This window comes from Ricinus communis, chromosome 6 (genome assembly GCF_019578655.1).
Source record: "Ricinus communis isolate WT05 ecotype wild-type chromosome 6, ASM1957865v1, whole genome shotgun sequence".
NCBI classification, from domain to species: Eukaryota; Viridiplantae; Streptophyta; class Magnoliopsida; order Malpighiales; family Euphorbiaceae; genus Ricinus; species Ricinus communis.
Genome location: NC_063261.1, coordinates 24,574,913 through 24,645,605, shown reverse-complemented (window position 1 = coordinate 24,645,605; position 70,693 = coordinate 24,574,913). Strand labels below are relative to the sequence as shown.

General features: G+C 27.3%; 5 protein-coding genes across 9 annotated transcripts in view; 1 reads left to right on the top strand and 4 right to left on the bottom strand.

Annotated features, from left to right (window-relative positions):
* Positions 1-11,656: 11,656 nt before the first annotated feature.
* On the top strand, positions 11,657-18,045 carry LOC8278129. Its single transcript, XM_002534033.4, has 8 exons — positions 11,657-11,907; positions 12,107-13,557; positions 14,699-14,817; positions 15,460-16,077; positions 16,175-16,487; positions 17,051-17,216; positions 17,492-17,597; positions 17,712-18,045. Exons 2-8 carry the CDS (start codon positions 12,394-12,396, stop codon positions 17,827-17,829), a joined length of 2,604 nt encoding a protein of 867 aa, XP_002534079.3. The 5' UTR covers positions 11,657-11,907; positions 12,107-12,393; the 3' UTR covers positions 17,830-18,045.
* An 812-nt stretch (positions 18,046-18,857) lies between these two features.
* Positions 18,858-19,551, bottom strand: LOC8278127 (histone H2B). The gene has a single exon (XM_002534034.4). The coding sequence runs from the start codon at positions 19,479-19,481 to the stop codon at positions 19,074-19,076; it is 408 nt and encodes a 135-aa protein (XP_002534080.1). The 5' UTR covers positions 19,482-19,551; the 3' UTR covers positions 18,858-19,073.
* Positions 19,552-21,839: 2,288 nt separating this feature from the next.
* LOC8278128 (myosin-4) lies at positions 21,840-29,597 on the bottom strand. Of its 5 annotated transcripts, none has more exons than XM_048375839.1 (8): positions 29,394-29,597; positions 28,567-28,764; positions 28,299-28,450; positions 27,842-27,928; positions 27,590-27,758; positions 23,042-27,100; positions 22,781-22,917; positions 21,840-22,288 (listed from the first exon to the last, which is right to left on the bottom strand). In XM_048375839.1, the coding sequence occupies exons 1-8, from the start codon at positions 29,472-29,474 to the stop codon at positions 22,093-22,095; spliced, it is 5,079 nt and encodes a 1,692-aa protein (XP_048231796.1). In that variant the 5' UTR covers positions 29,475-29,597; the 3' UTR covers positions 21,840-22,092. The 5 variants fall into 5 exon arrangements, with proteins under 5 accessions (XP_048231796.1, XP_015583817.1, XP_015583818.1 ...); XM_015728331.3 differs by having other exon boundaries at positions 27,842-27,879; positions 28,328-28,450; XM_015728332.2 differs by lacking the exon at positions 29,394-29,597 and having other exon boundaries at positions 28,328-28,450; positions 28,567-28,708.
* A 22,189-nt stretch (positions 29,598-51,786) lies between these two features.
* Positions 51,787-53,947, bottom strand: LOC8266584 (probable 2-oxoglutarate-dependent dioxygenase SLC1). Its single transcript, XM_048375470.1, has 4 exons — positions 53,385-53,947; positions 53,054-53,301; positions 52,586-52,934; positions 51,787-52,256 (listed from the first exon to the last, which is right to left on the bottom strand). Exons 1-4 carry the CDS (start codon positions 53,664-53,666, stop codon positions 52,008-52,010), a joined length of 1,128 nt encoding a protein of 375 aa, XP_048231427.1. The 5' UTR covers positions 53,667-53,947; the 3' UTR covers positions 51,787-52,007.
* A 16,255-nt stretch (positions 53,948-70,202) lies between these two features.
* The window catches only part of LOC125370485 (non-symbiotic hemoglobin 2), a 1,827-nt gene continuing 1,336 nt past the window's right edge, over positions 70,203-70,693 (bottom strand). Inside the window, exons 3-4 of the mRNA XM_048376211.1 lie at positions 70,604-70,693; positions 70,203-70,499 (exon numbers count right to left, since the gene is read on the bottom strand). The exon at positions 70,604-70,693 is cut by the window's right edge and continues 27 nt beyond it. Of these exons, the coding sequence (XP_048232168.1) occupies positions 70,350-70,499; positions 70,604-70,693 (240 nt within the window). The 3' untranslated portion in view covers positions 70,203-70,349. The remainder of the gene's footprint in view (positions 70,500-70,603) is intronic.

The following is a 70,693-nucleotide window of genomic DNA, read 5'->3' as shown; positions in this document are numbered from 1 at the left end:
TAGCTAATATTAAAAGTATGATCAATATGCTAACTTTTGCATTTGCGAATCATTATTTATTACAGAAACCAAATTATAAAATTAGTTATTTTTTTAATTCTTTTTATACTTCACTAATGAATATATCAATGAAAGATTTGTATAAGAAATAAAAGTAATTATTTTCTAAAAAGTGGGGACACAAATATATAATATATCATATTTTACGAAGATACTTATAGTTAAGAGTAAAAATTTAAATTTGGATTTCACTAGTAAACAAATTTTTACTTTCAAAATTATAATTATAGCTGTTGTAATTATTTAATTATTAAATATATTTTAAAATAATAATTTTTTTATAATAAATAAGTAAATTATATAAAATTAACTTAAAATAAACTCTAATTTTTAATTTTTAATAAAAATAGTATTTTATCTTAATAAATAAAAAAATTAAATAAGATATTAGTTGATAAGAAAAAAATTTAAAATAGAGTTAGATGGCATTAACAGTTGGGTTTAAGAGTCAATTTGGTTTAGCTAATCAATATAATTTAAAGTACATAGGTGGAACCTTAACCATAGGAGTGTTTGGTAAATATTTTGAGTATGTAAAGTAATTAATACGGATATTGCATATAAATTATAATATAAAAAAATATATAAAGGAAAATATTATAAAAAACAAATATTTATTTGTAATAATACAAATTGAATAAATCCTAAAAAAAGTTATAATACACGGTATACAATTTCGTGCTTGTTTAGTAATTCCTTTTCCTTATTTATATGTAATTGTATAAATTGATTCTAGATATTAATTTAAATCAATAAGTTAAGATAAATATGAAATACATATGAAAAAAATATTGATAAAATTATTAACGTGCTATAAAAATATAAAATTTGCCAATTGCGAATAAAAGAGTAGCATTTAAAGGGGTAATTTTAGAAATTAAAGAATAGAATAATTTTATCTTGCATTTAAATAACATCACAAGATGGCTAGAAGCTCCTATGAGGAGCTGATAAGATCAGCTGCTATTTTAGGTTGAATTAGCTACCACCGATTGATATTAAATCTTCACTAAATATATTTTGTTTAGTTATTGGTATAAATTAATTAACAGTTAATCCGGATGGTTGAACCAAATACTCTATAAATTTAGCCGATTCTTAAATCTAATTAAACAAGTTTAATCTAGCTATTGAGTAAAAAACAATTATTAATTTTACAAAACCTCTAAACCGATCACACACTTAATATATATTAGTTAGTTTATTTATCACAATTAACTATCATAATTAAAAGCCAAACAATGTAAAGAATATTGCGTCTAATCAATAAAGCCATATGTAAACGTCATTATGTAAGTAATTTTTAAACACAGCAAATTAAATCTATCTATTTTCATAAGAAATTAATGTGATACGAAACAAACAGAGCCTAAGAAAAATAAAATGCGAGATATCAATCGTAGCAACTAGACAAGCCGAATAGAGCTAATATAATGAAAAGATGTCTCCTCACTCGAAGAAAAACAAGAAAGAATAATCACAAAAGTATACAGAATTCTTTTGGGTAAAGGAGAAATGGCATATATCTTGTGAGTACTAGACAACAGCAAAGCCTAAGCGATAAACACAATCTCTTTTATTTCTATCATTTTCAACTACTTAGGATTCTAATCTCATAATACAATCCACTACCCTTTATTTAGAAAAGCAATAGGTATCAAGGACCCAAAAAAAAAAAATTAAAATGAATGTGATCTTGTTTCCCCATTTGCAAATACTTTTGGCCACCATTTCTGACTAATTAAGTTATTCTTCCATGGTAGACCCAAAAGGTTACAAAATGTGATGGGAATGATGAAGTTTTGTGGCTTCTTGGGGTTGGGGTTTTGCTAAAACCAGAGCTAGAGAATGATTTGAGAGAGATGGAGATGAATGAAGAGGAGACAACGTGCATGGAGATGAAGAATATATAATTATAATTTGAGTGATACATAACTTAATTTGATGTTTTTTCCATCCCAATGTTCTTGTCTTGATACTAATGGACATACATGAATAATTGGCCTTGCATTATGGCTCATGCCACTATTATTTAACTAATTCCATGTGATTCCATTTTTTAGGATGAGTTCTCAAGTATTTTATTTTATCATCTCATGGAAAAGAAAAACAATATTAAAGCGGAAAGGTAAAATGTTCTACGATAAATAAATATGTTTATTTTTTAATATATATTTTCTTTATTCTCACTTTTACGAATTTTATGTAAAGAGAATTTTAAGTTGATTAAATTTGAATGTTATAGCCATATAATCACTACCAAATAGATAACACTTAACATAAAGTCTATGAAGATATAGAATTTAAGATGTTCTAACTAAAATATAAGAAATTGTATTCATTCCAACTAGTGTCATTTTATTACATGTTAGATTTTATTCATTAATGTCTTACATAAGTTTAGTCTCAGTTTTTTTAAATAACCTTTTTTGCTCACAAAATGAGAGAAAATTTTATTTTACATATTATAATAAAATTAAATATTAATTATCTTTATGAATAAATAAGTGACTATATTGATTTCTCAAAAAAGAGTGAGTATATTGAATTTAATTTTACCAATAAGTGTACTTTTGAGTTTCCTAACTTACATAAACATTTATATTATGAAAATACAATATGGTCATATTTGGTGGGATTACTATTGTTGATTGTCCTTTTCTTTTTTCTTTTTATGTTGTTTAAAAAAATAAGTAGCATACAACCGATAACCTCCTTTGCTTACTCTTTTCCTTTGCAAATCTTGTCTTAGACAATCATAAATATCAGAAAATCCCAGGATAATCTAAATTACATAATTAATCCATAGAATAAGAATGATTATTAGTTCTTTGTTTGGTTGAAATTTATTAAAAAATTTATTTCGTTTGAAAAGAATACGCAAGAGAGAAAGTAAAATAAAAATAATAAAATTAAAAGAAATATTTTAATATTATAAAATATATTGACTTACTAATTAAAAATTTATTTAAAAATTTTATCTAATTTATTAGAATTTAGTTTAACGATAACTAATTTTATTTAAATTTAATTATATATAATTTTAAATTAATTTTATTTTATTTAAAATAAATAATTTTTTTTATAAATTTTAACTAAATACAACGTAACTGAATTTGTTATAAGTAATGAGTATTCAAATTTAAGGTAGAAACATGTACGAGGAAGCTTTCCTAGAGGAGATCCAAATGAAGAGAAGAGCTTAGGTTTAGATGCCGTGAACTTGAATAGAAGATTTAATATATTTTATGGCACAAAATTCAAGATTGACAAGTGACTAGGAGGCAAGGACAAGGCAGGCAAGAAGAACATAAACAACTATGTATTAATGAGGACATGTACCAACATTGTAATTAATTGAATAGATTAATTAGATTTACATGATTTGCTATCCTATCATTATGTTATCAATCTCCCTCGTTAACCTAATCGGCTTCAAATTAATCGGGTAACTATATATATATATATATATAGGCTAAATTTTTTAATCATACTCCACGTGCATGATAATGTTATTTTTCAATAAAAAAATGACACATAATATATATTATAAAAGTGTTAATTATAATATTTATAAAAAAATTAAATGTAGTATTAAATATTAATAATGAATATAGTAAAAATTTATAATTTATTTAAATATAAAATTATTATATTCTTAAAAAATAATTATCATAATTATCATAATTACTGTATATTAATAATAAAATATATAAAAGATCAAATTTTAATTTTTTGGGCAATTTACACATTAACTTGCCAAATATAGCCACTTTACCATTAACTAGTAATAATTCAGTGCGTATCATGTAAACTCATATTTACTCATTAAGAAATATAAAAATATAAAAAGATATCTTAAATAATAAAATAATTTATAATATATTAACTCTCTCTCTTTTCTACTTCTAACAACAAATGCAGCAGTTGAAAAATATCCTCAATATCTAACAACAAATAGACAACTAAAATAAAAAATCAAAGCACTTTGATTTTAGAAGAAGAAAAAGAAACAGAAATCATATCCTTAATAATAATAATAATAATAATAATAAATAGTAAAAGAATAAATTTTTTGAGTTTAGATCATAAAAAATAGTAAAAAGAAACTTATGACATGTTTGAGAATTTATTGGTAATTTTTTAAAATAATTATTTGCTTCTCATCATTTTGAATTTACTTTTAATTTTATTTTTATTTTAAATTTCATTTGAAAAAGACATCATATTTGCTTTCCAAAACAACTTTAAATTTGAAGCCAATTTTTTTAAAGAAATATTTTGAATCACAATATGCGGTTTTACTTTTTCATATACAGTAAAATCTTTCTACAGTGATACTTTACATAGAAATAATCTCTATTAGGGTCTCGATTTGAACAAGTTATAAATAGGAATAAACTTTCTATTATAATAAGTTACAAATCTTTCAAGTCCCGTCTTAAGAAAATATTTCTTTATATAGTAATATTTGTATATATAACTTTTAAAAATATATATTCTATTATGTTTTGCCGTGGCGTAGTATTGCCTCATCAATCTTATTTATATAATATGATAAAATATTAATGTATTTTATATTTGGTTTGTATCATTTTATCTACAAAATTAATGCTATATTTTGGTGAAATCTATAAAAGAATTCATTTCATTTGAGAAAAAAGGCATGAGAAAGAAAATAAAATTAAAATGATAAAATTGAAAGAGATGTTTTTATGTTATGAAATGTTTAATTTATTAATGTAGAATTTATTTGAAAATTCTACATATTTTATTAGAATTTGGTTTAGCTATAATTAATTTTATACAAATTTAATTATATAGAGTATCAAATTAACTATTACTCTACTTAAAGCATATAAATTTTAAATTCATCAATGAATTTCATAAATTTTATAGATTTCAACCAAACAGTGCGAAAGTATTAAGTCTAAAAAGATTTTAGTACTCAAATCTCCATTCTCATTGTCATAAATTTTATTTGGTCCAAATGTATGACTATAGAAAAAATTTACTATATATACGAGAATTATCAATTTTCTTTGGAATTACTGTTCAACTCCTTTTAATTTTTTTTTGGAGTTCAAGGTTTTCCTTAAATTTTTTCTTTCTAAAATTTTAATAGTTATCTATTTCTATAATATTCTTTTAATTGATTTTTTTAAAACACAAGCTTTTGCCCCTCTTGTGTTTTTTTATTTATTTCTCAAAAATAAATGTGGCATGACAGGAGATTGGGGTGAATTTCATATTTTATCCCTAATTTTAAATGCATTTTTTTATTACAGTTTCTAAAATTTTCATTTTAACTATAATAACATTAAAACCCTTTAAGGTTGCTTCAAGAGAATTCTAATAAAATATGATGCAATATTACTATTAAAGTTATTTTTTAAACTCATAATGTCAAGTTATAATGACACATTACATTCAAAATAAAATTATTTTCAACATTAAACAAAAAAAGAAAATAGTGTTACGAAAGCTAAAATGCATGAATCTTTATGACATAAATTGAGATTTAAGGACTATAATAGAAAAGATACTTAAATCAGGAACTTTTATGATACTTACCAAAAACATATGTTGAATATTTGGTCCCTCTTGCTTAGCTCTTTGGAATACAATTTTGATTTTACGCAAAATAGTATCCTTTTTTAAGGGGTTGAGCCAAAAAAACAGTCATTTAAAAACCATTAATGCATTTAAATTATTAATTAAAATTAGTTTGTTATTTTATTATATATATTATATGAAAAAATACTCATACATAAGCTCTATATAAAAATAATTTATTGATAATAAATATACAAACGACCCACCAGCGAAATGATATTGTTTCAAATCAACATTAGATGCATGCTAATAAAATTATGTACCCTTAAATTGAAACATTTTAATTTATAGTTCTCAATTAGCTAAAAGATGAACAATGAGCAAATAGCTTAATTATTTGTAACTTTTATCATTTGCAACCTAAGTATATAGCAATTATTTTATTGAAAAGGGGAAAAGAAAAATTAGAAAAACTTTCTTTGACTTTCAGAGAAAGCAAGTGTGGAGAATCTTGTTCTCCAATCACTAAAAGAGTTTTAAATGGTAGTTTAACTAGATTTAGTGTCACTTTCCATGTCATACCATAAAACAAAAATGTGGAAAAAGTGTACTATATAATTTTATTCAAGAATTTCTTTTTCCTATATGCCATGCAAGTCCAATTCATTCAAAAGTATGATTATTAATTAATTAAGCTGATGTTTTATCACATGAAAATAATTTTTTTAAAAGTAATATATTTTTAGATTACTGAAAAACATGATTCAGCCTCAAATTTATGAAATTACCAATCAAAGATGATTCAGTTTATAAAATGCTTATTTAGGGAGGAAGTTAAGAATTTAGGGTCTTGTAAAAAGACATTTCTTTGATTTGTTTTCCTTTCATTGGTGCAACTAATTTTTTTTAATTTTATTTTCTTATTCATTTTCTATATGTAAAATGGTACCTTATTTTTTAGAGTATAATTTATTTAATGTTATTTTTAGTTAAAATTTATTATTTTAAAAAATAATAAAATTAAAAAGAATATTTTTAATGTTATGAAATATATTAATTTATTAACATATTTTACATGAAAAAATTAATAAAAAATAATAGTTTAATTTATTTAGAGATGCCCGTCAATACAACTAAATATTAACTTTTTAATATTGATTAATTTCTATATAATGCAAAACAAAATTGATTTATTTTCCATCACAAATAACAAATCATTCGGACCGATTCAGAATTAAAAGATTTCTTCTTTTAATTATGAAAATATAAATATTGTGAATGTGGGCTAGTTTTGGATAAATTTTAATGGTTTTTTTAAATTATTTTGTTTATCTTGTTTGCCCGAACACTTTGTTTTAGCCGCTCTTAATGTTCCAATTAGGCCAACCTTTTGCCCAAAATAAAAACAAATTAACATAATTAATTTGTTCCTTCATCCTCATAAGAAAGATTTTAGGACCACCTGCTTTTTTCCAATCACAATAATTGTAGGCAAAATTATTTTATTTCTTCAGTCCCTTATCTTCCTAACAAACCAGAGTCTTTGTCCTATAAATGCATTCTATAGTGATAACATTATTAATTACAAATCTATTAGGAAAAAATAATAATTAATTACAATACAATACCTTTTTAATTATTATTATTATTTTTATTTTATTACGACCAGAACTTTCCTTATTTTGCAGCAAAAAATAATCAACGAAAGGTGGGTAAAATTATTTGAAAAAATACATTAATTTTGTGTTAATATTAATATTAAGTTCCAAATGGACAATAATTATGTAAAAAATTAATTAAATTTATATGAAATTGGTTATAACTAAATAAATATCTAATAAATAAAAATTACTAAATTTTTATAAATTTTATCTCACTTTATATCCATCTGATATAACATACATTATTTTTATAAAATTATGTATTAATTTTAAAATATAAAATAATAAATCCTATGTTAGTTGGATAAAAAATAATGAGCTACATAGCATTACTCGATATATATATATATTTTTATATATATTTAGATGCCAACTAAAGGCATTTTGCAATAGTCAAAAATTAGAAAAGAATAAGAAGAAAAAGAATATGATAATATGATGATTAGTGAAGAATTGTTTGATGTATCATAACATAAATGACTATATTTAAAGAATGTCAAAATGTTATAATTAATTTATATTTAGAGCATAAAGTTTACATGTGCTCTAAGCTATAAAAAAATAAATAGATTCTTAAATATATTTAGATTAGAATAATTAACACAATGGGAATTTCATTTATTTTATTATTCTTTGGGAAAATGGGTTGGAAATAGTATTATATTATATATAATTAATTTCGAAAATATAATCCAAACATCAGCATCATTGAAAAGGGCAGCCTACCATACACCACAACACCCAATACCCAATTACAGAGAAGAGTAAGACAAGGCCCTGATTTCCCTCGTGCCATTTCAAGATATCAAATTGCTCCTTCCTATTTTCTTCATTCTTTCTTTCACCTAATTACAAAAATGAAGGGAAAAAACGAAAAAAAAGAAGATTTTTTTTTTCTCTTTTTTGCCACTGTTTTAATTTCTTTTTATTTTTTCCTTTTCTCTTATAAGGAAAGATATAAAAATAAATAAGTAAATTAATTAAAATATAACACATATTTAAAATTAAACCAATTATGTAATTGACAATAGAGAATGAGTTAATCGGTATTTCATAACTAATATAAGATTCTGTATCACTCGTAGATATTAAAATCTTTTTGCTTCTAAGATTATTGTTAGAGAATAATTACCTCAAATTTGTATAACTAATGAACTATTCAGCATTCAATTAATAATAAAAAATTTATATAAATTTAAATAATCTAAACTGATTTATAACATAAATATAAATAAAATTTATATTTTAATTAGATCTTAGACTGATTAATTCAAAGAATCTTTTTTTTTCTTTTATCTAAAGTCAATTATTATTAAATTTACCCTTTTTACTATGCTAGTCCAGTGGCCTCACCCTTTATTATATTGTCATAATTGTTTCCACTTGGGAGTTAAATTTTCTAAGGTTAAGGTTAAGCTTAAGCCCTTTTCATTATGAGAGGTAGAAATTGAGGCTTTAGGTCATGTCATACTCTTTTATACATCTTTCCTACTTTATTCCAAAGTCACTACCCAGACAAAATCCTAAGTGCTCTTCACTATACAATCAACCCCATTATTCCACTATTGGACCAACTTTAACTTATTTTATTTTTCATGTTTTAATTAATAGAACTCATTTTGGATGCTAGGCAGAATGTATTTTCTTCTTCTTTTTGTTTATTTGAATTATTTGATTCTTAATAAAAATTACCAAATCGAATGAGAAAATAAACTTAATATGATACACAAATAATAACATCGATCGTTAAAATAAAATTAAAATTATTTAAGATTATTTCATTTATACTGCTTTACCCTACAAGTTATATCTTGGCTTAATCATCCAAATTTATATAATATTGGACTAGATGCCTTTTTAAAGTGCAATGCCAATGTTGTCCTTCAAATGTTCTATTATCCTATCTAGCTGAATATTAAATGAAGATTATTGTTATTGGGTCCAGAACTTATTTGAGAATGATATGTTTAAGAAAGAAAAAAAAAGAAATAGAAAAAATCATAACCTCTCTACCACTAGACTTTGAAAGTTTCCATTGCTTTTGCTTGTCAAAAAAGAGGTAAAAATTGTCCTAAATCATGATTGTAAGACTTTGCATTAAGTCTTTCTATCTAAAAAAAAAAAAAGAAAATTATGAAAATTTCAATAAACTGTAATTATAAAATATAATATACAGAGGACAGTACTAAAAATCCAAAATATTTATTTAAAAATAAAATGCTCATCACTTAATTCAAGTGTAAAATTTATGTATATTTTTTATTTTTAAAGTATAATTTATATAATAATGGTGTTAAATTTATTAAAATGACTTAAGAATTTCTTTTTTTTTTTAATTAAAAAAAAGACATATACTTGCAAATATATGTGAGATCAATGTTAATCTCAATACCAAGGAAACAACTAAAATTAACTTAAAATAATTATCATAAAATAGAAAAAACTGGAAATATAAGCAGTTAGCAGACATCATTATTATACAACTCAGTTTTTATTTTATTACTCTAATTGGTGTTTATGTGATTTAATTACCATAGCTGGTACTAATTTATATGTAAAATGCGCCATTAATTATTATTAATTAATTAGGTGTTTTTCTCAGCATAATTAGGTCCTGTAATAACAATGATTTTGAGTTGCCAGTATATCTTGGAATTTTTCTTTTGGAAAACGACCAAATGTACATTCATCATCGACACCAAATTTCAAACATAAAATTATGAAAAAGGATACATATAATTAATTTCAATTTTAAAATCATTTTCCAACAAGAAATTCTATGCATCATGTGGTGGTCCTCTGCTGGGACACTCTAAATTGTTGGTGAGGTTTTTTAAATTCATAATATTTTTTTATTTTTGCAAATAAATTATTATTAGCACATTAAAACATTAAATATAATTAGGGTTTAAATTTTTATCCTTGAATTTATACAATATTATGAACTAATTCAGCATTACTTTTCTTTTTCTACCTGTTTTGTTTTTTTATTTTAGTTTTTATAGTTGCTTCCTAAAATCCATTTTTTTAAAATTTTATTTATAAAAAAATAATATTAAACAGTGAAAATAAACTTTATTTTAGAAAATAAAATACACTAAAATAATGTCAAAATGACATCCATGATAAGATAATATTATTGCTATTAATGAACATTGTAATAATATTTTCTGTTATTAATATTTAAAAAAAGAAAAGAAATTTGACTCACAAAAGAGTATTTTGACTAACATTTGGTATCTAAACAAAACGAATGATCAATGATCACAAGAGCATGCCCTCTTAGATAATTCTGAATCAACTTTTTCTATTATTATAATATTGCCTTATACTCTACAAACTTAAACGCTACTGTCTTTGTAATAATTAACTAAAATTATCCTTTCAAGTCAAAAGATGTCACTCTCTAAAAAAAAAACTAATCCTCTCTTTTAATTAAAAGCCATATAAAAAAAATTAATTTTATTGAAAATATAAGAGTAAATTAAAAATAATATAACTAAAAAGATATTTTAATATTAAGTTACTATAATTAATTTCAAAAATTTGGTAAATTAAATTATATGTTAATAAAAAATTTAAATATTAAATATATAAATATATTCTATAAATTTTATTAGTTTCAACCGAACACAATTTAAAACTTAGTATTTTAAATTATTTTTTATAAAATAATTTACTTAATTTTTAAATAATAGCTAAATAATTTAGTTGATAGCATCTATATTAGAAGATAAAGAAATTTAAATTTAATAATTTTTAATATTATATTATTTATAAAAAATTATTTAAACAAATTAGATTGTAAAAAATTAGAACCAAAACTTATTTAAATTAAAATTAAAATTATAAATATATATAAGGGATGAACGCCTCAAATTAATAACCTTACCAAATTAAAACATACACTTGCTATCACAATAAAAATAATTATAAATATAATTTTTGTATTGATTAAGAGAAAAAAGGGAAAAAGGAAAAATTAGCAAAAGGAACCAATCTACCCAATAAGATAAAAAGCAGAAAAAAGTAAATAGCCACGTTTAATTCTGACGTGGAAATAAAATAATTGAATATAAAAATAGAACAAAATTATTAATATTTAAGCCCAAAAAGATTAGCGTACGTGTCAGTCATCTTAAGATCGCCGCTCCCATTAGATCCGTTGTCTTTTCACAAACCTGTAAAAGAAAAAAAAAGGAATTATTAATAAAAAACAAAAATAAAATAATATCTTTCCAAAATAAAAAATTAAACAAAAAAAAAGCATTTCTCTCTCTAGGGAATGCGCTTTCTCTTTCCAAAAACACTTTCTCTCTCTAGAGAAAAATAATAATTTAAAGGCTCTCTCTCTCATAATCTAAAATTGTAAATGAATAATATAAAAATGGTGATATATTCTCATAAATGATCTCTTTTCTTCCTGTTTTCTTCTTCTTCAACAATTTTTCTCTTTACACTTCACATTTCCTATCTTTTTCTTTTCTTTTTGTACAGACACAGAATCAATATAGACAAAGTTAGGGTTTTTGATTTCTCTGCGTTACTTTCACAAAACAAATACACAAAAACCGATTTTTTTTTTTTATAATTATACGTGTTATATACACACACCTACCAACCTTCAAAGGTTTGTCTCTTTGGTCCTCTTTAATCCTTTCTTTTTTTACATTTCAATTTCAGCATTTCTCGTTCTCTCTCTCTCTCTCTCTCGCCCTCTCTGTTTTTTGTTATCTATTTGACTTTTTTTTTTTTGTATTTTCTTGTTGTGAATTATGAAATTGTAAGTTTTGTTTTGGTTTAATTTTGAAATTTTTGAATTTTATTAGGTGGTATGAAATTGGGGCTCTGTTGATCAGGATACTATTAGGGCACAATTTTCCTTTTCTGCCTTTTTTTTTTCAAGTTTGGTATTTGTTTGCAACTGAATTTAGGGTCGTTCCTCTTTTTATTTTTTCCTTTTTTTTTTTCTTTTTTTTTTTTTGGTTTTGAGGATTATAATGAGAGGTTTTTGTGTGATCATGTGGAAATAGAGGACGTTTATTTTATTGTTAACACTGATTGATAGGAGGTGATTGTGAGTGTGTTGGTGGGGGGGTAGCGGAATTGTGTGAGGATGACTGATTTTCAACCTCTGCAACAAAAACCTGAATCAACTAATGATGCCCGGACCGAATTCGAGCGAGGATTAGAGGAATTGATGCGTGGACATTTAGATGGTTGTATGTCATTTGCCTCATGTAGCTCCACTCATAATCAGGATGATGAGGATGATGAGGGTGATCAGCTTGTTCGTCGGAGACGTAGGGCTGATCTAGAGGGTGATGATTTAGCCGAGTCTTCTGCTGCAAGGAGACGCCATTCACGTATTTTCAGTCGATGGGCAGCTCGCCAAGCTCAGGAAATGATTACCACCATTGAGAGGAGGAATCGTGAGTCGGAGTTGATGGCACTTGCTGGTTTGCATACTGTTTCCATGCTTGATTCCTCATTTTTGAGGGAGTCACATTCACCCACTTCGAGAAGGCAGGGGGCTGTTGAAAGGCCTAGCACTCGGGCATCTTCAATTTTGCAAATGTGGCGGGAGTTGGAGGATGAGCAGTTATTGAATAGGGCACGTGAGAGAGTGAGGGAGAGACTGAGACATCAAAGAAGTGTGGAGTCTAATACTAATATATCGAGTACAAATATGTCAGAGAGTCGAGGAAGTGAGATTCAGGGAAGTTTGGGGGATGCAAGTGAGAGTGAGAATGAGTTTGGACCTTGGCCACATGAGCGGCTGGGGTCGCAGAATGAGCGTGGGGATAATAATGGGTCTAGCAGGGAGCAATCTCCTGACCTTGGTGAAGTTGAGAGGGAAAGAGTGAGGCAGATTGTCCGGGGATGGATGGAGAGTGGCATTAGTGATCATACATCTAACGTGTCTCAAAGGAATGGAAGTCCTAGAGGGGAATGGCTTGGTGAAACAGAACGTGAAAGGGTTAGAATTGTTAGGGAGTGGGTGCAGATGGCAAGTCAGCAGCGAGGAGGTCGTGGGGGACGGAGGGAAGATCAAGCTGCTGGACCTGATGCACAAGCTGACAGAGTTGTTCGTGATGGATCAGTTGCAGACCATGATGAAGGGCAACCAGAGCATATTCGTCGAGACATGCTCCGGCTGCGTGGGCGACAAGCTATACTCGATTTACTTGTGAGGATTGAGCGGGAAAGACAGAGGGAACTTCAGGGATTGTTGGAGCATCGAGCTGTCTCTGATTTTGCTCATCGCAACCGCATTCAGGTTGGTTCTTTTCTTTTCATATTTTATAGTACTTCTAATCCTGTCATTTCTACCATGCTCAAGTCCCTCATATTTTGTACAATATGAATCACTGTGAAACTGTGCGGGTTCTTGTTTTAGAATACATATTCGTCACTCAAGATATTTTGTCTACAAACATTCTCCTGTTAATATATTATGTCTACTTACATCATTATTTATTCTTGTATGGTTGATAGTTTTGATCTCTGCAGTTGCTGTGGGTCCAATTGTTTGCGACAATGCCTTAATTGATTTTGGTATATAGGATTCTCTTAATATGACTATTTGTATTACAGAGTTCTATATGACTCTACCAGTTGAGGGTGAAATAGGAAACCTTCCTCACATAATTGGATTTCACTTCGGTGCGAAGTCTGGGCTTGGTAACTTTTTTGGGATCTATAACTGGCATACATCCTGTGCTGCCACTTTCTTTTTCCATTCCATAATAACTTTTCTTAGAAACATTGATTTTGGAGGTCACCTTAAGTAGATACAGTATATTGGACACACAGCAATTCGCTCATTCGATTTACATCCACTTTATTTAAAATAATTCAGCTGTTCTGAAAGCATTATAGTTCTGCAGTTTTTTCCTGCTTAGCTCGTGGTATTTTCCTTTATTATTTGCTTCTTACTGGAAAAACTGGAGGCTTTTGGAGCTTTTTCAATGCTTTATGTTCCCCTCTTTTGGTCTTTTTTTTGCTAATATGTACTGGGTTGAATTTTGGTGTAGTCACTTTCCTTAAGAGAGTAATACTTCTTTAACTTCTCATAGATTCATTGGCTTAGAAAATTTGTTTAGTGGTTGTTTTATTTTGTGGTAGATTTAAGGAAAGAATGGTTAGTACTATGATAATTAAATACAGAGGGACTTGTATATTACCCAAAAGGGTCGAATTTCTTGATTTCAAAGTGATTTTAGATATTATAATATACTGCAGGTTTGTAGTGGCTGCTTCCCTCTTCAAGAGAGTATACCATAATATGTTAGAATTGCTTTATTTAAGTGTGAGATTTTGCCTGCTGGTCTTTAAAAGGTCTTGCTGCATATCATTGTGGCACTTGGTTTACATGTGTGGTCAATGTCTTGATTACTGAAGTGCAAAAACTTTTCCAGTCATTACTGAGAGGTAGATTCTTGCGAAATGAAAGACCTGTTGAAGAAGAAAGACCACCTTCAATGGCTGCAAGTGAACTAGTCCAATTAAGACAACGTCATACTGTTTCTGGCTTAAGGTATGTATTTTTCTTTTTATTCAATGACACATGCCTTCTGCATATTCTTGTCCTCGTTTACTAACATGTCAGTACCTTGCTTTCTTGGATACTATTGATACCTTTTCTGCCTTTAGAATAAAACTGGAATAGTCTTTATAATAGGATTGTGTAAAGAATACCTAATTTATTTGTATAGATTGATTTGGAGAACATGGTTCTAGTTTTTTATTTTAAATGTGTGACTGAGATTGTTTGATCACTACCAATTGTTTCATTGCATTTCTCAATGGTGATTTAAATTTCCGAGCTGCTAACTATCTAAAATCTGGGTCATGCTATCTAGAGAACAAATTGATAGGGTGCATTGTTTTCTGGTAGCTCTGGTAGAGATAGCTTGTCCTTAGACACAACAATATCTTAGTGTTTCTCTCTCCATCTCTAAGAAAAATCAGAAATTGCAGAATGCGTAGTGCTGGAGGTGATGGCATGATGCCATCACAAAGGTCTTAGTATAATACCACACCCTTAGTTCATTGCTGTTCGGTTTTTTTGAATGTTAGCAGCTCTGATTACTGTTTTTGAAATATATTTTTGCCAGAGGCATTATGGATTATGGATGATATTTGACTGTCCTGGTGTCAATTTTCTTCTATCTTTCAGGGAAGGGTTTCGCTCCAGGTTGGAGACTATTGTTCGTGGCCAAGCAAGTGGCCAGTCTGATAGCACACCTGATAACAACGTCAATGATGGAAATGATTGGAGTCAAATTAGCACTTCAGAAAATGTTCAACATGAGAACAATGAGCAACCCAGAAGTCAAGAAATTGACATCCATCGACTGTCTGATCAAACAGATAGCATAGAAAACAACACAACTGTAAATCACATGAATTGGCAAGAAAATGGTAATCAAGGCGAGGGTTGGCAAGGACAAATAACAAATGATGAGGAGCAAAACTGGCAACAACAAAACTACAGTCAGTTTAATGAATGGAGAAATGGTGATGCAGAACCTATGGATGGGAATTGGCAAGAAAATTCAGCAAATCATTGGCCCCAGGAAGCAGCTGGAAATGTACATAGTGAACAAAGACGTCTTCAAGAAGCTCAAGAAGTTTGGCGTGAGAATCCTTCTCAGGGAGCCGTAGAAAATTGGACAGAGGGGCCTTCTGATCCTCCAAGAACACGTCGTGCTGTTCCAGTAAGAAGAATTAATAGGTTTCACCCACCTGATGATGATAATGTGTATAGTATGGAGCTTAGGGAACTTTTGAGCAGGTATTTGATAACAGAAGACGAGCCTTTAATGTCTTGATTTCTATGCTAGTAGTTTGTTTGGTCATTAGAATAATGAAAACTTCTCTTCCTCTTGTAGGAGAAGTGTATCTAATCTTCTTCGCAGTGGTTTCCGTGAAAGTCTGGATCACTTGATACAGTCGTATGTGGAAAGGCAAGGCCGTGCTCCCATTGACTGGGATATGCACAGAAACTTGCCAACACCAACTCCCACTTCACCAGAACGAGATGAGGACCAGCAAAGAGATGATCAAAATGAGGATCAGCGTGATTCTATGAATAGACCTTCATTGGTTCTGCCGTCTCCACCTGTACCCCCACCTCAACCACTGTGGCACCAGGATTTGCATCACACTAGTTGGTCTCGTCATAGCATGCATCGATCTGAACTTGTGAGTGTCCTTCCACCAGTAAGCATGGAATAATTTAATGAGTTCTAATTAAATTTCTTTTTTCGCTGTTTTCATTCTTTCTTGTAACTTATGTTCACATGGTATGTTTAATTAGTTGACCTATCATTTCAAGGTACAATACCATGAAAATAAATGGGGTTGTGGAAGAAAACACAAAAATTGGCGCTAGATTTATGAATTTATCTTTCTTTTGCTCTCTCTGTGTGACATTTGCACTTGGCACCTGCTAGGGAGTTCTCACAAGGATAATAATGATTGCAACTCCTTCCGTTAGTCTCCTTTTTTGGTTTATTAAGAGAATCTTTTCCTTTTTCTGCTATCCTTTATGTTGCAAAATTTATTTGACAAATGAAATTGTTGAATGGTTTTCTAAGAAGTTTGGACTAGCTACTCTCATACCCTCAAGATTTGTTTGGAATGTTAAACTAGGTCTACTCGCATCCAATATGCTTTGTCTAGGGATTTTTAATTTGTCAATTCTATGTCTATTTTCAGTCTTGTGTAAAATGTATAATCTGAATGTGGATGCTTATGTGACTTAGGAATGGGAGATGATTAATGATTTGAGAGCAGACATGGCAAGACTTCAGCAAGGAATGAGCCACATGCAGAGGATGTTGGAAGCCTGCATGGATATGCAACTTGAGCTACAACGCTCTGTCAGACAAGAAGTCTCTGCAGCTCTGAATCGCTCACCTGGTGAAAAAGGTTTGTGTTAATTTTCAACGCCATCCTTTGTAAGGCTCAGCTGGTGCACAAAGTTCTCTCCAGCTACTGTGGGTTAGGGAGGATGGGCACATATGCTGCGGCCTTGCCTCTGTTTTATGGCACAAAAACTATTTGAAACAGAGACATACGTAGCTCCTGCCCTTGTCAGTTCATTTAACCAGAACTGTTCTTTTCAGTTGGAGCTAGAATGCAATGTTGGTTATTTCATTTCCTATCCTTGATTATAGACTTCTAACATATGAATGATGTTACAGGGTTGGTGGGTGCCGAGACATCTGAAGATGGATCTAAATGGGGTCATGTAAGGAAAGGGACATGTTGCGTTTGTTGTGATAGCCATATCGATTCTTTATTGTACAGGTGCTGTGATATTTTCTTGCCCCCTAATGTACTATAAGGAAACACGTCACTCTTTCATGCTATTAAGGGATCTTTTATTCAAATTTTTGCTTATTCAGTCTGAACATTTTGCAGATGTGGACATATGTGCACTTGTTCAAAATGTGCAAATGAATTAGTTCGTGGCGGAGGCAAATGCCCATTGTGTAGAGCGCCGATCGTTGAAGTGATCCGAGCATACTCCATACTGTAAAGAGGTGGGAAAGGATAAATAATTGAAATTGAGTAGAATGAGCGAAGGGAGCCTATGTCAGTTTAGGCAATCAGAAGGCTCCTCAGGGTTTTACCTGTAGAGCGTCCAATTGTTGCCACAGTTTTTCTGATTAAATATTATGCAAATGTATAATTGGAACAACAAATGGCACCTTAATTCTTCCGTAAATAAAATGTTTTGTCAGAAAATTCTTTTCGCCTCGGGTCCCTTAATCAACCATTAGTAAAATCTGCTTTGCAGTATTCTCAGGCTAATCCCTGACAGCCATTGAAACTTCCAGGATGTCTAGTTTTCTTACAAGCATTCTCAAATGACAGTCTCTCCTAGTAACATAGCAGTGCTGATTCAGTCACGGTATCTGAGTTCCAGAACTGGTGTCTGATTACGGCTTTTAGGATTGTAAAGGTCAACCTTGTTGAGGACTACAATTTAGTGCTATACGATACGTTTATTTACACAAGATGCAGCAATATAAATGAATGAATGAAGGCAGGAAAAAGAACCAAAAATGACCTAAATTTTGAAGCCCAAGTGATAGGTAGGAATTTAACTTGTTACTTTAGAGGCATTGTAACACTTAAATTTGAAAATAATGGAAATCTATCCTTGCTCTAACTATCGGAGGATCTTGCAGCCATATAAATTAGAGATATTATTATGAAGCTTGATAAGAGAATGCAAAAACAAATAGAAAGTAACACTTGATTAACAAAACTAATCTCCCTTCTAAGGAGTAATTATCCACATATCATGTGAAAAAACAGCGCCTTACAAGTAAGATTCTTCATCTAGAGAAGAGAAGAGACTGCGCTTTTACAAGCATTCATTTACTAATTCTCATAATTGAAACAAGCTTTCACATTTTAGCATCCGTTAATCATGTAGCTCTTGTATGAACGCCTAGTAAAATAACATCGTTACTCTGCCTGCCTATTTGTAGACAGGAACCCAATAAAGGCATCCTGCATCCTCCCAGACAAGGTCAATATCATTGAAATTAGGAACTATTTTGAGATCCAAAACAATCGAGCAGTGGACTCCTTCATTCATCTTATTTTAACATTTAACATTCAACATAAGAGAAGAAATATTCTGAATTTAATAACTCCCTTAGGTTGAACTTTAAAACCTTTACATTCACAAACAAACTCTAGATCCCCAAATTTCAACTAATTCAATTCTAAAAACCAAAATAAAAAATAAAAAAAGAATAAAAAACAAATCTAAGAGCTAGTGAACTTGGTAACAGCCTTAGTCCCTTCAGAAACAGCATGTTTAGCCAATTCGCCAGGCAAAACAAGCCTAACAGCAGTCTGGATCTCCCGAGAGGTAATGGTGGGCTTCTTGTTATACCTAGCAAGCCTAGATGACTCCTGGGCAAGCTTTTCAAATATATCATTGATGAAACTGTTCATAATACCCATAGCCTTGCTTGATATACCAATATCCGGATGAACCTGTTTCAAAACCTTGAATATGTAAATCTTGTATGTCTCTACGCTCTTCTTTGCCTTCTTTTTCTTCTTATCTGTGGCGGCCGATCCTCCTTCTTTCGGCAATTTCTTCTCCGCCCTTGGCTTCTTCTCAGCCGGTGCTTTCTCCGCTGGCTTCTTCTCTGCCTTTTGTGCCATTCTGATGATTTTGTGATTTTAGGGTTTGGGGTGGGAGAGATTTGTGAATGGAGAAATGGTGTTTTTTGTTGTTTTCTTTATATAGAGGGAAGGAAGAGAAGTGATTCGTTGGTTTTGGTGAGACACGGATCGATAACGTGGACGGCTAGATTTGTGATAGGACCCAGAATGGGTGATTATGTTGAATTCCGCTTTGGGAAAGAGATCATATAGTCCACAGATAACTTTCTATCAAATCACTAGGATTCATTTGTGTTATTATTATTATTTCTTAAACAAATAATAATGGAGTATTTAATATTTTCTTTAATTCTTTATTTGTGAAAGAAGTGGGTGGAGAAAAAAGTGACTCGTTTTCACTATTTTTATTTGGAAATGAATAAAGATTGAAGGAGAAAAATAAAATAAAATAAGATTTTATTATAATTAATAGAGTAAATTTTAAGTATTTAAAATTATAATTATGTTCATTATATATATAAAATTTATATGGAAAAAAATGTATTTTATGGGGATAAATATATAAATTGAGTTAGAAGCTCAATAATCAAGACATTATTTTTTTCTTTCCAAATACGGGTGATTATATAATGGCGGACTAAATAATCACTTTTACACTTCTAATAAAATTAAACTAACAAAGCTGTATTCTAATTGAAATTAACTAAATTAAATCAAAAATTTTGATCAACTGGTTGAATGATTTTAATTTTGGTTCAAATTTTGATTTTATTAATCGACTAAAATAATATATTTTTATATATTTCTTTTATATATATATATATATATATATATATATATATTAATAAGCCATGTATAATATATTTTAGTCAGTTCAAAACTTATCAATTCATAATTTTATCATATGATTTTTTATTTTAATCTCTTCAATTTATTACACTAGTGATTTTTTTAATATTTTGATTTTTAATTAATAAAAGAAATTATAATTGAATAAATCTTTTGCTCTCAATCGGATTAACTGAATCATGATCACAGTTAGGGCTCATGTATGTATGTGGCTAAACATGGAGAATCACGTCAAATTCCTCTGTTTTTTTATTTTATTTTATTAAATTTCTATTTTTTATTTATTATAAAATTTATCGTATCTGTTAATAGAGACTCAAAACTTTTAAGGCTTCTCCAGTAACTTGGTAGCCTTAGTTAGAGGAAGAGTTGGGTATTTTTTGTTAGCTTTCTCAGTTTTTTAGGCACGAAATTAGGATTAATATTAGTCAAGATACTCTTTGAGACTAAATAACTGTTATCTATGCATGTAGTATATAATATTTTTATTAAAATTATTATTTTTTATTTTAAAATTAAATGACAGTGTAATAAACATATTATATTAAATAGGTAAGAGTTGAGATAAATTATATTGGGATGATTAGTATTTTACTTTTTTGAAGGATGATAAGACCAAGTAGCAACTCTTCCTAAGTTCATCATCTCTCACGCAATCAATACATGTTTTGGTGTATTTCATGATAAAATGATTGTATAGGAATTTAACTAAAAAAAAATTAAGAAGAGTTTAACTTGGTTAGACTTGAAAACAAAAGCACAATGACTACATTGATTCCATTAATCTTGTGTGCAGAGAAATAAAATGGTTAGATTTATAATAATAACGGCACAAAAATTATTTTTTATGACCCATCTTGATAGTTCATTTTTTTTTTTTATCTATTCTAAAATATATCCAACTTCTTGTTCTTAATTGTTAGTTTAATGAGTAATTATCAAAAGTACCATTCATTAATTAATATATGTATCACTACTCATAATTAATAGATGAATTGGACGGAAAAATATTTAAATTTTATTAGAATAAAATAAAAAAATGAATGAATTGACAAATCTATTATTTCGATTATTATGGATGGTACTAAAAATATTACAGGAAAAAATGAAACCCACAAAGAAGGCTCTTTTAAAGGTCTAAACTTTGTCCTTAAATAATCAAAACCCTTTTCATCAAACCCCTATGTGATATCACCAAACAAACTTTAACATGTCGTCTGGGTATAGTAAACTTTACCCAGAAAAATAAAAATACTAAGTACAAAATTTTAGCCTCTTCCTTAGTGATAAGAATTAAGCAAAAAAGGAATCTGTACAGTGAAGCAATGGAAAACGAAGGAAGCAACAAAAGAAAACAGTCGAGAAGTTTGTATACAGAAGAGAATTTGTAACAGAGGAAGATTTCTAAAAAGAGTTTTCTTTAGAAAAGAACGTGTACACAGTGATGAATATTATAAAACTAGAACACAAATTTTAAAGTTTGTAATTTTAGATTTGTTGTATTTAGACCCATATAGAGATGAATATTCTAGAATTATTTAACATGCCTTGTGATGAAGCTTACTATTGATTGTTAGGGCTGCATTTCTCAAACATGCAAGTGTTTGTTGTTACAGTAAGGCAACCTTTGCTACCTCATGGATTGCTTTGAACTATATGGATGTTATTCTTTTCAATTGAATAACGCTTGGCTTGTTACAGAATCTACAAGAATTACACTAGTTTGGAAAAAAAAGAAAAAGAAATAGTAATCTGTAATGGTAGTAGACACTGAAGACCCTGGCAAAAAAAAGAAGAAAAATCAGCTTCTTCCATTACTGACAGTCCTGAGTTTCAGCACTAGTTGCTCACGTTCAGATTCAACCTCTGCACATTTAAGGCTCATGTGGAAGTAGCGTTCCTGCAAATCTCTTAACTCTATCTCAAGAGTGGATGCACTGCCCTCGAACTCTTTCCCTGCTTTATTTGAATGATTGCTGCATTCCTCCAACAAGAAACTGAATACAAGCAGCAGGTTGCTGTTAGGGTTGCTTGAGAAGAAATGGAAAAATCTTTTCAATAAGTTGTGTCGGGGAACATATTACAGACGCTTGGGAGTATTTTTGTAAGTTTATACAGGCATAACAAGTAACTAAGTTCTTTAGTCTCAGCTAAAGAAGGAACCATCTCAGCTGGTGTCAAACTTCAATCCATGCAAGTAAATTATGATTTGACTTAAATTCTAACTACAAGATGACAGTAATATATATGATTGAAAATTAATCAGTCAGAAATATAGAAGCGGATGTGACAGAAGTCAGCTATGTTCTCATATGTCCTTTTAGAATATTGTATATATATATAAAATAATAAAATGCACTAGTAAATTTCTCATGAGAGAATTGATGTCTAGGGAGGTGGTCGTGAAGGGTCCATGAGCATGTAATGCTGACATGGGTTCAATGTTTGCGAAATTTATCTTATGAAATTAACAAAAGACCGTTACTCACCTCTTTAGCTGCACTTTGTACATGTCATTTGCCTCCAAAGCCTCTGCTAGTTTAGTTTCTAGCAGCTGCAGTTTTGACAAATATTCAATTCCTATAACCTGGGAACTTCCAGGAGCACAATTACATTTGACATCACCCTGAAACGGAGACGCAAAAGAAAGATGTATTCAGAATCAGTCTCGCTTTGGTAGAATTTAATTTGTAATGTAGAATAAGAATCTTCAATATCAAAACATGACCTAAAAAATAGATGATACAGACCTGTGAGAGCTTCAATTCATCAGAGGTCGAATTACTAATGGCATTGGATTCTGGATAAAGGTGTCGACTAGCACCACTAGAATTTTCTGAAATCTGTTTTGCTTCTATTCTCTGCTCTAGCTCCCCTTCACAAGTTTGAGTTCTCTGAATGTACTCTTGGTTCTCTTCCTGAAGGTGTCTTATCTTCCTGTGTAGTTCATTGTTTGCTCGTTTAACTCGGGCCAACTCATTTTTCAACTCAGCATCCTGACCACCAAGTGCCTCTCTTGCAGTTAAATCCCCTTCCAGCCGTAAAATCTTTTCCTCAAGGGAAACTTTACTACGTCGGCAGTGCTCTAATTCAGCGACAGCCTTCTGCATGTCGGATATCATCTGTAATAGTTGCATCTTTGCAGCCATGAGCTCTTCATAATCCCCAGATAGCATCTGCAGTGAAACTTCCAGTCTTTGATTTTCGAATTGGACCTCATTAAGTGATTTCTTAAGAGCCAGAATTTCATCTTCAAGTAATGCTGTTTTCTGCAATTGAACCCTAAGGCTACAAATTTCTTCTTTTAGTTGTAGCCCCTCATATGCAGTAGCCTTAAGTTTTAACTCAAGCCCCCTAACAATACTTTTATACTTATCTTCATTGGATTTCACATCTTCCAACAATTCCAATAGCTTTTCATTGTCAGCCATCAGAATTTCCTGGTTTTGTCTGGAAGCTGCAAGCTCATTCTGAAGTCCTAACAATTTTGTTTCTGATTCCATCTGGAGGGTACTGAGGTTACTCTCAGATAATCTAAGTTTTCCTCTGACAGTGTGTAATGAAGCTTCAAGCGTAGCTCTATCTGCACGTAATCTAGATACTTCAACAACAGCTGCTGCAGCTGTTCTTTCCTTTTCATCGCAAGTAGTGGACATATGTTCAGTAATGTGTGCAACCTCTTTTTGAAGATTTTCAACTTCAACTGCCTTCTCCAAGTAAATCTGATTCAGCGAGGTCTCTTCCTCAAGTTTTTCCTTGTACTGTTTGTTATCTTGAAGAAGCACATCTACTTCTAAAGCAAGGGCTTTCTCTTTTGAGGCTATTTCTTCCAAAATCAAAATATATTTTCTCTCGAGAGCTTCAACTTCCTTTAACATATCAGAAAAGCCTTTTTGTGACTCCCTCAGTTCAGCTTCCAAGATTGTACAATGCTCATGTAACTCTATTTTTTGCTTCCTTAGCTCTAATAGTGATTTCTGAAGCAAACTACACTCATCAATAAGACTTTCAGCTGTAGTTTGTAATTTTAGATTTGCTATTTTCAGATATTCATTCTCTGATTGAGCTTCTAACCACATGTTTTGCATTTCCTGCAACTTTTGCTTTCTATCACCCTTGTCTGTCTCCCATTCACTCTCCAATCTTCTCATTTCATTTTGGAGATTTAAAGCACATGATTCTGAATTTTGCAGTTCCAAGCGGCTCGACTCCCTCTCATCAGTCAAGTATCTTAATTGTGCTTCCAAGCCACAAATTCGTTCTGATAACTCTATATTTTCTTTTTCTAGTTCAGCCAAGTGGATTTCCATTTCACTTTTGCTGCTTTCTAGCTCTGACATCCTTGTAGGAATCTCACTGGTTGAAACATGGGAATCCTTGCTACTATTAAGCACCAATATTTGATTTTGTGAAGCATCCAAGCCAGTTGACATCATCCTACTACTATTGAACATCATAATTTCATTATTTGAATCATCCAAGCAACTTGATGACATCATACCTCTTTTCTGCACAACTTCCATGTTTTCCTCCAACCGCCTTTTCTCATTTTGAAGAATAGAGATTTGAGTTTCTAACTGCCTTTGGCAACATCTTAGAGCTTCCACCTCTTGCTCCTTCAACAAATTATCAGATTTATGTTTGTCTATCTCAAATTTGTTTTCCAAAATCTCCTTACTTGAACCTGCAATTTCAGGTTTAGACTTCATTTGCAGACTCTTTTCTCCCGAACTAGAAGTGCTAGAAGTGTTCGCTATTAAATCAGAATCCTCCAATTTGTTCTGAACCTCATTAACATATGCTGCCATTGCTCTGATTTCTCCATTTTGCTTTACTTCACCATTGCATGTGGTAATATTTGCTTCAAACAAATCTTTTAGCTGGATGAAACTGTTCAAGATAGTCACAACTTGTTCTTTTTGACAACACGAATCTGTACCATTTAAAATCTGTGAGTTGCTATAACTATAGTAACATTCAGTGTTTGCAGGCATATACAAGTTAAAATGTTGCTTCTTTAGATTGGCTAGACATGACTGAATCTGTTCATGTAACTCGGATAGTGTTTTGGACATTTCAACAGCATCCTCGGACTGGGAAATCATGATGTCTTTAAAGTTGTCAGTGAGATGGCTCTTTGTCTCAGTTTCCTTCCCTTGGAATGATTCCAGTTGTTGTCGTAGTGCAGTGATCTCAATTCCTTGCTCTTCTGCTCTAGCATGATATATAGAGAGTTCACCATCAAGGTAACTTGTTTTGTCCTTGAAATCCTGTAAATGAAGCTCCAGGTCAGCACACTTCTTTTCAAGATCTGTACATTGGATCTTCAAGTGGTCAGTGGACAGTTGTTCAATAAACATTTCTTTCTTGTTCAGCTCTTCTTCAAGCATGCCTTTTAGGGATATCATTTTGCTTACTTCAGATTCAGAGATAGAAAGAGAACTATTCTCTTCGTATTCATTTGATAAATGATTAGATGAAGCACCACAGATGGGGAGATCCTTTTCTGATTCTTTGAGCTTAAGAAGAAGTTCTAGATTTTCATCAGTAAGCTCATTGCAATCTTTCTCAAGCTCCTCTATCTTCTGCTTCAGAACTTCAACCTCTTTAATCAGATTCTTATCGGCTCCATTTTCAAAATTATCAACCTTGAGAGCTTCAGATAACTTTGATTTCAAATTGATGATTTCTTCCTCTTTTACAGCTAACTTATCTCTCCATTGAGCTTCACATTCCATTAGAGTTTGAGTCTTCAAAACTTCTGCAGCCTCTAACTCTTGGACTTTTTCCTGCAGTGATTTTTCCAGAAACTGGATAGTGCATTCTAAATTATTTTGTAATTCTTGAAACTCCCTTATCTCCAGCTCTGTGTTCCTCTTGTCCTCTGGTCCAAAACTTGCAGGTGAGTCCCCTACAGTAGTACTGCTTTCCAGAACTGAAACACAGGAGAGTTCGCTCGTATTATTCTCTAAAACTTCCTCATTTGGCTTTTGCTCAAGTACAGCGGTGCACTCTCCAACATTCTTATCATTGGATTCGACCTTTGATAAATTAGCAATTTCCATTTTCAGTTTTTCTATAGTATCTTCTAGTTCCTGAAGTATAGAAACAAGCTCAATGTTCGACTCTTGGGTTTTCTTTAGCTGTAAAGCCAAGTTAGCATTTGACTCTTTCTCAAACCTCACTTCATCTTCCAATTCTTTCTGAAGATTGCCCATATCTTTGGCCTGAAGCTCCATATTCTCAGCAGATTTTTGCTTCACCAGAGATTCCTCCAACAAGATCTTCACTTGCTCAATCTCCTGTTTTAAGCCATCACATTCTCTGCGTGATTCTGAAAGCTCCATTTCAAGACTGGCCTGGCACTTTGACTGGTCTGATAATTCCTTACGCAATTTTTCTAGATCATTCATTAACTTTCGAGCATTTTGTTCCCACATCCTAGCTTCAGCTCGAAGTTCCTCAATTTTAGCTTCTGCAGCTTCCAGAAGGTCCTTAGATGAACCTGCATTCCGCAAGGGTGATGAGGCAACAGACCGAGAAACCTGATTAAATTCATCCCTTTGAATCTGAAGGCTGCTTCGCGAGGCCAACACCTTTGAGTTAAAGGATGATTGATTTGATCTTGAAGAATCATTAAAAGAATAAGATCCGTGAGAACTGTTTTGGGAGCCGGTTGAATCTTGTCTTCCAATCTGATTATTCATGATGCCAGTTAAGTTATTTAGTGGGGAGTAAGTTTCCCTACCCAAGGAACCGTCTGTCGAGTCGAAGCTATAACGTGAACCTGACGCTGAGAAACTGAAATCCTGCAATAAGAAAAGTTTATCGTTAACCACATTGAGTATTTTAACGAAATTCTACATAATCAGGTAAAGTGCATGCGAAAAGTATTCGATTAGCTTAGCATGGTTGGGATGACCATAACAAAAAAAAAAGGAAAAATATGAGTAACTTTTCTTACTTTTACTTTTACATAATCAGGTATAGTTATCATATGGTTGATTGTAGAATGCCACGGTCTGGCATTATTTGCCAGTTAAAAATATGTGAATAACTAAATTACTAAATCTTCCATCTTTTACATCAGGAATTCATTATCCATTCTTAAGCTTCAAAAATGAAGTCCAAGAAAATCTTAAGATAAATTAGAATGAAGAATAGCATAAGTTTTATTCACATCATTTCACAAAAGTGAATTGAAGACATATGTTCCTGTCCATGTGGCTGGATGCAGATCGAAGACCTAATAATCTAAACTGTGAACAAAACAGCATTCTTGAGTGCGACGCACATACCCTATTAAGTAGTTCTCCTGCATGGGATGAACTATCCAAATGGCTACTGGAAGAGGATCCAATACTTTTGGTCAATGAATTATCAGAAACATCTGATTTACTTTCCACATCATCACAATCAACATTCACATCCTCCATATGTGAATCTGTCTCTTCTGACTGCTCCTCCCTTTGAAAAAGGAGCTTAACACTTTCAGAACCGATAAAAACATAATGGTCTAAAAGTAAGAATTTATGCATTGGACTACAAACCTGAGGTTCGCTCTTGGTGTTAGACATTGAATTTTGACCTGAAAACGAAAAGCTATAAGATACTCTAGTAGTAAATAAACTTCATATCTGCAAAAGAAAGAATGCGTGCTGATCAAACATATGGATTTGAGTAAAGGTTACACTGACATCTCATTTTGCATGCTTGACAATAACTCAGATTATGTGTTGAGATGTGCAAAAGAATATTTATACCCTATCCTTTGATGTGGATGCTGGATTATCATCAGTGGTCACCCAAAAAAATTGAAGGGACAGAAACTATTTTTTGTTTCCTTTAAAGAGTAATGTTGTCACATGAGAGGTAACTGCAAGTTTTAATGAACAAGTAGGGAGTGGCATGTGCAATGAAGTACCATACTTTATAAAAGAATACACTTCACAAAATTTGCATTGCGTGATTGAAAATTTATAAAGTTTGCATCATGGACTCAACTACCTATCGCAAAGACTTGATTGGTGACTCACTTGTAAGATGGTTCCATGGTTACATTTTTTCAGCGATAACGAAACAGGAACAGCAGTTTTTGAATTCTTGTAGCTAGCCAAATTAACAGTGGCCTCTCCAAGAATACTACTTCTAGCCGACCCCTGCGAGAATTACACCAATTTAAAAAAAAAATTAATTAAATTAATAAATTTCTAGAAGGGAAAAAAAGAGATCAGAAGCCAGCAGCATGAAATCATATTAGAAAAACAAATCATACCATTGAGACAACAAGCTTAAAGAAGCAGTCTCCAATCTGTTTCGAAGAATCATGGCGGGAAATCCAAATAGACTCTGATAAAGTCTCTGTCCATTGACAACTTGCATTCCTTACAGATGCTTTCCCTGATTTAGTAAGTGTCTTTCCTGTTTCTGTAGACACTATTGACACATACAGCTTGTCCCATCCTTTTGGTACCTGCATTTTCCAATGATATAATAAAAATTAAGCTCACATATCAGCAAACTTTCTTAAGTTCACATATCAAAATTAAGTTCAACCTTTTGCTTTCTTAACTGTTATTCCTAGAATTTGTAATCTCAATTTTGCTGAGAAATAAATACAAATTTAATTTTCCGCTTTTTAGAACATTGATTTTTTTTTTTTCCTTTTGGGGTCCAATTCCAAATACTGCCTAGTCCCAAAATAGAAAAAAATAATAAAATCTAGAAGAAAAAGGCAATCTAACCAAACGATGCCTAATAAATAAAGATTTTTTATGTTCAAATAGTCAGACACTAAATAATGCAATAATGCGTTGCTATTTTGACATAGATTTCTTCATTTATGAACTGACATGCATTTTTAGTTCAGATACACTAATTCAACAAACAAACGCAGAGCAAATAACTGTAAGCATTGCATTTTAACAAACAAGTCAATTCGAGTCAAACGGACAAGCAGATTTAGGAAATCATAATTCTTCAGAAAAGAAACTCCACAAAAAGAAAAATGAAGAACAGAGAAATAAATACATGTCAGAAACAAGAAGAAGGAAGAAGAAGAAGAAGAGGAGGAGGAGGAGGAGGAGGAGAGTGAGTGTAGACCTGAAGAGCATGAAAGTTGAAGAACTTGAAATTGAGTCTTTCTCCAGATTTCTGAGACTTTAGCTTATGCAACCTAAACATTCTCTTTTTCTCTTTTTTGGATTTTCGTGTTTCAGTTGTAAAATCACATTGCTTATGCTTTGTTATGGTGATGGAGAAGGAAGAGCAGAGCGTTACCTGTTACTTTGATGCTAACATTTCCTTCCTTATTATTAATTTTAATTCTAGCGTCCTAATCCCACTTGTTTCCTTTTCACCTTTTAGCCCTTTTCATTTTCTTATTTCTACTTCCCTCCCCTCAGTTTTTGTGTTTTTTGGCCTTCTTCCCTTACTTTTTCTTTACTTCACAAAATTCACCATTTCTCACTATATGCATCAAAAACTTGTTAAACGTAATATACGAATACATACCATATGAGGTCGTGTCGTGTATAATTATGTCGTGCTAAGACATGTATATAATATAAAAATAATTAATTTACATACGATTTGTTTGATTTAAAATTAAATACAGATACGTCTAATTAATTACATAAAAAATTTAAATTCATATACAAACATATTTTACTTGTATAAAAAAATTTAAACCTAATCTGAAATATATTTATTAAGCAACTTACTCAACAAAACATATGTAACTTTTAAGAAATTAAAAAATATATTTTTTTTTTGAAAATATATTTTAATAATTTTTAAATAATTCATATTTGGATATGCAAGTTACACTCCACTTGCTTTTTTAAGTAAGAATGATGCAAGTTACACTCCATTCTTTTTCTATGAGGAGAGTTTTCTTTCTCCACTTTCTAAACAATGTGGGATTCTTGCAATCTCATATTTCTTTTAATTATTTATTATTATTTTTTAATTTAAAATAGTAATTTACACATCATTGTAAAGATTTCATGACATATTTTAATCTAAAATTAATTTTTCATCATACTTAATATTAAGATTATAAATTCTAAATACAAAAAGTTAGTTAATAATTAACTTATTTGTTTTTTTTTTGTGGGTAGGTGTGTATACATTAACTCCAATAATAAAATGTGTTATTCCATTATTAACTTTGTTTAAATTTAATTCTTAGCATATGCTATTAACAGAATTATTTACTTATGATCCGAACACATTTATACTGAGTTTACACTCATTTTTTAAAATTTATTAAATAATATATATATATATACAATAGAGTTTGTATATGATTTCTTAATAATTTACATAATCACAGTAAACTGTTGTTAATTTATCTTGATTGCTAATAAAGCATAGTCAGAAATTGCAAAAATCTACCCATTATCATCCCTTTGGCTGGGTATGGCGAAGCTTTACCTACCATAAGTAATGGCAGGTATTCATGTATTAATTGATGCAAAACTGGAAAGTTTACATGGCACTGAAGTACAGACGGGAAGATATGTTTGCATATTATCATATTTTCGTTTTCAATGCTTTAATTGCAAATGGATAAGACTCACAAAAATTTATTATATAGGATCTATACAATTGGGTAAATAACCGAGGTCTTACATATTTTAAATTGTTTACATATTAAATAATTGATATATAAATTTTAGAGTAATTATAAAAAAAAATTCTGACCTTTAATATATTTTATGAATTTAAATATGAATTTTTCTTTTTATTTTGACAATGTAAGAAGCTATTTTTATAATTTTTACAATTCAAAGCAGCGGTTAAAAATCTGGTATAATCTTGCTGATATGATGTCAGAATTGACTGAACTACTCCATGTGAACTCCACGTCAAGAGTTCCATCTTTATCTCATTGCAAAAAATATACAAACTTTAATATTTTTATATTTTAATTTTATCATTGACCTTTTAATTTTAAAATATTAATATATAAATTTAAATATTTAAATATTTAACATTTGACTTAATTAAAATAAATAAACCATAAAAATTAAAAATCCTTAGTAATTTAATTGCAATAAAAAGCTATTATGTGTTTAATTAAAATGAAAAATTAAAAAATAATAAGTAAAGAATAAAATGATGATAATAACTTATTTTTTATTTTTAAATTACTAAAAATTCTTTTAGAAATTTATAACCGTATCAAATTATAAAGCATAACTAGGTAATAAAATAAAACTTATGCTTTATAAATATAATTTTATAATTAATCAATATTTATGTAGTTATTTTAAATGATCAATACTTGATTGCTTGACATAATTTAGAATTTATTTTTTTATATAAAATATGAATAAATATTTTTATATTTTCTAATTTCTTAAAAATATAATTATTATATGTTAGTTATTAATATTAATACAGTATGAAATTCTTTTCAGTGAAGCAATATAGTCTCACATTTTGTTTAGTTACTCTATAAAAAATAAAACCCTCGGTAGATAAAGGGAAGTCTCAAATCTCTGACTCTAAGGACAAAAGTTTGTATTCTATTCTAATTAAAAATATGAATTTTTTTATTGCACTTAATTTATTATTTACTTAATTGAATTATATTTTAATTAATTAAATATTTAAATTAGTATAGTAATTTACCTAAATTAAAAAGTTATAATAAAATTATAAGAAAATAAAGTTCATAAATTTCTTTACAATTAAATAGATATGAAATTCTTGAGGTGATATTTATATGAAGTAGCTCAGTCATCTTTAACGCCACATCAGTAAAACATATCAAATTTTCCAATCAATATTCTCAATTTTATCAATTATAAAATTCATACTAAATATTATCAAAATTAAAATATCATAATAAGTTCATAAAGGTGCTAAAATTTATAATTTAATAAGTAATTTTATATTTTATATCGTTATATATCAGTTATCTATCAATTGGACTGTATATAATATATTCTTTGATATTTATTAGTTTATGTTTTAAAAAAAAAGGAAAAAAAGGATTGTAAGAACTAAATCTTAGCTAATACAAAAATACAAACTTGAATTAACGCGGACATCATTGACGGTTTTCATCGTAGACGGAAGCTCTAAATTTCTTTTTTAATATCTTTCTGCATTTCTTTCAATTTGTCACGGTGTTATATAGTAGTTTTTAGGATTGTTGTTGAAATTTGTTATAATACATTTTTCGATATACAGTTATTTTTTATGCATTTAGATGATTCTCTTTTTGTGGAAATACTAAAAATATTATTAAAAAATATAGTTTTTATGCGATCAGACTCATTTAAATACATTTATAAATTTTATTTGTGATTTAATAAATTTAAAATAAATCATACTTTTTATGAAACTATAATTTTTAATTATTATATTAACACAATTGGCAAATATTTTAAAGAATAATATCTTTCTTTAAATAAACACATTTTAAGTTTGATGAAATAATTATTTTTTTCATTAAGAAATATGTAATACTATTGCTTTTATATAATTGGATGGTTAAATATTAATTTAGCCATTCAAATTAATATTCATTATTCCTATGGTAATACTTACTTAAGTAAATTATTTTTAGATTATTCTATGAAATTAATATTATATATAATATTATTTTATAAATTAAAAAAAATATTCATAAGGTATTTTTAAAAATTGAATTGTTATCATGATTATATATGTATATATATCAAATGGAACAAATATTTTTAAGACAAAAATTGGTTGAAATTATATTAAAAAAACTGTTAAAGAATTTCGTATAACATTTTGGGAACAAAAGAAGAATTAAAAGAAATAAGAGGGCATCTAAACAAATGTGGAAAACATTTTGGCGTTATTATTTGAGCTACTCACAACTTCAACTTACACTTTTGAAACATTTATCCACATATTCTGCAGAAACTTGTCGAATTCTGATTGGACGAAAGGAGCCCAAACTACGACAGGCGTGACATGGCAGCCACATGTAATCGTCAGGAAGCGAGTAGCAGCATTTTGACACTCGAGCAACTACGGTTTGATGACAGTCCTGTCATTTGTTTTAAAATTATTGGGGCTGAAGGGGCAGTAGAAAAGGGAACAGAAGAACGTGATTTGATGAGTTATGTTATTGTTCTCTTCTTCCCAATCAATTTTAGAATAAAAATGAGATCTCTATAAAACGTACAAAATGAAGTCTTTATGATACTCAATTAAATCCATGTTCTTTTCAGAGATTCCGCCGCTGCTTGTTTTCTTGTTTTGTCTCTTTTAAATAATCCTCCAATTTCATTAATATTTTTTATGAAATTTAATTAGATTTAAGCTAAAATAACGGTGGTTGTGGGTGTATAAAATTACTCGTTTTCGCTTATATTTTAATTAGATTTAATTGATAAAGTAAAATTATAATATTTTTTATATATAATTTTTGAATAAGCGAGTTTTAAATAAATTATATTATTCTACCTACTCAATTATAATTAGAGTTTTCTTTTATAAATTCAAATTCAAGTTTATACATAAAAAATTATATGGTTATAATCGAAGTTTTTCAACCGATCTCGGATCGACCGATGGATACTTGAACCTATAAACAAATTTACCCACTGAATTGGGAAAGGATATTCTGCTCATATTTCTCAATACACGACGGATTACAAGAAAGATGGATAATGAGGCCATTCTGAAGCACAAATGATAACTCTAGATGCTCTTTCAAAGGGTCTTTCTTACTAAAAAGTGAATCATGGGACATTGGCAAACTGAGAAGTTCCTTCCACGAGGATATAGTGGAGTGTATTTTGAAACATTGGCTGGAGGAAAAAAAGAAGAAGGGCCATGTGTTTTAAGCATGTGATGTGATCAGGTTTTTAATGCTTTGGGAGGAACAAGTGTGGAAGAATGGCTTAGATGAGAAAGACAAGGTGGGCTCGTTCTGGCATATTATAAAAGGAGCCAAAAAAAATAAAAAAATCAGCTAGAGATTGGGAAATTTGGAAAATCCCAAAATAGCTTGATTTGTGTGAGGATTGGTTCATTATATTTATCAACTTTGGCAACAGTGGTTTGAAGCCAAAACAGTTAATAGAATAGCTTATTACAGGGTGGAAATATGAATATGAATATTTAGGTGAGATAAATAGTATATGTTTTGATCATAAAAGATAGAAATCAATAACAATAATGAAGAAATAGACATAATAAAAAAGAAAAATCCTCATATTAATCGTTAGCTTGTATTTGATGACTTGTAAGTTAATAAATTAACTTTAGAGATGTCTTTATATGAGTTCGATCAGGTAAAACTCAAAATAAATCTATTTTTTATTTGTATTTTCGAAAAAAAAGAAAATCTAGCACCATAGACAGACACCGTATAGATTCATAAGTTTTTTCACACAAGAAAGATAAAAATAATAGACCATGATCAGTGATTTCTTTAACACCAATCTTATTATGCATAAACACACAAGCATAAAATACAAACATCAAAGAGATTAGTTGGTACAGAGGCAAAGAAAAGAAGGATGAAGGGAAGATGGAGAGGAAAAGCCAAGAAAGGAGAGATAAAAGGAGAAGGGTCATCGTCTGCGATGGAAATTGTAGGGGACGTCCTGGTTTCTTTGAGAGAGGGAGCTTAGATTAGCCACGTAGAAAGCCTCCAACAATTAACTGTATTGACAATTACAAATCAAGGTAATTCTCAATGGAAGTTCTTGAAGGAACAGTAGAATTTGCAACAGTTGAAAAACAACCATTTTGCTCGTTGCCAAAAATCTCAATTTGTGAGACCTAAAACTTGGACTGCGACCCATATAATGTAGAAATTCATCGTGACAATATTGTCCCATAAAAATAAGTTCATAGGAACAATTGTATTCATAAAAGTTGCACCAAAAAAGCTGGCAGATCCATCTAAAACCTTAAACAGACCTGACATTCAGCTCTTTCCATGTTTGTTTTGGATATGAAATTTTTGGAGTTGATGATGTCAAATCTATCTTGTAATGAACTAAAATTGGGATATGTAATGTTGATTTATATGGTGAGTAAGAACTTATTTGGTTTAGATAGTCTATTTTTCAGAAGATATATTTCTTAAGAAGTTAAATTTCTAAGGAAATTAATGTTGTTGCTTTTTCGTATATTTTAAAAGATAATAATACTCGTAACAAAATTAGTGTTAGCTTTTTCTAAATATTTAAATGAAGATGTATTAGTCTATTGAGCTATTTAATTAGAAAGGTTCTACATACTTTGTCTCTTTTAATTTAATTTTTCTGTATAAGGGAAGTTGAATTGTCTACTTCTTATGAAGTTTTCTTTTATCATGCAATTCAAACACAACTAAAATCTCTACTTCTTTATAAATGTTAATTTCTCTTCTTACTTATTCTATACTAAATGACTCTTAAGAATTTTAATATATATTATAATTAAATATTTATAAATTTATATCAATTTTTTTTCATCAAATTAACCGTGTGTTCAGATATAAATAATCTTTTAACGGATAATATTTTACGAGAAGTAACTGTGAGCATTAGATTTTAACAAAGATGTCAATTAAAAATCTGAAAAAAAAAAAAAACAAACAAAGAAAAGAAAAGAAAACAAAACAAAAGAAGAGAGCAAGTGTAGGCCTGAATAGCATGAAAATTGAAGAGTTTGAAATTGAGTCTTTCTGCAGATTTCTGAGACAGACTTTAGGTTATGCAACCTAAATGTTTTATTTTATTTATTTTCATTTTGTTATTTGTTGCTATATAATTTTCTTTTCTTATTATTATATTTTCGATGTCTTAATGCACTTGGTTCCTTTTTATTTTCCAGTCCTTGTCATTTTATTATTTATGCTTTTCCCCTCCAATTTATATATTTTATTTTTCAGTCTCCTTCCCTTACTTTTTCTTTATAGGCCTAGAAAAAAAGCCCACTAATTAACCATTTCATACAATTTATTATTTCTCAATTATTAATTATATAAACATAATTTCTACTACCTAGTGTAGTGGTTTGGTGGTAAACCATTATTCTCCACTCATTTGATTATAGATTTGATCCACTAGATCTGCATTATCTTTATAAAAAAAAAAAAATTGTAGATATTGACCTACAACTAATGAGCACCTTAATAATGGAAGCAGCCACCATCAGTACTCATATGGACAAATATCTATTTATAAATTTAGAATTTACAGTGGACAGCTGCAGTGACTAAGATACCTATTATGTATAATTTCTTAGAATTAAACAGTAAATATTTTATATAGTCAAATATTTAAAATCAAATAAAATTTATGATTATAAAGTGATTATAGATTTAATTATTAATTTTTTTAATTTAATATTTAATTTTTATTGATAAAATAATAATGACTAGAAATAAAATATATTAATATTTTATCATATTATATAAATAAAATTGAAAAGGTAAAACCACTGCAATACTTATAATGAGCTATTCTTAAATCTACTAAAAGTGTCTTGTGAAATTATAAAACTAGTGCAATAATTTAGAACCTATTATAAATAAGTTTTTCCTGGTCAGTTCTGACCCACCAAGAAAAGGAACTCAATCCCCAAGAAGTCATTACGAATAGAAAGGGAGTCAATTCAATGCAATATTTTTTTTTGAAACATTCAAATTATTGCACACCATCATTTAGCTATTGCATTTATTTTTCTCGTTGCCGGTCATATGTATAGAACTAACTTCGGGATTGGGCACAGTATAAAAGATTTAAAGGAACTAAAGAAGATTGTAGCAATAAAAAAAAATTACATTAAAGAGATAGAAAATAATAAATATACAAATATTATATGAAGAAATATATTTTTAAAATGAGATTTAAAAAATTTATAATTAATTACAATCTATAATTTATTTATATTTATAACCGGCTTAAATTAGGATTAAAGTCTTTTATAATTATATAGAGTATTATTATAGAAAATTTAGTGTATATAATTTTTTATTTATATAATTATAAAAGAAAAGAAAAACAAAAAGATAACTGTTTTAAATTTGCCTTAATTCTTAATAGAGCATAAGTAGAAATTGCAAAATCCACCCATTATCTTTTGTTGGCTGAGAGTGGTAATTAAGCTTTACCTACCAAACCCACCACAAGTTAAGTCTATTTGGCACCTAAATAACTCCACTTTGAATCAATTTTCTTATTTAAATATAGAATAAACAAAATTATAGCATTTTGAAGAACATTTATACCAGCACAATTTTTAGACCAACCTTTTTCTTATTTAAAATATTTTCTATTATGTTAATAAATGTATGAAAAATCTAATAATAATCACCAGTCCAAACTTTTTTATTTGTATAATTTAATTTTGTAGGAAGAAAAATTATTGGATATTCTTAAACTATTTTTTAATTTTTTAGTATATTATTTATTTTATTGAAATAAAATACGGTTGATACCAAATTAACTAGCTATTCGCATTCTTAGATACAATGAGTAATAGTGCTAAAATTAAAAAATACTAGAGTAAATAATATTAGATATTGCTAACATTAAAATATTTATTATAATTTAATAAAAACCTTGCTTTAAATTAGATATTAGAATTAAATTGACTAGAATTAAAATAAATGTTATCCTATTGAGTTAGATTCTTAATTAAATTCTTTTTTGACTGGGTTAATTAATATCAAAGGCTTACGAGGGGAGTTTATAGTTAACAAATATAAACTTTAAGGACTAACTAATACAATTGTAAAACAATACAGAAATCATAATTATGAAGTAACCCTAAGGACTTTATAGTGATGAACTCTTAGAAAATAGTGCTCACGAGTATTTAAGGTTGGTGTTACAATTGAAGATTATTATGTCTATTATTTCTTATAACCTTTAATCCAGCACAAAGTTTTAATGATAAATATAAATTGAAAATAAATAAATAATATTCATAAAAATATTATTAAAATACATATATTCTAACATAAGCTCAATCGTGGCTATAATTCTTATAATGTTTGTAAATAGTTGAGCATTGATTATAATAGAATATTAATTAAATACTATTTACCCTCTAAAATTTTATAAGTAAAAGTGTTTTATTGGATGCTACATCAATATTAATTTTTAAAAATAGCTTTTAGTGCTAGTATTAAAAATAAGGATAAAAAATCTGAACATCATAATTTATTATAAATTATAGAAAACTAATAATATGGTATCAATTTAAAATAAATTATTATTAGTTATTTTTTAAAAAAATTATATAAATAATCAAATTATTTAGCAATTGATAAAATAAATTTTAAACTAGAGCTGATAGATACCACAACTGATTGAGTCAGATCAACTATTAGTGGTTGATTTTTAAATCTTATTAAGCAAATTTAATTTAATTGTTTAGTGAGAAATAACTATCAATTGTATAAAACCTCTAAACCAAAATACTCACACAATTGATGTACAATTTTGAACTAAATAAGCATTCTGGACAAGTATTTTTTTTAAAAAATAAATTATAATAATTCTAAATTCACTTTTAATTTATAAATACTCGTACCTTATATAAAATGGAACGGCAAAATCAGAGTATTATAAAATAACAATCATTATTAGTAAATAAAAAATAAAAAGAAGAGAAGAAAAAAAAAAAGAATACCCATGTAAATACTTTCTTATATTATCTCTTTATCAATAATTTAGTCATGGGCAAATACAAATCAAGCTAATTCTTAATGGAAGTATTTGATGTTGCAGTAAAATTAGTAACAGCCAGGAAACAACCATGATACACTTCTTCACTCTTTGCCAAAAATTCAGACAAGAGAGGCTTAAAACTCGGACCGCGAGCAATATAATTCACAAAATTGTCATGACAATATTTTCCCATGAAGATAAGCTTATAACAACACTTATTATCAGTGACAATGGAATTCATAAAAGTTGCATTAAAGATCTGTTTCCCACAGCTTGGAGGGATGTAAGCTGCACATCCATCCAAAATCCTGAACAAACCTGGAAATGTAATTGGCTCTTGCAATGGTGCAGGAGCATTAAGATCAATTGCAACTGTTAGCTCTGGTGAGAATAGAATTGACACACTAATTAAGATTATAGCTGACATGATAGAGAACCTGCCAAGTGTTTCCATGTTTGTTCAGAATATGAAATTCTTCTTGGAGTTGATTTTAAAGTGTATGTTGTAATATGAATTGGGTTGGAGATGTAATGTTGATTTTATATACTGAATAAGTGCTAGTGAATCTTTAATGGGGCTTTAATGAAGGCGTTTTGCATCCTTTCTTCTTTTTTGTTTTCCATAGTTTCAGCTCATATGATCTTGATGGTTTCAGTTTTTATAAAATTAGAATTTTCGTTTTTAATTATTAAACTAAGTTTTGTATTTGTTACTATAAGAATTTAATTAGGCTTGTAATAACAAGTTGTTTTGTCATAATAACTATGCAATTTTTAATTGTTATAAAACCATTTCTCATTCAATTTGTAAAAAAAGAAGAATTTATTAGAATTTATTTTGCAGAATGTAACCGTAACTGTAATTATTAATACCACTTTTAGTAGTTAGATTTTTTTTAATTATTTCTACCATCTTTTCTTTCATCAACTACTATTATTATGTTGCTTATGTTCGATAATATGAATTTAAAGTTTAACAACTTTTAATTTTATTATTTGATCATCAAATTGATCTTATCATATCAAACAACAAAATTAGTAATTGTTAAATTATGAACTCATATTATCAAATACGAGCAATATGGTAATGATGGTCGATCGAAATAAAGATCGCAAAATCTTTGTATATCGAGACTTTTTAAAGTGAAATACATTATTTTGTTATGATTTATAACCACAAATTTCTTTTCGTCTAAAAAAAGAAAACATATATTTTCTATATTTTTTTTTTATAATTGAGACTTGCGATATTATTTTTAAAGTAATATGTATTTATTGGACTAAAAGATTTTAAGTGATTACATTATTTGACTCTTAGAATATATTAATCTCAATACCTTAACCCTCTTTCTTTTCTTAAATAGAAAATTTATATATTCTCTTTACATTCTTTTTAATTATATGAATTCTATTATATCTTAGTATAGTTTTTATTAATATTGAGTTGTATAGAATTTTTTTATTATCATCTTTTAGAAAGCTTATATATGGCAAGAGATTGATTTTAAATTTAATGATAATTGTGGTCAAATTAAAAAACGGTGGATGAAATAATTTTATTTAAATAAAAATATAGTAAATTAATTTTATATTAATTTTATTATTTATCAAAATCTTTATAAAAAGGACAAGAAACAAAATATAAATATAACATATATGGGTATTTAAACTTTGTGTCATAATATTAAGAATTGAAAATTATAATAATGATACCCCTTAAGCTGATTTATAGAATTTTTAATATTTAATATTATATTAATAATATTTTAAAAACAATAACAAATAAAATATTTTTAAATATCTTTTTTACTTTTTAGTATTTAAAATTTTATTAGTGTAATAATGTAAAGATTAATACTATAAATATAAATAATATTACTATCTTTTAGGGTCCGAGATTACTGTATAACTAAAAAATTAATTTATTAGTATATATATTATTTAAAATATTATTTTTAGAATTTAAATCATTGTCTAATTAGAAAATTAATTTATTAGTTAATATAATATTAAAATATAATTAACATATTATTTTTAGAATTGGAATTATTATTTAATAAAAAAAATTTATTAATCTATAAATTAATAGAAAAGACTAAAAAACTATACGTATATGTTTAAATTTTATATGCCAAAAGTAAGTACTTATGTCAAATTAAAAATTTTATATATTAAAACTTAGCAACACATATTAAAAAGTTTTATATTTAGAATTAATATATATTATATATATATATTATAGAAATATATGAACCTGATAGAGTAAAATCACAACTAATAATTTGAAAAAATAAAGATAAAAAAAAATAAAATATACTAATAGAACACACAGATTTACGTGAAAAACCCCTAAACAAATTAGGGTAAAAACCACAGGCAAGGATAAAAAAATTTCACTATAAGAAAATAATAAGAGTTACAATCTCTCTATTTATAAAGGAGAAAACATTAAAATTCTCTCTTTATAATAGGAGAAAAATAATTTCTTAACTCTCTAATATTTTTCTCTTATTTTTGGAATGAATGAATAACAAAGTGAGACCTCTATTATATAGGCTTGGAAGGTATCTCAAGATTGCTAACTTAGCAATGTGCGAGAAATACTCCTCAAAATTAATAACTTAGCAATGTGGGAGAGATACAAATCCCTAAATATCAACAATCTCCCACTTGAAGATTTGATTGAGGATCAGTCAGATCTTCACACCGTTCTTTCTTCATCGCCTTTCCATGTTGCTTATGCTTTTATGAGGCCACTAGAGGATTGCCACCAAATAAATTTATCAGTGTTAACTGCCTTCGTCAAAAAATCTGTTAGGTTGTCTTTAGTATGAATTTTCTGCATATCCACAGTGCTCTCTTCTACTTTTTCACGAACGAAGTAATACTGGACTCGTATGTGCTTTGACTTTGAATGAAAAGCTGGATTCCTTGCGAGATGCAAGGCACTCTGATTGTCACAGAACAGAGGAATATGCTCTTGTTCGTGCCCCAGTTCCTCCATCATCATTTTCAACCATACTGCTTCCTTACTAGCTTGTGTAGCTGCTACATATTCTGCTTCTGTTGTTGATGTTACCACAACTAACTGCAGTTTTGATACCCAGCTCACAGCTCCGCCAGTAAGTGTGAACACATACCCTGTAGTAGATTTACTTTTATCAAGATCACCTGCATAATCTGAGTCAACATATCCTCTGATAATAAAGTATGATCCTCCATAACACAATGCAACATCTAAGGTCCCCCTAACATATCTTAGGATCCTCTTTACAACATTCCAATGCTCTCTGCCAGGATTCGCCATGTACCGACTTACTACTCCCACTGTATGTGCAATGTCTGGTTGTGTACAAATCATTGCGAACATTAAACTCCCCACTACTGATGCATACGATACTCGAGACATTTCCATCCTTCCTTCTTCACTGCTAGGACTCATACTGGAGGATAATTTGAAACAAACAGGAAGTGGGGTAGAAATTGACTTACAATCTTGCATATTGAAGCGTCGCAAGACCTTCTTCAAATAATTTTTCTGAGAAAGCCAAATCTTCCTATTATTTTTGTCTCGGTAAATTTGCATCCCTAGAATCTTGTTTGCTGGTCCCAAGTCCTTCATTTCAAATTTTCTAGTCAACTGTGCCTTTAGTTCTTCAATATGATCTTCGTTGGGGCCTGCTACCAACATGTCATCTACATACAATAGTAAGATAATAAAATCACTTTTACCAAACCTTTTGAAATATGCACAAGGGTCTGCATTAAGTCTGTTGTATCCAAGGTTCATGATGAAGGAATTAAATCTCTTATACCAACACCTCGGTGCCTGCTTTAAACCGTATAGAGATTTGTTCAACCTACAAACCAAGTTCCGTTTTCCTTTTTCTTCAAAACCTTCTGGCTGGAGTATATAAATTTCTTCCTCAAGATCACCATGAAGAAAAGCTGTTTTCACTTCTAGCTGCTCTAGATGTAAGTCAAATGTAGCACACATCGCCAAGACTACTCGAGCAGTTGTTAATCGAACCACATGGGAAAATATTTCGCCGAAGTCAATTCCCTCCTTCTGAGCATATCCTTTCACTACCATTCTTGCACAAAACCGATCCACTTGATCATCACTATTTCTTTTGATCTTAAAGACCCATTTGTTGCCAATGGCCTTTCTTCCTTGTGGTAGTGGCACAAGCTCCCAAGTCTTATTCTTATGCAGAGCCTCCATCTCTTCTTGCATTGCTGCCATCCACTGAGATGCATCTGAACTGCTCAGTGCTTCTTGGAGAGTTGATGGCTCCCCTTCCTCAGTTAGAAGATAGTATGCGACATTGCTGCCTATATCATAATCTTTCTGCCAGGTTGGTGTAAATTTTGTACGTTTTCTCTTTCCAAGTTCTGACTCTTCAGACTCGGCTGGCTCTTCAAACTCGATTGGTTCTTCCTCTTCATGCTCTGGTGCTGCTTCAGAAGAATCTTCTTCTATAGACTTTCTTTCCACCTGTATAGTTGTAGTCTCTGAATTTTCTTTTGAAGTGCTATCATCTTCTCCTTTCAATTTATCTTCTAAGAAGATTATATCCCTGCTGATTATAATCTTGTGGGCAGTGGGATCCCACAGGCGATACCCCTTCACACCATCAGCATATCCCAAGAACAAACACTTCTTGGATTTTGGATCCAGTTTTATAGTTTCTTGGGTACTATACATCACATACACAGGACTTTCAAATATATGGAGGTTTGAATAATCAACTGACTTCCGAGTCCACATCTCCGTCGGTGTCTTTTGTTCAATTGCTGTAGATGGAGATCGGTTAATCACATAACAGGCGGTGTTAACTGCCTCAGCCCAGAATGCCTTATTCAGGCCTGCAGCTCCCAACATTGCTCTAGTTCTTTCTAACAGAGTTCTATTCATCTGCTCTGCCACTCCATTTTGTTGAAGAGTGTATGCCGTAGTGAACTGCCTCTTGATCCCTTCTTGCTTACAAAAGCTATCAAATTCATTACCTGTGTATTCTCCTCCATTATCTGTCCTCAAACACTTGATCTTATTGCCTGAATCAAGTTCAACCCGCGCTTTGTAAGTTTTAAAAACTGCAAATACATCTCCCTTGCTCTTGATAGGATATACCCAACATCTCCTGGAGTACTCATCGATGAAGGACATAAAGTACTTAGCTCCTCCTAGTGATGAAACCAGTGCTTGCCATACATTAGAGTAAACTAATTCTAGAACATCCTTGCTTCTAGAATTGGATGTATTGAACTATAGTCGATGCTGCTTGCTTGTTATGCAATGCTCATAAAAGGGTAATGACACCTTTGTAAGACCAGGAAGTAGATTTTTCTCAGTAAGAACCTTTGTACCTTGTTCAGACATATGTCCAAGCTTCTAATGCCACACTATTGCAGATCTCTCGCTCGAACTACTTGAAGCAACAGATGCTTCTACTTCATGCACAGTCTCTCCCAAAAATATATACAAATTAGCAGTAATTTTTTCTCCTTTCATAATTACAAGCGCTCCTTGGCTAATCTTCATGATTCCTTTCTGAACTTTGATGATGCAATTAAGATCATCCAGCTGTCCCAGAGATAACAAATTCTTCTTCAAACCTTCCACATGTCGCACTCCTTGAATAGTGCGGGCTATACCGTCGTGCATCTTCAACCTGATGGTTCCAATGCCTATGATCTTTAAGGCATTATCTTCACAACTATACACAGATTCTCCTAAGATAGGTTCATAATGATGGAACCATTCTCTTCGAGAGGTCATGTGATAAGTTACTCATGAGTCAAGAAGCCATACATCAGCAAATCTCTTCCTGCTCTCAGTTGATATTGCTGCTTCACAGCACAATACATTTCCATCATCCGAAGTGCATGCCACATTCCCTTGAGGATTGGAATTCTTCAGACTCCAATAATTCTTCTTCAGGTGACCTTTCTTACCACAATGGTAGCAGTTATAATTCTTCTTACTTTTTAATTTTGATCTACCATGATTGTGACTCCCATTTGGACCATGTTCTGTCGATCTCCCTCTCATCACCATCAAGGCTTCCACCTGTTATGAACCTGCCTGCTTGTCTTCCTTGTTCCTTCGCCGATTTTCTTCTTCAAGAATAGCGGCTGCTATATCATCAAAGACTAGAATTTCGGTAACAACATTATTTGTCAAACTGATGATGAGTTGATCATACGAATTAGGTAGACTTTGGAGTAGAAGTTCTGTACGTTTTTGTGACTTTATTTTATAGCCCAAAGATGTGAGTTGAGAAAATAGAGTATTCAAGACATTAAGGTGCTCTGTCACTGAAGTAGATTCTGACATTCTTAAGGTGTAAAGTTTCCTCTTAAGGAAAATTTTGTTGTGTAATGACTTGGCTTCGTGGTCCCAAATCTCCTTTGTCGTTTTCTTTTCTTCTATACTGGACAAGATCCCATCTGCAAGTGCCAGATGAAGGTTTGCAATAGCATTCCCATCCATCTCATTCCACTTATTATCATTTGCGAGTGTTGTCGGTAATTTACTGATAGCCGCAAGACAATTGTCTTTTCTCAATACAGCCTTTATCTTTAATTTCCACAGTAAGAAATTACTCCCGCTGAACTTTTTAATCTCAAATTTTACCGCCATTACTTCTATCACAAACGGTGCCTTTTAGCTTGTAAACTGAACCGCAGTAATGAACACAACTCACTAGGTAAGTTCCCAGAAAAGACTGGAGGGTCACAAGCGGACCTCTTAAATACCAATCTCCTTAGACAAAACCTTCCCTGAATTGTAAGTGTTCTTACTACTCCACACAAGCTTTTTTTGTACCAAAGAAAACCTCAAAACCCTTTTCTGATGTGAAATATCAGACTAAGCTGCAACCATAGAATTTTAAGGAATTTCTTGCCAACCAGGCTCTGATACCAATTGTAGAAAAATATGAACCTGATAGAGCAAAGTTACAACTAATAATTTGAGAAAATAAAGATAAAGGAAAAATAAAATACACCAATAAAACACACAGATTTACGTAAAAAACCCCTAAATAAATTAGAATAAAAACCACGGGAGAAAATAATAGGAGTTACAATCTCTCTATTTATAAAGGAGAAAACATTAAAATTCTCTCTTTATAAAAGGAGAAAAATAATTGCTTAATTCTCTAATATTTTTCTCTTATTTTTGGAATGAATGAACAACAAAGTGAGACCTCTATTATATAGGCTTGGAAGGTACCTCAAAATTGTTAACTTAGCAATGTGAGAGAGATACAAATCCCTAAATATCAACATATATATATATATATATGTGCCACCAGTTAGAGGTGATCACGGTTCGGTTAACTGAACCGTTGGCGTTTTTTAGAAATGCCATCATGTATATCGCTTTTAAACTCATTAACCCTAAATCTAAACAATTAATATCGGTTATCAATTAATTCATGTTTACGGTACGGTTAATTAATTTTTTTTTCATTTTAACAATATTAAATGTTATAAATTTTTAATAGAACTTTTAATATTTTAGCATGCTTTTCTTTTTTTTCAATTGGTTAGTAAATTAATAATAATAATAATAACAATAATATAATTAATATACTATCTTTTTTAAAATCATATTTATTTCTTAATAAATTTTTTATTAATTAATATACTAATTATATTTATATAAATTAATACTAAATATATAATGAATATAAACATTACACATAATTAACGATTATTATAAATATAATAATTATACATATATACTATATAAGTTAAAAATTTATATATATATATATATATATATATATATATATATATATATTTAGAGAAAATGAAACTGAAAACCATTAATTTAGCTATCAATATATTTTTTTTTGATTTAGAACCGCTTTTTCAGTTTCATTGGTTTTTTTTTTTTAGCTAATAGAAAGAAAGTTTGTATCACTCCTCAAATAATTAAGAAAACCCATACACATTTAAAATTCTTGTTAGATATTTTCCATATAATGGCCACTCCATAGAAATAACCTGACTTCATTCACATTACATTTTGCCTTAAAATGACCGTTAGCGCATTTGTCTACTAGAACCATTGACCCTCAATATCAGGACCATCAACTTCAACTGCGTCTTCACCAAATCCCTCTCTCGCAATAAGTCTCACTTTTAGGCTTTACTTTTAGCCAGACGACAACTAAATCTTTATATTAATTTTAAAACTTTTATAAATTAGTTGTTATTTTATTTACTTGGTCAAATCTTTTCTATGGTTATTATATAGTACTTTTGTTAAATATGAATAAAAATGAAATTGTAAAATTATTAAAAGATTTAGATTTAATTCTTCCCTAGTATGAGAAATCAGTTAACATCAGAGGTTAGAGTGAAGAGTTTTGTTTCAATCTAATCGTTTTAAAATAATTAAAAATAATTATTTAAAAATCTATATATAAAGTAATAATAATTAAAAGTAAGGGAAATAAAGTTCCTTGACATAAAATATCTTCTAGTTGGAGGATTCTTTGTTGTACGTTTGAATATATATAATTTCAAGACATAATTTTTTTTTTGTATTTTGATGATACATAAAAAAATCTTATCCTGACGAATTTATTTATTTTTAATATATAAAATTCAAGTTTATATATAATTTTTACGATTAATTATATAATTTATAGATTAATAAATTATATTTATAATTAGATAATAGATTTCAATTTTAAAGAATAGAGTATTGAAATTATATTTTAATATTATATTAACTAACAAATTAGTTTTCTAATTACACAATTACCCTAATTCTAGTAAATAGTAATATTAATTAAATTTATAATATTAATTTATATAATAGCAAAAATTAATAAATAAATATTTTTAGAACATTTTTATATCATTATATTAATAAAATTTTAAAATATTAATATTAAAATATATAATTTTTACTATTATTTTAAAATTGTAAAAATAATTTATAAAATATTATAAATTATATGTATTTTATATTATTATTTATAATTTAAAATAATAACAATAACAGTAGAATTCGTGCTAAGAAGATTCGTGCACAGAGGACTAGTATATGTAAAAATTAAAATTTAAATGAAAATATTAGTCTAGTACAATATGCAACATTTTAGAATTCTATAATTATTATTAGAATAATAAATATAAAATTACTATTGACACGTGACAATAATTTTAGGAACGTGAGATCTCCTATTAACAATTCAATAACCTGAGTTGTTTTAACTTTAATTATCTTATTCCTAAAAAAAAAAAAAGGTTTTCTTTGGTAACCCCTCATTTAAGATCCTTTTTATTTATTTCTTTTCTAATTTTTAGTTTTTGCATCTCCTCAATGGGTATTTTTATAACCTTTTTTTTTATAAAGGATCATTTTTCTTTTTGTTAAAAAAAAATTATTGATACTTGAAAGCTTAATTACTTTTGGTGTAGCTTAATAAAACCATACAAGTAACTATAGTTTCTTGAATTTATTTGATACATAATAAGGATTTAATACGTACTATTAATTAGGGATGTACAAAATTTAACCAAACTAATGAACTAAGTCGGTCCAATATAATCCAAATCAAAAGCCATGATTTCTAATGTATTATGGATTGATTTTGGTATTTTAAATCAAACAAAACCAAAAAAATTTGATTTGGTTACGTTTAAGAATATATTATACCATAAAAACAAAACCGAACCAAATATTAAAAAATAAATGTTTTATTATTTATCATTACAAAGAAACGAATACTACCGTCTATGACATATTAATTTCGTTTTATATTTATATTTTTTTAGAGTTTTTAATTTATTATAATTTTTTTTTATAAATTAGATTTTTAATTTGATAAAATCTAAAATTATGTGTTATTCTATATGTAATTATAAATATTTTAACTTTTGTGAGATAGAAATTTATTTATATATTAAATTATTAAATAATACAAACCGACTAAACTGATTATCTAACTCAAAATTGAATAAATATAAATTGAACAAATTTTATAATTATTTAGTTTGAATATAGTTAAAATTATTTATAGACCGATCAAATTGACTGGTTAAAAATTTCTTTTATTAACTGATTAAAACTGAAGCATAAACACCTTACTATCCATCAATTTTATAGCAAGATAAATTACAATAATTTTAAAATCTAGATATTGCCTTCTCGAAATTTAGAAAATGATTTTATTTATATATTTATTTATTTGTAAAAGGCAATATGATTATTCTTTAATAAAATAGAAAAAAGTAACTGGTCTTTTGATTTTAATAATTGACATAATTGTTCTTTTAATAATTATTGCTGTCTTAATTTGAATTGTCAAGGAAAAGATAAAAGAATACAAATCACAGGCTTAGATTGATTTTGAATTTCAAAGTCATATATTGGAAATTATTCTAGAATTTGGGCATTATTCCGCCTGCTTCGTGTTAAATCAAGTATTATTAAATACTTTCGGTTCATATCCATGCTGGTTTTTTGGATTTATGCCCCATAAAATCTTTTATTCAACGCCTGCAATGAATTTCTTTTTTTTTTCTTACCAGTACAAAGTCATCAGACCTTCGATTATTGAAAAATAATTATATATTTTATTTTATTAAAATAAAAATAAATCTCACTTAATAATATAAAACTTATATTTATATTCTTTAATAACGTTAATAAAAATCTTTTAATTTCTAATTCAACTGTCAGTACATTTCAATTAATAAGTATTTTCAATTACATATAAATTATTTTGTTTCAATTTAGCTACGTAACGATAAAAAGTCTCTCATTATTGATAATTTAACTCTAGTAAACAAAAAAATAATCTCTCGTTGTTGATAATTTAACTCTAATAAATTGAACAAATGATGTCATAAAAATAAATTGGATAAAGGATATTACGAAAATTTTCAATAAAAGTATGAAAACTCTACAACGAAATATCCACAAGTTCTTTTTTATATTTATAATTAGATTAACTTAAAATAATAATATATCACTATTATGTAAAAGAAGTGCTATTTTTTAAAGATATTTGTAATAAAAAAAATTAAAATTTAGATTTAGTTGTTTGTGTTAATTAGTTTTATTAAGGAGGGAATTAGTCTTTTAAGTCTTGTTTCAATTTCTCTATTTTTATTATTTATTTTATCTTCTATAAATAATTAAATATAAATTCAATACTAGGTAATATTGTCATTATATAAAGAGACATATAAATTACTTATTATAACTAACCGATTGATTTGAGTACTATTAACAAGTTTCATTAGGGGACCCATTAAGAAAACTCTAGAAGATTTAAACATGATACAATGCTATTTTCTTATTTTTTTAATTTTTCTTCTATAAATAATTAAACTGGATTAAATAATAATATTTATTTTTATTATATAAGAAAGAGTCAAATAGACTAAGTGAATATTTAGTCACTTAAATTTTAATAATGTAATCACTTTAATTTTTAAAATAATATGATAAACGCTCAAATCCTTTTTTAAATGTAAACACTTTATGACATTGTTTGTAGCCTTATTCAACAAGTCGATAATATTATGCATAAATATCAAAATTTTATTAAAAAAATAAAGTTTAGTATTTGTCATGTTAAATTGACTCAAGACATTTAAGAGATTATTAAAACATATTTAAAGTGTTTGTTAGATTAGATTAAAAGTTCAGATATTAAAGTGGCTAAATGATTAAAATTTAAATTTCAAATATATATTACGAAGTCAAAATAATTACATGTAAACTTATGTATTAAATAGCGCTCAAATGCATTTGAACTTTAACCATTTAGTCACTTTAACACTTTAAATTTTAATTTAACTTAACAAACACTTCAATTTTTAATTTTTATAATATTTAAATACATTTTGACATGTAGCTTCATTCATTTAATAAACTAATCTATAAGTTGGGTTTAGTTCGGAGTGTTATAAGATTAAAAAGAAAAAACACAGGAAAAAGTTAAATGCTTCGTCTGTTCATTTTTCGTTGAGGTCATTTGTGATAATTGAGCATTACAATTCAGCAGTAATTTTCGAACAACAAAGGATCATAAGTGATAGCAGGACATAGTTGTGTTCCAAGAATTAAGGAATATTACTCCTTCAAAGGTAGAAAGTTATGCATTTATATTACAATGTTTATTTTATAAATTATTATTGTATTTGTGTGACGATTTTGAGTTATCGATAGAATCCATTATCGTTGGATCGGAATATTTAAGTAAACTCTGATGTGAAAATCTTAAAGAGAAGATGTAGACTTTTGTTTGAGATGAGACTGAGTAGAAGCTAAACTAGTGTGAAACTGGAGACATTAAGACTAGCACAAAAGACCCATAAAAAACTCCTCCTTTGAGATTCTGGCACGTGGCACAATCATCAACCACTCTTATACATTTTACTATGTTATAAACACTCATTTATTTTCCAAAAAAATAAAATAAAATTTGATATCTTTGACACTTTTAATCATTTTGAAAAATTTAAAATCTTCTTTTTAGATTTCTCTTTCTAAAAGCTAGCTATAATTATACTCCTATTTATTGTTTAGGCCACTTCTCATTTGAAGAATTGCCGATTATATATAGATTTCTATTAAATTGTATTCGAATATTTTGAAATCAAAAAATAATTTAGTAAAACCATTATCTACCACATCAGATAAATAAAAATTGAAATAAATAATAATGAAATATTTAATATTTTCGAGTCAATTATTGCATTTACGGCCCATCCGAGTTTTCAGGGGTGATTAACAAATTAAGGAAGATTCTGCATAGTCTTTACAAGCATATATTGCATAAAACAAATTGGCAGTGACAATGGAAATATATCCAGCAGCATTATCTGCTTTTATTATGCATAAAATTTCCAAAATACAATTATAATTTTCTATAATCCTCTAATTTTCCAACAATTTCTTTTTTTTTTTTTATATATTATATGTATAGATATATTTATTTTGGTCCTAAAGAAAGTCAAAATGACTAGACATTTCTGGTTTTTATTTTCTTGTCTAGTTTATTTTATTTTAAGACACCAGCTTCCTGGATTCCAAGAAACTCTTGCTCTTGTGCTCGCAAGATGTAATGTAATCCATGAAATTTGCAAAATTTGTGTCTTTGTAAAGCTTGGGATTGGCTTCGTTGACGAGTCTTGGTGACGGTCGAATGGTGCTGCTGAAAGGTAAACTGTGCAATGAAGCAATTGAAATCCTAGAGTTTGATGGATTAACAAGAACCCTGTGGAGTACGCTCTTGTATTTTCCATTGCTAAATATCTGAGCAGAAAATATGAGAAAATGAGAGAGCTGATATAGGATAAGCTCTTAAAAAATGGTCTATACAAATAATAACTAAAGATTAATGTCCCGAGTAAAGCATTTAAATAATGAATGTGATTTTTTTTATAAGTACTTAAATCTAATATTAGATCATAATCAATAATAGAATATATGGGTTAGATTGTGCAGCCACAATAAATGAATAAACATTATTCATCCTTAATTAACATATGCTTCAATGATTGTCACATAAAATATTCACCTACTATATATATATATATATGTATAATGTAAAACTTAATTTTCAAAATAATCAATGAACTAACCTCAAGATGATCGCCAACGTTAACAACAAACGAATTAGGAATCGGCTCCACAGAAACCCATTTGCCTTGATGCTGAATCTGAAGACCCTTCACTAGTTCATCTTGCAGAAGAAGCGTAAGGAAGCCATAGTCGGAATGTGGTGGCATTCCAAGAGTTAGATCAGGTTCAGGGCATGAAGGGTAGCAATTAACCACAAGAAGTTGACTCCCATCTTCAAATTCTTTCAAGTTACTATCCTTTTCATGGTCTTTTATGCATGTTTCCTCCAATCCTAGACTCTCTAAGATTGCCTCTACTAGCATCAGATACAAGAATTTTGTTTGCTTAGAGTAGTTAACGGCTGCTTCCCTGTTAATCATATTAAATAGGAACTAATTAACAACTATATATAGTAGAAAATGGATATTTTTAATAATATATATAGGATGTACATTTATAAGAGAATGGGAAAACAGAAGGCATTTGACCTCAGTTGAGAAGGAGAAGAAGGCCAGAAGGGAAGACTTTCTGACAGATGATTGCAGTTAAGCTTTAAGAAGTCTCTCCAGCAAAACACTCTGTCCTTATTCTGGTTGAAACTTGTTCCATATCTCGCCGGAGAACGCAGGTCTTTCGACATGTACTTGGATCTTTCTTCGAACGGGAGCTCGAAAAATTTCCTACCTGCTTCAACCATGTCAGCGATAGCTTCACTTGGAATGCCATCGTTTATCAACTGCATGCATCATAATCAAAGAGACCCAGCAATTTGTATCAGAAACTAAGTTTTAATAGCAAAAGGAGAGTGACAGTATTCACCTGAAAGAAACCATATTCTTCACAAGCTTTAGAAAGGTATTTGAGAACTTGGGTTCTGTCTGAGCCTTGTAACTGTGCGAAATCGATCACTGGTAACTTGAGATTAGTGTTGCTGCTATCCATTTCTTTTCCAGTAAAAGTATTAGGGCGGTCCGGGACGGGCAATATGTACTTTGTAGGTACTTTAGCTATCCCTTTCTCGCATAGATATTTCACTCCTTTTTGGTACTGATTATCATCTTCCTCAACATTTTGGACTGTCAAGTTCATTGCCGGAGACATGGCTTGTATAAAGCAACAACAGAAAAAGAATGCTATAGAGTGTATCTCAAGACTTCACCGGCACTGGCCAGACTTCACAATTAAAATATTACTCAAGTAAAACTAACAGGCGATGCTTTTTTAAAAAGAAAAAAAGAATAGATGGCAAGAAGTAGAAGAGAGAGCAATGGATGGTTGGGAAAAGAAATAGAAAGAGAGGGGGTATATATGGGGGAAGGGGAACTGTGTGCATGGAATAAAGTATTGGGGAAAAAAGGAAAACCAGCTTTGGTTTCAGGAAGGAATGGAATTAAGAAGTTGAAAAAACTTGGTAATGGTTACATGCATTTTAATGCAAATCAAATCAACAAGAGAGAGTTGACTTGGTTATAGTCAATATTATACCAGGCTGGTGGGGAGAGAGATAGAGAGGACTTAAGTTTGTGCATGGTCCTCTGCCCTTAACTACAATATTACAGAGTCTTTGTAGTTTGTAAGTTGCCCCCTGACAACACCAAGAAACCTTCATATCATAATTCCATGTGCCCCCTATCTCTGCCTGGACCTTCCCTACCAATATATTTGGCCTTTTTGATAAATTTTTGACTCGAAGGTAACCCCTCTAATAATGTAGTTGATTTTTTTTTATTAATTGAAAATTATCATTTTATAATTTTTACCCATTAAAAGGAAAAGCTAATACTCATTCAAATGAAGAAAAAAAAAACGAATTAGAAAGAGTTAAGAGGCATTTCTTTTAGCATCTAAAACTAATAGATTCTCACGATTAAACGGATGAAATTAGTTTTAAGAATATAATTATTATGTTCTTCAAATTTTAAGAGTAAAATTGAGCTAATTTAAAATTTAATAGGATTTAATTCCCATTTATCCAAAAGTCTAAGAGCTTATCTATACTTTTTTTCATAATGAGAAAGTTTATATTTTAGTTTTTTAGATTTCTAAAATCAGACTTGTAATTAGTGAATAAGTAATATTTTTATTATTAAATTAAATTAATAAATGATATAATTAAGTCAATCTACTTAGAATTAATAAGGTCTTATCAGTAAATTTATGAGTTTTTACACTTGCACTGGGCAAGAATTTTCCTATTATAAGCTCTTGATTTAGCTAAATCTAATAATTAATAAAGCTTGAAATAGGTCTTTACATAATAGTTACCTCTCCTCCTGTCGCACGTTTTAAATTATTGGAGGCAGCTGATTGTTCTTGGGTTACCTTCAAACCTAATTTAGTGCCATGAGCAGCTTCTACATAAATGATAACAATTAGGAGCCTAGAGCCGCCCCTACCATTCACTGTGTGTCTCTAAAACTCTTTTTTCACTAGCCATTTTGGGGAAAAGGCCGACCTTATTGTAAGAAATCTTGCCATTAGTCCATATTTTTTCCCCATAAATTTCAAAACCCTTTAAAGACAAATGACCAATTTAAGCTTCGATGATCATATTGGGTGATATTGAAGTCTAGAAAATGTATTTTAGTTTCGCATGACACATAGCTCACTATCATTTAATAAAAAAGTTTCATTAGTTTTCCTCTGAAAGACAATACCTTCTCTAGATGAACTTGAAGGTGTGAACAAATATAGTTCCATGTAGTCTCTTCTACCACCACAATTGGGTGGCTAAAATGATTGTTTATCCTTTCATTTACTATAGGTGCCTTTGCAGTATGGGCAAGAATGGGCTCATTTTCAGAGAATAATACTTAATTTAAATGCCCAAATTTGTATGTCAACAACAAACAATAAATTTCTTTCTTCTTCCTTCTCTCCCTTGAAAATGTAAAACCAATTCACATATCAATTACATTTTACAAGCCATTAAGATTAACCATATGCCAGGAATCCATAAAAAGAAGAGAGATTTATAATCGAGGGTCTAGTTGCTTTAGTTGTTCTTTGAAGCTAATAGTTATTGCTGATAATTTATCGATAATACTATAGTTGATAGCTGATAAATATAAACTATTTGGTAAAATTTTTATTTACTGTTATTTTTAATATGTTAAATGACTATTTAAGATATAATTTATTTTTAAAAATATTATATGATATATGTTGTATTATTTTTTTAATTATGTAAATTATCAAAGAGAAGTTATAATAATTAAAAATGTTGTAAATTAACTTTATTTAGCTTAGTTATATATGTTATTAAATATATTTATAGAAGCTATTTGATATGCAGGTGTCAGGATTTAAATTCCACTGATACCACGATTATTAATTATTAATTATTTATTATAAATCTAAAGACTTAATTTAATAATTTAATTATCAATTATTTATTATAAATTTAAAGACTTAATTTAATATAACTTATTTTTTTGTTAATTATTTTTAATAAGAATAATATTGTCTAAAATAAAAATATATAATTGTTATCACTTGATTAAAAAAATTACAAATGAGAGCTTTCTTAGCTAATAGAGCATTGTCAGCTGCTGATTAATTTAAATGTTAAGTGAAAATAGTTTATCAATTTTATAAAATTTTTGAACCAAACACCCCACTAAAATCTGTCTAGAATTTTTGTTGAGTTTTTTTTTATAAAAAAAAAATTACTTAAATTTAATTGGTTAGTTATTCCTAGACTATTTTTTTCATAATTCCTTTTTTATTTTTAAGTCACATAATGAAAAAGAAAAAGAAGAATGAAATTTATATCTTACTCAAGTTTAGATATATAAATATCATTCGGATGGAAGTTTTTACAAAACTGCTTTTGAAAAATATGTCAGCTTACTTATTTCCAAAGTAAGTTCTTAAAATTCTAAAATACATATTTTTTCTAAAAAGAAAAAGAGGAAAAGCTATTTTAGAAAATATAATCCCAAACACAGTTTTAATGTGCAAATTTTGACAAACATTAATTGCCAAGTCAAATTTATTTCTATGAATTCATATTAATTAATGTGTTTGATATTTTAGTTTTTAATTTAATTTAACAGATATTTAAATTTTATTTTATAATTTTTAAATACCTTAATTAAACTTTTCTATACATCATTAAGTACCCTTCTCAACTTCAATTAGACCCATGTGCAATATGAGCATTTTTTTCTGAAAGAATATTTTTATTGAATCCTTTTTTTTTCTTTTTTGAAAAGATTGAAGCGTTGTCGATGCTTGTCTTTTTTATTTTTTAAGAAGAAATATTTTACCTTTGCATATTAAAAAATTTAAGAATATAAAAAAGTAATTATTCATAAAAAATATTTTTATTTTCCAATCATCTAACTTATTTTTATTTTTATTCAGACCGTATCTATTCAGATTGAAATGCGATAAATAGTAAAGTCTTTTTAATAAATATAACCTTAAGAATTTGCTAACTCCGTAATTTTTATCAGAAAACACTTTATAATACTAGATTATAACAGGGGATAAAAACTATATGGATAATCATTCAACTTTAGCTGTCCTAAATTGATTTCATTAGCTGAAGATGATTCTGACATGCAAAAAAGAAACTGGGTATTGATGGGGCGGATTATAGGTAGAAATGATTGACTTGAGAAAATACAGAGGAAAAGGAAAATAATGATTGACCCAAGAATTTAATGGATGTTGCAGTAGAGATGACAATGGAGGGAGATGACTGGGAACATATGGAATCACAGAGTCAATGATCAAAGACGTCTGGCAAAGTGTACAATGAGTTGGAAATGAAAGGACAAAAGAGGCCAAACAAATTTAGACCCACCCATCTTCTTATATTTACTTTATATAATTCAACTCTTCTACTATATAACTAACCGTACGGTCGTCTCTTTTGACTTGAAAAACAAAATATGTATAAATGTAGTTTTGTATGGCATTTTGTTATATTTATTTTGAACAAATGCATTAATGCATGCTGGTATTACATTATTATTATTATTATTATTATTTTATTTTTGCATTCTATTTTCCCTTCTTGAATGCATGTCTATTCATTTCTAATAAATAAAAATTGATTTCGTAGCTGAATGTCAAAAAGGTAAACGAAAAAAGAAAAATTCATAGTAAACAAAAAAGTGCAGATATGAAATAGCCATAATAAAAATTAATTAAGATTTTCTCCTTACCAAATATTAATATTTTACTATTTATATTTTCTCTGCGAACGTTAAATCTTTTTTAAAAAAAAGTGAAAGTAAACATAAAAAAAGAATATATAGATATATATGTATATATTTGTAAATCCTTTTATTATTTAATTCTAACAAAAACGTAAAAGCATTCGTAGTTTTTACCATAAAAATGCTAGACATTTTAAATTTGAATCTCAATGTTGATATATAAGTTTTATCATTCTAAATTAAAATTTTACTAGAGTATTATTGTGGTACTCTATTATTATAAATATTATTAATTAAATTTTTTGATGTCTAATTATTTTAAAAATTAATTTTCAATATCTTAAATTTTAATATCTAATTAATTTATAATAATAACAATAGTAATAATAATTTTAAAGAAGAAGAAGAAGAAAAAGAAAAGAAAAAATGAAGAAAGAAAAATGAGAGTAGAAGAAATAATTAAATAGAAGTAAGAATCAAAGTAATGGTAAATGACAGAAAAATTAAATGAAGAGAGAACTCGATACAAAAGATAAAGAAAAATAATAAAGAGAGAAAAGATAGTAAAAAAATGATAAAGAAAAAATAGAAGAAAAAAGAATAAAGAAAGTTGAAGGAGAAAAATCAAAGAAAAAAGATAAAGGAAAATGTAAAAAGAGAAAAAGATATAAAAAAATAAAAAATGAAAGAAATGAAAAAAGAAAGATAGTGAAAGAAAATGTATAGAAAGTAAGAATGAGAAAAAAGAAAGAAAAGAAGAAAAAAGAAAAAAATTGTAGTAAAAGAATATGTAGATAGAGAATAAGAAAGAAAAAAATATTAAAGAAGAAAAAATGAAAGAGAATAATAAATAAGGAGAGGTGGGAAGAAATAGAAAATATGGTGGTAGAGATAGAATGAAGGGATAAAAGGAGAATTAAAATTTATAATGGGTGAAAATTAGCGATAAAAAAATATGCCGCTAAATCTGTCGCTAAATTCAATAAAAATAGCAGAAATTATAAAAAGTACGACAATTAAAAAAAATTAAAACTCATCACTATTATGTCGTTAAAGTTAAGAAAAATAAGTGAAAAATAAAAAAAGTGCGAGAAATTAAAAATTTTAAAATTTATAGCTACATTTGTCGCTAAAATTAGCCAAAAAAAACAAGTAGCTATATTTGAGCTACAAATTTCAAATCTGTCGGTAAAATCTGTTGTAAATCCATCGCTAAATCTAGGGGGCGAAAATACATTGTCAAATTTAACATCAATTTAGCTATAAATTTTGGCTATCCTAAATGTCATCGTTATCCTGTCGCTAAATCGTCGTTAAAGCATAGATTACTTTTTTATTTTTTTGCTTTTTCCATCGCTATGTTGTCATTATTTCGTCAGTATAGCATCCGCCGCTAAACATAAAATTTCTTGTAGTAATAAATTTTAATTATTTATATAAATTAAATTAGTGAATCTCATAATTATTATGTACTATTAATTAAATTTATCTATTAAAAGTTTTAATAAATAAAAATAATATATTGGATTAATTAATTAATATTATATATAATTTACTAATTTAATATTTAATTATGTTAATAAATTATTAATATCAAAATAATATTAATTTTTATAAATTTATATTACCATGTCTTGTGATATATTAGAATATCTTAATATTAAATTATGCTTTAAATGCTATTTTCCAAATCAATAGATAAAATCTTTTCGTTATAAAAGTTGCAGAGATTTAAGTGCGAGTCTTTCTTATTGTTATCTATCAATATCAGTAAAATTTATTACTCATTTTAATCCATACTGTCATTTTTTATAATTTATTTTGAATTAAAAATATTTAATAAATTTAATTATAGAGAGAAATAGTTAAATTAGATTAAATTACCTTTTTATAAATATTATAAAATTTATTACACTTATTCCAACACAAAAATAAAATTAAAACAATTAACATTACATTGAATATATAAAAACGACTAATTCTTTTAATTTGAAAAGGAGACAATTAATATTAAATAGATAAAATACCTTTTTACGGTGAATATAAAAAAATGACTATTTAGTCCTATAATCCATTGTCATTATTTATAAAATTTGTTTATCTAGCCTAAATGTAGTATGTCTTTACTTATATATCAATCACTTCATGCTAATATATACATCAGTATATATTTGAAGTCTAGTTTAAGTAGCAAAAGCGTTCGCTTTTGGGATAGAGACATCTCGAGATCGAGTCTCACTAATTAAATTTTTATTTTTTATGATGAGAGGGGTTGAGATTAATTTAAAAATTATTTCAATTATAATGATATGAAATCTTAAAATGACTAATGAAAAAATTCAACAATTTAATTAAAAAGTTTATTAATCATTGACATTTGCATAATCACTAGCTTATCTATATGCATGAGCAGAATATAAAAAAATAATAATAATTTGAGTGCAAGCTGTTGTCCAATTAAGCTCCCCTGGCCATGCATATTATATAATCACTTCTTTCTCATCATAGGTCTCAACTTATAAGAATTTCCATGGTTAAAGATTTAAAAGAAAATCTAAAATCACTAAATTCAAATGTAGTTCTTGTTTTCCTTTTCTAATTAATCAATTAATTAAGTTGGGATTAGTTATATGCTTTGATCACCATTTCTAATCATATAAGAATTAAGCTAAAGTCACCGGCCGTCCATGTATAAGAATTTCCATGTTTTTAAATTCCTGACTTTTATATATAGTTATCTATATAAATATAATTTATTTTAAACAATATTTTCTGTCTGTCATTTAATTAATGCTTCTCTGCGCAGAAACATTCTTCCTTGTATATTTATACCATATCAATTTCCTCATATAAGCTTTTTCTTTGAAAAATATAATTAAAGAAAAACTTATTAATATTATCATCATTTGTAAATATTAAAAAAAGTCGTCAATTTAAGTCTTTCATGTCAAGTAACAATTAAGGTCAATAGAGGTTTATTATAGGAGACTTTTTAAGAATATCTTAAAAATAATAAAAAATATTATTTTTATTATATAATTTGAAAAAAATTATTTTTTAAAATTTTCAGTATGGTTATCTTTTAGTCGTATTTTAATTATTTGTCAGTTATTTTGAATTATTTTTGAATTATTTTACTAAAAAATAAAAAATAAATAAAAATCAATCAAAACTGTAAATTTAAAAGAAAAGTTAAAATTCATATTTTTTAATATCTTAACTCAGTAAAAACGGAAAAACTGTAAATTTGATTAAAAAATTATAAAAATATAAGTAATTTTAATTTTTTCTTTATTATAAATATATAGTGTTGAAAATAATTTTTCATATTATATTAGTTATATCTATTAAAACTCGGGCTAATATATAAAAAAAAAATAATAATAATAATAATAAAAGAAAGAATAAAATATAGGGCTTATTATAATGAATTATTTGATAGCTTCTTAATAATATATATATACATTAACCTACTTCACAAACCAAATCAAATGTTTGCATATAACTAAGAATTCTAAACTAATAATCACCTAATACCTGTCGCATTGCTGATTCAGTTCATAATCTGGCCGTTGACATTGTAGTTGGGCATGCACATATAATTCCCATTATTTTATTTTGGATGTTTTGATAACATTGAAACCCATAGTTTTATATTATTTGACTTCTTTTTCGGAGGTGGTTTCAGAGGGCTGATGGCTAATTCTTGAGGTGGTTAGGATTGTACGAGATTAATTAAAAACACAATGCAAAAGGTCAATGAACTCTGTTACGTGTCGGAATAATGACGACTCCTGAATATTTTATTGCAATCTAGTTACTGTATTTCAAGGATCAAGCCCCAGAATGTTTCATCCTTCTTGTTAATGGTGCTTCATAATACTGGATAAATCGATCAGAATATATACTGAATAAATCGAATTGATCGGTCCAAATTCTATAAGAATTACAAATATCATGAAAGGTTAATTGTAGTTGAACTCCGACTAGGATATAGTTTATTAATCATTAATATGACACAATAATATCCTGAGACATGTCTAATATTAATTACAATGTAATAATTATCAAAAATATGGATTGAGAATTTCTTTTTTTTTTTTTATATAATATTTAGTTGAAATTTATAAAATTTATAGAATCTATTTGTGAATATAAAATTATATATTTTTAATGGAGAAAGTTAATTTAGTATTCCATATAATCAAATTTATGTAGAATTAATTATAGTTAAACTTAAATCTAACAAAATAGATAGAATTTTCAAATGAATTTCACATTAGTAAACTAATATATTTTATAATATTAAAATATCTCTTTCAACTTTATTATTTTTATTTTATTTTCTATCTCGTGTTTTTTTTTTAAATCAAATAAATTTTTTTATGAATTTAAACTAAACATAGTAGTATGCGATGATGAGATTTTCCTTTGAAAATATTAAAAATGAATATACTCTATTCTATTGATTTTCAACGTTATTAGGTTGATAAAAGTAATCTAAAATGCCAAATTAATGTTGAATAAACCGACCTAGTGTAAGTTGATGCCACCATGGTAAACACATATGTTTGCTTACTTTGAAACTTGGAGCAATAACAAAACCATATTTTCAATGCACGAGCATATGTATACCTGAAAAAACAGGACAATTAATTATCACTTTTAAATCTCTGACTTTAATACATATTATATATATATATATCCCTAGAATTGTTTAAAAAAAAAGTCAAAAAACTATTTAAACGTTCAATCTACTAATTCATCATGTTTTAAAGGATATATACGTTACCTTAAATTTCAATTACTTATTGAAAAACAACACAAAATTGAGAAGTCACAGCATCTTTTGAAAAAAGAGAAGTAAAATACAAGTAAAAGCCAGTAGTTCTCAATTCTTCTTCTTGCTAGAGGATTACTTTTAGGATATTTTTAAAAAATATTTTAAGATTAACAAAAATTGTTATTTTTACTTCATTTATTTTTTGATTTTTTTAATTGTCTTGTGGTTATTTTTTAGTTATTCTACCAAAAAAACAATAAAAAATAGAAAACAATTAAAAAATCGTATTGTTGATATTTTATCATAATAAACGTAAAAAAATCATAAAAAAATATTGATGTTTTTGTAAACTTTCCTTATACTTATAGGCCATGAAGAAGTTGGACCGGATTTTTTGTTAAGGTGGGCAAGCCTGGAAGAAGCAAACTAAATGGTATAATGTCAAGGTTATTACAGTGTAGGCCTCTGACATTAATTTATATTGTGAAACACAAAGTCTTTTAAGAAATTTTAGGGGAAATTATTTTTGGTAAAAAATATTTTATTTTCATGGTTAATATTTTTTTATAGTCTTTTTCATAAATTTTTATTTATATATTTCTTTTGTAGAATTTCATTAGAAAAGAATACCAAAAATATATCTTAAACATATCTTAGTTATATTATTTTTATTTTATATTACTGTGATTTTAATTTTTTTTATTTTATATCTTTTTTATTTTCAGAGTATCGTTAGAGAAAGATACTAGAAATATACCTAAAAGATATTGTAAGTTTATTTATTTTAACTTGTATTATTATGAATTTTCTTTCTAGAATTTCGTCCGAAAAAAATACTAAAAATATTGCTATAAAATATCGAAAGGATATTATTTTAACTTGTACTACTGTAATTATCCAAATGAGATAGATTTATCGTTTTTATTTTATATATTATTTTTTATATTCTTAAATTGAAAGATATTACATATTTTTGTATAGCTTAATTACTAACTAAATCTGAACTCTACAATTTTTAATAAAAGTTTATTTAATTATTTTAAAATTTTAAAACAAATACTCATACTTTTAATTTATTTTCTACAACACTTATTGATGGCAATTTTTAAAATTTCACAATAAGAAAGATAATGTGTGAAGTAAATTGTACTTACTAAAGAAATTATAATTATAAATAAATAAAAATAATTTATCCTAAACTTAATAATATAATTATGAAAAGTCACACATATATGAATCCTTTCATATATCATAGATCTAAAAGCAACATATTTCTGCTGACTAACTAATTTTGCCTTTAATAAGTAGAATTGACTTGCTATGTTATTTTATTTATAATAAAATTTAAAAAATTGTTACCAAAGAATATTTTTATAAATAAAATAAAAATATAAGTATTTATTTTAAATTTTTTAATAGTTAGATGAAATTGTTAAAAAGTATAAAATTTGGATTTAATTAGTAATCAGATCTATTTTTTATAGTAAATATGTATTTTATCGATATAAAGATGTGTGTTTCAAAAAATATATCGTAATATACTAAAATTGTACTAAATACAATTTAAAATAAATAAAAATATAATTAAAATAAAACTAAAAAAATCAGTTAACCATAACAGAAATATACTAAAAAAATAGCAATAAAGTATTAAAAGAATACCATAATACACTTTAAACAAAAAGAAATTATATAAATAATTTTCTTAAAAAATCGTCAAAGAATATTTAATCATAAAACTAAAATTTTGCCTCCACTTTCTCGTACTTCTGTACAAAATCCCAATTGCATATGGGGTCAATTGGTATGATGTCAGCCTAAATTTGTGTGGTTAGGCTTAAATACTTTAAGCCACAACATAACAAGTTCAGATTTTTTTTAAAAAAATTTTCAGTTATATGAGAAAGGAAAATTTTAGGAAGATTTTTAAAAATAATAAAAAAAGTACATATTTAAAAAATCATTTTTCAAATTTTTTTTTCTAATTTATAGTATGGTTGTTTTTTAATAGTTTTCAATTGTTTTATCCATAAATAATTAAAAGAATAAAAAACCAACAAAAATTATAGATTTGAAAACAAGTTTAAAAATTATGTTCTTTATATTTTAATACAACAAAAATAGAAAAATATCATAAATTTGATAAAAAATTAAAAAACATGATTTTTAATATTTTATTATTATAAAAATTTATTTATTTATTTACGTAGCAAGACCATTATAATTATTTTAATTATAAACAATAATATAAAATATGTTTATAAATAAAATTAAATAATCTCTTTTAATATCTCTATTTATAGAATATTTAGAAATAATAATATTCTTAGATGTCTTTCTTAAATTATTTTATATTTTAAAATTTTATTAATATGATAATACAAAATTTATTTTAGAATTATTTATTACTTGATTTCTAGCTGTATATAGATTAATACTATAAATGCAATTAATACTACTACTTTCTAAGATTAAAAATTATTGTATAAATAGAAAACTAACTTACTATTTAATATATTATTAAAAATATAATCTAAAATGTTACTTTTTAGAATCAAGATTTAATTAAGAAATTAATTTGTTAATAATATAATATTAATAATATAGCTAAGATATTATTCTTTAAATTAAAATTATTATTCAATTAGAAATTTAACTTATCAATTAATAAAATGATAAAAGATATCACAAAATTACACATAAAATTGAATTTTATTCATATATCAAAACAAAAAGTTTATTTATCAAAATATAATAGTACATATTAAGAAAATTTATATATATATAATAATAATAAAAAATAATAGTTACTGAAAGTTTTTGCTGTCTAATTCTAATTATTTGATAATGTCAAAGGAAATCTTAGAGAAGAAAAAGCATAGGAGTGTATATTATCAGCTTCCATTTAAGATAAATGCTAAATGGCTAGATTCTAGCAAATTAGAATTCTAGAAATATGTATTTAATGCTTGATTAAGCAAAGAAAAATACTACACTAACTTTATACTAAATTTAATTGAGATATTAGATTTAAGATTTTTAGTTAAAATATATATTTTATTCTCTCACCTCATTTAATCTATATTATGGAACTCATTTATTTAATAATTCAACATAATTTAATAAGAGAAATTCTCTAAAAAGTTATTCATAAATATAAAATGAAGTTCAAATTTATATTTAATTATTATATAAATTTATGTTAATTTCTTCAAGTCAAATATTTTTTTTAATATATTTCTATGAAACTAGAATTACTAAAATCATAAGTAAAAAAATTTCTATTAATCCTACATAATATTGACGTATTATTATGCTGTAGACAACTAATATGTGATACATTATTTATATTTTTTATTTTAGATAAAAAAGACATTTACCATTTTTGCTATAGTATTATATTGATGGCAAATCAAGCTCAATAATATCTATAATAATGTATGATAAATATTATATTCACACTCTTTATTTAGAAGATAAGATGTAGCCTCTTAACAATGCTATAATAAGCATCTAAATATTAATATTATCTCAATAATTTCTTATAAGAAAATAACACTTACTGATAATGCTATGCATATCAATTACATATATGTTATTCATAAAAATATTGTCCTATGCTTAATAGTTTTAATTTAACTATTTACGGAACTCCAATTCTATTATATAAATCATTTTCTTTATCTTTTTAATAATGTTTTTCTAAATTTTTTTTATATTAAAACTTTAGTTGCAGTGATACGATATTAATATTGTTTCTTTAATGAATTATTGAATTTATAGTCAATTAATCAATCATTATTTTATCATGATTAGGGTAATAGTAAGTATTTATCTGTGAGAATTAAATCAATTTATAATGGTTAGATATCAATAATATCGATTATGGTACAATGAAGAATGGTAAGTGAAATGCTAATATTTATCTTGATTTCCATTGATTGGAAAAGGGAAAGAGAAAAAAGAAGAAGAAAAGAAACAACAATCAATATATATATATATATATATGAAGAATGTCAAGTTTTTTCATGAGATTTCATATGGTAAAATTCTATGAAGTCATGTCATATTATTTTCTAACGAAAAATGACATATGGTACATTTACAAAAATATTAATAATAAATTTTATAAAAGAGTTAAATATGATTTTAAATGCTAATAATAAATATGGTGTTTAAGATTTATTTAAAAATATAGTATAATAATTATTATAGCTACTAAAAATTAAAAAAAATGTTATTATCTATATATATATATATATATATATATATATATATATATATATATATATATATATATATATATATATATATATGTAAACAAAAAATTAATAAAATAGTAAAAACATAAAATTTTAAATTTGGATCATAAAAGTAGTTAAAAGAATTTGTAACGAACTTATTTTCTAATATAATAAATAAATAAAGTTTCAATCGATAATATATGATATAAAAAAAAAGCAAAAATTTTGATATTTTTATTTATTAAAAATAATAATCATTTGAACATATGAAAACTTATTAGTGTGATGAAATAAATAAATAAATAACTAAAATTGATAAGTATATATACTTTTCATGTATATTTACCTTAACATATAAAAATATAAAAATTTCATAAGAATGTATTACATAATTTTTATAAAAGATTAATATTGATATAAATAAAATGAAACTTATTTTTATACTAATATAATTATATATTAAATTATGTATAATATATAAAATAAATAACAATAGCATGAGCAAAGTGCCACAACTTCTTAGCTATAAAATGTAAAATTATAGCTAAATCATTATATTAGCTACAAAATCTAACTCTTTATAACTATATGAGATATATATATCATGCATAATTGTAGTGGATGTTATATCTTTTGTGGCTAAGTAATTACAAATTTTAAAATGATAAATAAAATTAAAAATATGGTAAGATCATAATTATTTATTTTTTCTCGATTAATTTTAGTTAAATTTTTATTTGGTATTTTTAATAAGTTCAAGAATACAATTTTTATATATATAGGATAATCTTTTTTCTACAATAAGAAGCATAGTAATGTACCATATATTATCCGTATAACATGATAATACATCACATTACATGTAGGATTGATATAAATACTTTTATTAATTCAAGTTTCATGTAAATATTAAAAAATAGTTTATTAAATTTGAGGAAAAAATATTTTATTAAATTTGAAGGAATTAATATAAATTAATATAAATAATTGTATATAAATTTGAACTTTATGTGAATAACTTTTTACAGGATTTTTCTCTTTTCATTGAAAGTTGAATTATTAATTAAATAAAGTGAGAAAATAAAATATGTATATTAATTAAATTTATTGAATAAATTAAAGGGTATAATAGTCTCTGTAAAATAAAAGAAATGGTAAATGAATTTACCATCCTTACTAATATATCAGAAATGACTAAAAAAGGCACCTCTCGAGATTTATCCTTCATTTAATTAGACAATAATATGGTGTTGAATGGATTGTTATTATTTTCTATCACATAAAATTGGAAACAGTTTTCTAAATCTGGGAATATCTATGAATTTATGCTTCTTGTTCAACACAAGCAATTAATGCGCAATTTCAAATACAGAGGTGTCTTTTTTATTTTTTTTAATCATTTCTGGTATATTAAGTATAGTTATGTCATTTATTACTTCTTCTATTTTACAGAAATTATTATATCCTTTAATTTATTAAATAAATTTAATTAATATATATATTTTATTTTTCCACTTCATTTAATTTATATATATAGTTATTTACATAATTTTATATTAACTCCTTCAAAGTTAATGTAATATTTTTTAAATATTTATAAGAAAAATTGAATTAATACGAACCAGAGCAAAAATGTCACTATCAATAAACATTTAATATTGATATATTACCATATTATGCAAGAGTAATGTGTGGTACATTACTTATATTTTTCATTCTAAGAAAAGAAATTATTAGATATATATATATATATAAAAGTTGTGTTCTTAGATTTATTAAAAATATCAAATAAAAAATTTAACTAAAAACAATAAAAAAAAGATTATGATCTCGCCATATTTTTAATTTTATTTATGTCTTTAAAGTTTGTAGTTATTTAGGAAATATATAATATTAACTATAATTATGCGTGTTATATATCTCTCTCATAACAAGTTAAAAATTTCAATATTTCAATTTGCTATATATAAATATATAGTAGCTATATATCAATTTTATTCACTAATAAATTTATCTAACCAATACTGTAATTATATAATTACTATTTGCTATTACATTTTAATTTTTGGAGCTAATTAAATCAATTAGCTATGATATATTTACAGTGACTAAAACGTTATAGTTGAATAGTTGTTTATTGCTACGAAGTTGAGATATCATAAAAAATTGATATATTTATTATATATGATTAGTTTTTATGACCAAACAATTTACTAAATTATATATAGTTACAAAAGTTAGTTTTCGTACTTAATGTAATGATTTAACAATAATTTTGAATTCTATAGCTAAGTTGTGGCTATATATGGACAATTGTTGTTTCTTTCGATTCTGAATTGACTCAATTTGTATCAATTCATTCTCAATTTATTTAATTTTTGCAAAAAATACTTCATCATATTGCCATAATCGTGCTAGGATAATATTGATGAAAATAATTTAATATCCTGTTGCAATTAATTGACTATGAATTTAATAATTCATTAGTGGACAATATTTATATGATCATCACTGTAATTAATATTTTGAAGCATAATATCTTATATTGAAAAAAATTACAAAAATATTATTAAAAAGGTAAAATATATTATTCATGTACTAAAATTGAAATTCTATTAATAGTTAAATTAAAACTATCAAGTACAAGCCAGTATTATTATGAATAAAAAATATATAATTGATGTGCATAGTATTAATATCAAGTGCTATTTTCGTATACAAATAATTAAAAGAATATTAATAGTTTAGATGCTTATTATTACATTGCTAAGAGATTCGATTTTCTCTTCCAAATAAAGAGCATGAGTGTAATATAATCTTTATTATATATTATTTATAGATAATATATATCCTTTCTGAATGGTAAATATTTTTTCCTCAAAATAAAAAATATAAATAATATATCACATATTATTTATGCATAACATAATAATACATCAATGTTATGTGTAAAATTGATAGCAATAATCTTACTTCCAATTTATCAATTCTAGTTTCATTTAAATATAAAAATGTATTATATTTAATTTAAAACAATTAATATAAATTTATGTAAATAATTAAATATAAAATTAAATCTCATTTTATATTTATGAATAACTTTTTAAAGAATTCTTTTTCTTCCATTTATATTGAATTATTAATCAAATGTGTTCTCTTGAAAATATAATATGTATTTAATGAGGCGAAAAAATGAAATATATATCTTAACTAAAAATTTTAAATTTAATATTTAACCTAAATTAAATAGAAGATAGTGTGGTATTCTTCTTTGCTTAAAAGAAATTGCAATCTTTTGTAATCTTTTAAGGGTTTTTCACATGTTGTTGAGTGTTGGAATTTTATATTTTTTCTTTCAAGTGTATTTAGAAAAAGTGCATATAATGTAATATATATTTTCCAACAAAAGCTTTTTTATATCAATCACAGAACCCAGAAATGAACCAAAACTGCAAACCCTATCTTGCTATGATTATTTGGATGAATAGAAAAAGAAATAACAATCTTAAACAGATTAAAAAGATTAAATCACATTTAGGAGAGGTGTTTTTTCCTTTTAAAAAGGAAAAAGAAAGAAAGAATATTTCTAAGCAGCAGTTGCAGCCTCTTCTTTCATCTCAGACTTGATGGCTGCAGCCAACTGATCATAAGCTTCACCCCATGCACCACTCATCTCCTCATTCCATTTCTCCCCAATTGCCTCTTGAACTGTTCTTAGTAGTGCTTCTTTCACCACCTAATTAGAAATAGCAATTCAATTTAGCAGTAGGCTTACTTTATTAATTGTAAATAAAATTAAAGTCTTTAAATTTTTCTTTATATATATATATATATATATACCTCAAAATGGGGATCAAGTACTCCTTTCTGAACATGAACAGAACCCAAATATTTCAAAGTGGTATCATTGACTACTACTTCACCCTTCTC

Excerpts from the sequence above, each read along its gene's own strand:
- LOC8278127 (XM_002534034.4), bottom strand. The coding sequence starts at position 19,481 with ATGGCACAAAAGGCAGAGAAGAAGCCAGCGGAGAAAGCACCGGCTGAG.
- LOC8266584 (XM_048375470.1), bottom strand. The coding sequence starts at position 53,666 with ATGTCTCCGGCAATGAACTTGACAGTCCAAAATGTTGAGGAAGATGAT. Across the intron at positions 52,935-53,053 it reads TCTTCTCCTTCTCAACTGAG|GGAAGCAGCCGTTAACTACT; the intron begins GTCAAATGCCTT and ends TATGATTAACAG. Across the intron at positions 52,257-52,585 it reads ACGTTGGCGATCATCTTGAG|ATATTTAGCAATGGAAAATA; the intron begins GTTAGTTCATTG and ends TTTTCTGCTCAG.
- LOC8278129 (XM_002534033.4), top strand. The coding sequence starts at position 12,394 with ATGACTGATTTTCAACCTCTGCAACAAAAACCTGAATCAACTAATGAT. Across the intron at positions 13,558-14,698 it reads CTCATCGCAACCGCATTCAG|TCATTACTGAGAGGTAGATT; the intron begins GTTGGTTCTTTT and ends AAACTTTTCCAG. Across the intron at positions 17,598-17,711 it reads ATCGATTCTTTATTGTACAG|ATGTGGACATATGTGCACTT; the intron begins GTGCTGTGATAT and ends AACATTTTGCAG.
- LOC8278128 (XM_048375839.1), bottom strand. The coding sequence starts at position 29,474 with ATGTTTAGGTTGCATAAGCTAAAGTCTCAGAAATCTGGAGAAAGACTC. Across the intron at positions 27,101-27,589 it reads CAGGAGAACTACTTAATAGG|GATTTCAGTTTCTCAGCGTC; the intron begins GTATGTGCGTCG and ends TTCTTATTGCAG. Across the intron at positions 22,918-23,041 it reads ATGAATTGAAGCTCTCACAG|GGTGATGTCAAATGTAATTG; the intron begins GTCTGTATCATC and ends TCTCCGTTTCAG.